We start from the raw sequence: 72089 nt of genomic DNA on the forward strand, positions 1-72089 counted from the left end.
TGAGTTTTAGCTACACATCCCTATAATTCCAGTTACTTGGGAGGGGCCCACATTCAAGACCAACATGGACCACTGAGTAAGACCCTGCCTCAAAACAAAATTTTCAAAAGACCTGCGGATGTAGGTCAGTGTCACAGTGCTTGCCAAACAAGATCATGAGATCTTAGGTTAAGTCCATGCTGCTGCAAGCAAATAAGTGACTTTCTAATGAAATGGAAAAGTGGTGGAAATATGATCACAGCAGTAGTCAGAATTGTGAAGTTAACACAAACAGATAAAAATCCGAATACACAGGAAACATCTTCCCAGGAATATAAGAAACAAAGAGGAGAAATATGGGACCTAAGAAAGTGTCCAAAACTTAGAGTACACAGGAAGAAGACAAAGCAACAATTAACTTGAGAGCAATTGGTGGCTAAGACCTCCTTAGAGACACACATTTTGGAATGTGAGATCACAAGGCCACACCTGAGGTTTCCAGATGGAACTCCTGAGTTTCCTGCTGGGGTCTATTCTAACTTTGTGGTGCAAACATTTTCCTTACAGGCACTAGACTGATAGGGTCATGTGACACATACACAGGCTTGAATGAGAGCAAATAGCTAAAATAAAACTCACCAGCACGGCTCCGAGTCTGACAAAGGAGAATTCTACATGTGTTGTTTGACAGAATCTCCATCTCAGGAAGGAGGCAGTTTCAGATCTGGCAGGAAATTCCCAGCTGTGCTGTGATCTTGTTTGGCAGGAAAACAAGTCCTTATGCTCCCTGCCAAAGCACAGGGGGAGCACACCCTCCTGAGCACTAGCTTGGAGCCACAGAGAAGCTTGTTTTACAAGTCTTTTGCACCTGAGAGGATGCAATTAACCAGTAAGGAAGGCACAAGACTGGACTTGGACCTCATGGGATCATAAAACCTCTTACAAGTGTTCATTTGTTCATTTGAATGGATGTGCAAATAACCACATATACCACAAATCTCAGAGGAGAAATAGTAGATCACATTTCTGTGTTATTTTTCTTCACAAAATTAACCTGAGTGGATTATCTAGTGTTGAAAGAGGAGAATTTTTATGTTCACTTGATAATTTATATAGACTAATAAAACTAAGCCAGGATTGCTACAGAGTAAACTGTTGGTTCTAGATTGCTTCCTTTTCCCCAAAACTTTAACCAGTGATCCAAGACTCCTCATTCAAGACCCCTCCTTGTTTGAACTTCTTCGATCTCCTTTCACCTCTGATTCAGTGATCTTCTTTACCTATGTGCTGGGTCGGACCTAGATTGTTCCCTGGTGTCCTCTTTGTAGAATTCTAATCCTCACATTGGCTTCAGGACTCTTCGGCTGTCCACCTTCACCACTGACTGCTTGATTTCCTGTGTGCTACATGCGTGTATGAAAATGCCTCAGTGAACTTGTACTCATTATAATGAATATGCACTAACAATAAAAAGTAAAAATCCCAATATGTTGCTATAGTATTTTTTCAGTTTTCTGAGATGAAATTTACCTACATAAAACTCAGCCTATAAATATTTTAAAGGATTTGCAATGTTGAGCCACCGTGTCCACTAATTCCACAATTTCACTCCAAACAGAAACCCCAAACTTGAAAAGGTTTCTCGTAATTCTTCCTTCTCCTTGACCACCAGTGAAAAACCCATTTTCTGTCTTTATGAACTTGCGTATTCTAGATATATAATAAAGAGTTCACATAAGGTTTTGTTGAGTTTCTTCCACTGACATCATGTTTTGCAGGTTTATACATATTTTTGTATGTAAGTACACTATTCTTTTGTGTGGCAGAATAATATACCATTTTGTACCAGAGTTTGTTTACCCACTTCTTAATGGACATGTGAGTCATTCATACAGTTTGCCATTAGAGAAAGTGCTGCTCATGAACATTTACGCTTTTTTGTGGTAATGGGGATCCAACTCATGACTTGATGCTTGTCAGGCAGGTGCGTACATCACTGGGCTAAACCGCCAATCACCGTATATGCATTTTTATTTGGACACGTGCTTGCCCATCTTCCTGTTCTCTCCTCTTCTTCCTTCTCTCTTTTGGTCCATCTCTCTTTCTTCCATCCTCCTTTTTTTGTCTTTTTGAGACACAGTTTCACTATACATTAAAGACTGGCCTTGAACTCACAGTGATCCTCGTGCCTCAGCCTTCCCAGTGCTGTGTTAGAAGCGTGGGATACCATGCCTGGCTGGCTGCCTTGGCTGCCTGGCTGGCGCTCTCTCTCTCTCTCTCTCTCTCTCTCTCTCTCTCTCTCTCTCTCTCTCTCATTCTCCCTCTCTCTCTCTTTCTCTCTCTGTGTCTCACCCTGTCTCTTCTTCCTTCCTTTCTTCCTCTGCAGTACTGAATCCAGGGGCTCACACATGCTAAGCAAGCACTGTAGTACTGAACTATGTCTCCAAAGAACATATGCCTTCAGATCTCCTTGGTCTGTAACTTAGAGTGGAATTGCTTTCAGAAGTAATTCTATGTTTAAATTTCTAGAAAGTTCCAAACCCATCTTCTCCATGTTTATCTTTCTTTTCTTTTTGGAGTATGTGGGGCAGCCACTGTAGTGGTTGTAAAGTTGTAGTACACTGTGGTTTTGATTCACATTTATTTTAAATGACTAATGATTTGTGTATCTTTTTATGTGCGTATTCAATATTTATATATATTCTTGGGATGAAAGTCTGTTCAAATCCCTGGGGCACTTTAAAAATTTCTTCTGACATGTCATAACCAGTGTACAAAAATCTACATAGAAAACTGTTGAATGTTTAGGTTAGATGAAAAACATATTTTAGTCAAATCACAATGCCATTAATCTCCCTGAAACTATTTTGCTGTAATAAAGTTCTAAAAAATTTGAACACTCATTATAGTTTTAAATATTGTGTACAATTTGGTAAATTTGGGCATATGCATTTACCCATGGTATGAAGGTACATAATCACCTCCAATAATTTGTTTATGTGCCCCAAACTTTCATTAAATATTTAAATGTGCTATACCTAACTGTTAACTACTGGGCACTGTGTTGCACAGCAGATTTCTAGGACTTTCTCATCTTGCACCTGTAAATTTATATATATTGAACAAGTCATCATATCTCTCTCTTTGCATTTCATTTCCATTTCCTTTCCAGCATCACTGCATTGTCTACTTCTCTGTCTGTGACTATTTAGATGCTTTATGTAAGAGAAGTCATAGGTTTGTCCTGTGACAGAGCTGTTCTCATAAATGGTAGTGTTTTTTCTTTTAAAAGACTCAATACTGTTCTATTGTAAGTACGTAACGCATTTTATACATCTGTTCATCATTGATAGGCCCTTGGATTCTTTTTTTGCATTTTGATTATTTATAGCGATGCTGCAATAAATATAGGAATACTGATATCTCTCTGAGATCCTGATTCCAGTTGTTTTTCAAATATACTCAGAAGTGGGATTGGTGAGTGAAATAATTTTACCATATCTACTGAGATTGAAATCTTTCATTCTATTTATAGCATGTAAAAATTAATTTGCATATGTTAAACCAACACCAAGGTATAAGTCCATTTGGTGCTGTATAACTTTATGATGTTTTGTTGAATTCAGTTAGCTAGTAGAAGATCAAGAACTTTTGCATGTATATTGTAATGTAATCAGAGATATTGATCTACAGTTCTTTTTCTTGTGGTATCTTGGTCTGTCTTTCATATCAGGGTGATAATCATTTCCAATGAATTTGGAAGTGTTCCTTCTTTTTTTCTGTAAGAGTTTGAGCAAAAATGCTGTTAATTTTTCCTTAAATATTTGTTAATTTTATTGATGAAGCTATCATCTAATCATGGTTTTTTCTTTGTTAGGAAGTATTTTTTAATTGTGATTGAATTTGCTTGTTTGTTACAGGTCTGTTCAGATGTTTGGTTTCTTCTTGATTCATTTTTTTTTTTGTGTGTGTGCGTTGTATGTTAATTATTACTCAGTTACTAAATTTGCCATTTTATAATTGTTTATAAGTTGCAAGTTATTTTATTTTGGATCTTCAAGCATTTCGCTCTAAGCTCTCCCTGGCTTTAGGGTTTGCGCTGAGAACTCTGCTCTAACCCAGAGGGCTTCTCCTTAGCAGGTGATTTGTTTCTTTTCTCTAACAGATTTTGTTCTTTGGTGTATTTCTGTAATCTTTGCTGTAGTATATCTTGGCATGGTTCCTTTCTAATTATGGCTATTTGGAATTCTATATGCTTAGCTACCTGTATGTCAAATTATTTTTCCATTATTGTGGAGTTTTGTGCTGTTATTTTTAAAAATGTTTTTTAAAGCTCTTTTTGCTGCCTTATGATTTTTTAATCTCAGTTAACCTTTGATTGGCCTTCTTTGCTTCATCTAGTAGCTGTTGTATTTGTTTTTTCATGCTTCTCTTTTATTTTTAACCTATCTTTTAGAAGCTGATCACAAACCATGGTGCTGTCTTCAAGATCTGATATCCTGAGCTCACACTGGTGGATTTGATTATGTTGTCTATACTTCCAGGTATGGTTTTTAGGTTTTTTTTATTTAAAGAGATAAAAGAAAAAAAAAGCAGTAAAAGGGTACAGGTAATACAGAATTTCAAGAAAAAAATAAGTAAGAAATCAATAGTTAATAGATTGCATACTCTCTTCTTAGAAACAGTTGTCCAAATTACAAAATTAAAGCATACAAAGTGGACATTCATACAGTGAGATTGCAGACAGTTCTGTTCAATGATCCAACAAAAACTCAGTAATATGATTTTCTATCCTACACACTTAAATATACATGCAGTTATATCCCTTATACCACTTTCTTTTCCTCTCTTTTTTGAAATACCAATTACACTTTTTGGGTTTTATTACTCCCACAGTTCTTATTACTTTTTTTTTTTTGAAGAGGATAAAACCAAATGTAACAAAAGAAAACAGAGTCAATTAGAACAGAAGGATGGACATAGTACATGATGCAAAAATAGAATACCAGGTGATCAGAAATGGTTACCATTATGCCTCTTGCTATCTTAAAAAGAGTTGCCTATAAATCTTGTTGCCTTCAAAGTGGTTGCCTTTACCCTCACATGATACTATCAAACAAAACAGAATATAGTAAAATCAGACAGAACAAGATGCATAGAGCAATACTGTGGTTCAAATAAGGTTAATAGGAAAACAAAAAGTTACTATAATATATCTTGCTATTTTTAAATTTAGTTTTCCCTTAATTAAAAAATAAGAAAAATAAATTAATTTTAAAAAAGGGGGGAGACTGAGATAAAAAAAGAGGACATAGTAACAGAACAAACAGGTCAGAACCGAACAATTTAAGCATCATCCAGCTATGGTTTTGATCTCCTGGATTCATATTTGAAACTGTCTTTTGGATTCCAGTTCTTTTGTATGCTGGGTATCCATGGTTTTTATCTCTATCTTTAGCTTATGTAGTTTTTTTTTTTAAATGAGTATCTTCTCTTGATTTCCTGATAATTCATTTTATTAGGATTATTTCTCTTTGTTTATTTCTACTTTGAATTTGCCAACCATCTTATTGATCTCTTTCATTACCTCTACTATTGCCTTCAGATATTTTAGCCGTGTGGTTTTTGATTTGTTTCTTATTAGTGCCCATAGATTTACTTTGGGAGAGTAGGGAGATTTGGGGGGAATTTTGCATCCATGTTCTCTGTTATTTTATTTTTGTTTGTTTTCTGTGCCAAGGCTTGCAGATTACTTATGACGTGTAGCTTTATTGCTAGCATAGTGATTGTTTTAGGTAATGACTCAATTTCAGAGATGCCTTTAGGCATAGCTAGCTAGTGACTCTTGAGTCTGTCTCAGGATCTTACCACCTCCTTACTGGTGAGGGAAGATGGCAGTCTGCTGCAGTATCCAGTTCCTGGTAACAGACTGTATTGTTATTCTGACATCTGGACAATCTAGATATTGCCATAGAAAACCGCTGATGTAAACAGCTATATTACTTTGGTTAAAGTAGTAAAATCAGCAACAACCATAGTATCAAATATAAGCAGGGTAATGACAATCTCCAATAGTTAACACTGTACCACATTTAAGGGCAGAAATGCATTCTATAGTTAACAGTACAAACTCTAAAACAAACCCGATATTGATATACAATAAAAATTTATTCATCAGAACAATTTTACCTCCATTAGGAATACAACAGTATTCAACTGTAGTATGATATATTTAACCACTTACAGGGTCATAGTGGTTTATTGTTATACTAGTGAGGATAGTAGAGTTGGAATGGGAGTGTGAAAAAGTAAATAATAGAAGACAGGAAAAGGGTGCTAAAATTGAAATAAAGATCCTATTAAAGAGTAAAAGAAACTTAATAGTAACCTGGTTTGGATTCTTGCTTGTTGGCCACCATTGCTTGGTGTCTAATGAATACTCCTGTGTGTGTGTGGGGGGGTTTAAAACCCCAGATGGAGGTTCGTGCCTATCTGGGGCTCTCAGGGGAGACCCATGTGTGCTCAGGTCTGAGGGGGTGAAATTCTGGTGGGACCAAGTAGGGTGTTGGGTCTTGGGTAGTATCTCACAGCCCTCTGAGGCACCAAGCAAATTGGGGGACCTTTAACCAGTACTGAGAGCCAGGGAGAGCTCCATGGGTGTGGGACTGAATTGAGGTTTTGCAGATGTTGGGCACTGGGTAGAGATTCTTGGAGGCCTGACACCTCCATGGAGACCCAGACTGCCTAGGACCGATGCTGGATGTGAGACAGTCTCTGGTGGGTCCAGTGGAGGTAGTGGGATCATGAGCACTGTGTGCATACTCAAGCAATCTCAGGGTGTCAGGTACAGATTCCAACAGGTCAGTGTGAACTCTGTGTTCCAGATAGAGGTCCTAGTTGCCATAAATCCAACTTGCATCATCTTGCAGTGACTTGGGCATGCTCAGAACACTCAGTTGCGACTTAAGTGGACCCAGTATTGATGAGAGGAACTGGGTGGTGACTCCAGGCAAAAGCAGCTGTGTGGACTCTGCAGTTACAGGTCACTTGTTCATCCTCTCACTGCTTGAGGTTTGTCAGGTGGGGGGCCAGATTCTCTTGCTATGGTGAACATTGGTAAGGGTGCTACAGGACTGCAACTTTCCAGTGTTTGGAGAGGGGAAGAAGGAGAGATGGTCCATATACCTGGAATTTATCCTGGGAGGAGTCTCTGCAGTGCTCCTTGGTTCTCACTGGTTTTGGGAAAATTCTCAAGATGGTTGTGCATGGGATGGGGCCTCATATCTGGATATTTTGTTTGCTATACAACTATCCTTTTTCAAATTGATTTTTCTGTATTAGGATTTACATATGTTTGTCTCCTGCTTCCAGTTACGCTGGTGTTTGTTGCTCTCTGAGTCTCTTCAGTGTGACTCCTCTTCTATTCAGCCATGTTGGGTCCTCCTTATTTAGCCACTTAGAGTATGAAATTCGGTTAGTTGTGACAACGTGGATGACTTGGAGGACATTATGTTAGGTGGAGTAAGTCAGGCACCGAGTCACAAATACCACATGATCTCCCTCATTTATGGGAGATAAATCTAAAAAAGTTAACATTATAGAGACTGAGACCAAAATAATGGTTATGAGGGACAGAGAAGAATAGAAGAATAGGGAGAAGAGAGCTTCCTCAACAAGTACAAAGTTATAGTGAGATAGGGAATAAATTTTGATGTCTTATGCCATTCAGAGTGTAATTACTGTTGCAGCATATATTTCAAAATAGAAGAGTTTGACTATGCTCATCATACAGAAGGTAGAATTTTAGAGATGAGGAAGGAGAACCATGAAAGGAGGGAGGTAAAAAAGAGGTGGGCAGTCAGTGAACACCATCAAAATGTATTACCTGCATGTACCAGCATAGCAATATGAAAGTCATTATTCTATAGCATGAATCTGCAGTCATGAAAAATTATAAAATTTTAAGATAATGATTATCTATTTACTCGTTGATCTTTACTCAATGTATACATGAACTAAAGTATCATATTGTTCTTCATAAATATATACAAATAATACATGTGAATGAAAAATTAAATTAAAAGAAACTAATAAAAATAATTTCTAAATATTACACTGGGGTCCAGGGTCAGGAAGCAAAGGCCTCAATGAATAGCTCTGTGCTTCTTATCTTTATCTGCCAGTTCATTCTGAGTCTTCCATGGAAGGGTAAATGGAGGCCTGTGCAGATTCAAGAACTATGTTATCATGCTAACCAAAGAATGAAAGACAAAAACTGTTCTGTACTCTGTTCTAATTAAAAATTTGACCCACAAATAAGTGCTTTGTCCTAGGTCCATATCTTATCTCTATGGCCCTAATGATTCGGTGCCTCACCATAAAGTTTAGTGTATGGCACTAAAAATTATGACATAGTTAAGTACAGTTTGTCTTGGAATAAATTTCTGGCAGTGCCCTTTGATCTGTCTTTAAGATGTGATTTCATTTTCTTTTAAAAATATTTTCAAAAATAATTGCCAAATGTGGTTTTAAAAATTAGACTAATAACAAAAGCTTGTTTGTGCCAAAATTGTTTAATACCCTGTGATTATCCTAAATAATATTTATATGATCTTATAAATGTTGAGAAATAAGAGGCACTAGTATCTATCAAATGAATCATGAAATTTTTTCTATTATTTTTATATAAACCTGAAGAATGGTGAACTCTACCTCTTATTGTAGCATGAAAGTTGATGAAGGAGAGATATACATTGGAAATAATCTTTTTTTCCCCTTACACAGGTTTCATAATTTTTTATTATTTCTTTTGTTATTTTCAGGTTGGAATATCCTATAAAACTATGTATATTGAAGTAGTTAGTTTTTCATCTCAACTCAAAATCTTTATAAAAACTTTGTCTTGATTTCAGATTTATTGATGATCATAAAATTATATCTATGTTAACATTGTGTGGTTCTGCAGGGTGCTGGTTCATTCTTAGCTATTTTCAGATATGAAACATGCACATATGAGTGGTTTAATGTCCTTTGGAAATAGTATACTATTTTTCTATCTTTGAGTTCACAAAGAAATTGCTGTCAAATGATACAAAGTTTCTTAATTCTGGCATTATCCTGGTAATACCTTAGATGCACAAAGATCTTGGTATATATGATGCAGGAAGACATTGGGGTGACCACGCATGTGAGATTTGGAGCAGCAAACCAACCTCAGAGTCACGAGAGAATAACAGATATGCTATTTTCAATAGGCAATTGCATAGGATTCCTGAGAAATATAGAAGGAAAGAAAAATCCCGTATTAATTAAGTAATTTCCCCATATATTCAGTACTCACAACAGTAATAAATAACACTGATGTACATGTGATTTCTTCCCTTACTGTCAAAACTTGTGCAAATTTATATTATCAACCTATAATGAGAAAGGTTTTTTTGAAAGGCCAATATTCCTTATTTAATTGTACTTAAAAATTTAATTAAAGTTTTGGTGCAGTTTAGGTATATATGATGATTACATTCCTCATAGGGAATTTGTAACTGTTCATGATACACCTTGATTTGTCTTTGTCTTTCTCCCATTGCCCTCCCCTGCCTTCAATTCTACTTGTTCTCCTCATTCACAAAGATTTGTTTCCATTTTTCCTTCTTTTCTTTTCCTTTCATTCTCCGCCCCCCCCCCCCGCTTTCTCCCCAGTTTCTCTTTCTTTTTGGCAATGTCTTCTGATTTCACCATATCCCTTATACAGCCTTGTCCTTATTTACAATTTGAGTTTCTCAGACTAATTAGACAATATATTATTTGATTGATTATTTTTATTTTAAAAAACAACACAAAAAAGCATAGAAATGATGCATAATTTCAAAAAATAAAAAGTAGGGAATTAACACTAGTTAATATATTGCATGTTGTTATCTAAGAATTAGTTGTTGAGGTTATAAAATCTAGTCACAAAAGTGACCAATCAAACAATGAGAGCACAAACTGTTCTTTTTGGTGAACTAATAAAATTATTAGTATAGTTATCTATCTAGCATACATATACATGTATACATTTATATATGTTTACCAATATACATATAAACTTTTCCTTTCTTCTTTTTTTGCTTTCCCCTATCCCAGTAGTTCTGTCCTTTTGAGCTCTGTCTGTTCCTTTTATTATTGTAATATCTATTGTATGCTTTGGATATTATTACTCTTTCAGATTTTTATTTTTTTACATTAGGAAGACAGTATCATATTTATAAATGTGAGATTTATTTATTTCACTTATAAATATTGTCTCAAGTTGCCTCCATTTACCTATAAAAGTCTCAAGATTATCCTTTTGATAGCCAAGTAATATTCCATTGTAAAAAAACACTACATTTTTTGATTAAAATTTTTTTAATATTAATTTTTAAATTTTTATTTTTATTTCTCTTCACTCTCTAATTTATTTTTTATTTAAAAGACAATAAAACAGAATAAAACCAATCAAAACAAACCAGTATAAAAGATACAGGATTTCAAACCTTTATGAAATCAACAATGGTTACCCTAATGCCTTTTGATGTCTTCAAATTATCTGCAGATAACTTCAGACACAGTAAAAATCAAACAGAACAGGATAGAATAGAAACAAGAAAAACAAAACAATTAATGCAATAAAGGATTTCAAAACAAGCATATAGTAAATCCAAAATTGCTACCATAATCTATCTTGTCATTTTTGAAATAGCTGTCGCTGCTATCAGATTTGACATAATCAAACAAAACAAATGAGAATAAAACTCAACCTAAAAAACAGTGGAAATGATATAGGACATCCAAAACAAGACCATAGGGAATCAAGAATGGCTGCAACCCTCAGAAGGGGATCCCCCCACATGTCACACTTCGTATATACTGCTATCCTCTGAACTCATGATAGACTACTGGACCTAGACCTGCAATGTTAGTGAGACACCAAAGCACCACAGGTATCCAGTTGCATTTCACTTGCATGGCTATTCTTACAGCCTGTGTTTCTACAGATAAGCTTGTTGCTTGTGGTGGGTGCGGCTGCGGGGTGGTTTGTACTTCTTGTTTGCCAGTTCTTGTGCTGGAAATGTGTGACATCTGTCTGTTCCAGTCCAGCGGTGGCCCATGCACGGTGCTGGCCACACAGACTGGGCTTGCTTGCTGATGTGGAACCATGTCTTTTTTATTCATTCTGCAGTTGATGAACATTTGGGTTTTCTCCATGATTTAACTATTACAAATTGTGCCACTATAAACATGGGTGAATGTATATCATTGTGCCATGACATTTTCAATTTTCTGGGAAAATACCCAGAAGGGGAATAGCTGGATTAAATCGGACTTCCAATCCTAGATTTATCTATGGGGGGTACTGGGGATCAAACTCATGACCTTGTGCTTGCCAGGTAGGCACTTATACCACTAAGCTAAATCCCTGGCCTTCCAACCCTAGTTTTTTGAGGAATCTCCATACTGATTTCCACAGTGGCTGCACAGTCACACTCGCACCAACAGTGGAGAAGTGTTCTTTTTCCCCCATAGCCCCACCAACATTTGGTATTAGGTGATTTCTTGATGGCAGCCATTCTTTCTGGAGTGAGATGGAATCTCTGTGTTATTTTAATTTGTATTTCTCGAATGACCAGAGATGAATATTTTTTCATATATTTATTTTCCATTTCTATTTCTTTATCTGAGGAATATGTATCACTCTCATATGTCCATTTTGGATGGGATTTTTGAATTTGGGGACCTAATATTTTCAGTCATTTATATGTTCTATATAGAAGTCCTTTGTCTGAGGCGCAGCTTGCCTTGAATTTCTAAGAATCTAAGAGGGTAAAAATTAATTTTTTTTTTGGTGTAAGGTGTCTTATCTGTGGTATTCTGTTACAGTGAAGCAACATGGAGTAAAGTGACTTGAATTGCTATTGCAATTCACACTAGATTATGGTGAATGATGCGTGTAATATGCTGTTGAATTTGGCTTGCTAATAGTTTCTTGGAAGATTTTTGATGTACATCATGGATACTGTTTGACAATTTAATTTTAATGTAGAATCCATGTCTTATGTTTAAATATCAGCATATTGCTGTCTTCATGAAAGGAATTAGAAATGGTTCATTTTCTTGAATCTTTTTGGAATGTTTTGAAAAGTATTGACATTTGTCTTTTAAATGTTTGGGAGGGTTCAGCAGTGAAGCTTTTAGATCCTAGGCTTGATTTGATGGGAGGCTGTATCTTTCAGTGTTTTACTAGAGAAACAGCTGTAAAACAGGGTGTACAAATATATACAGAATTACAAGATTGGGTTGCAGCAGCCACCCAGAGTTTGCTGAGGAAGAGTGCAGAGGGTCTGTGTATACATCAGAGACCAAAAGATTTAGTCTGAGATCTGGAGCTCATTGCAGTGTCCCATGTAAGTCTATCACGAGCCCAACAGATCTGCAGTGAAAGGTTAAAAACTCAATGCCAGAAGCTGAAGGGTCTGTGCTGGAAGCCAGGAGATAATATATAAGGGGAAGGAAAAATGAGCTCCTCTGAAGAAACGGAAGCAGATTCATCCTCCCTCACTTATCTTATACCATACAGGTAAGGAGTCACCCAATGGAACTTCTTCCACACCTCATGGTGTGGAAACAGTGAGTCAATTTAGGTAAGCTTCTCTTAATGAAACTTCTCAAATTGACCCAACCAATCAACCATGACAAAGGCTTTTAAATTCCTTTTTAATTTTTTAACATTTTTATTTTAAAGAGTAAGTTCAAGCAAAATAAAACAGAACAAGGCCAAACAAAACAAACCAGTGTAAGTAACACAGGACTTCAAAGCAATATGAAGTCCACAATGAAAAGGATACAAGACCTTAAAACAAGATAATAGGAAATTAAAAAAGACTGCCCCCTTCAGACGGACTTCTCCTATAGATGCTTCATTGCATATTGTCATCCTCTCAATAGATGCTACAGGCTTTAGACCTGCAAAGTTGTTGAAACACTAAACATTACAACCATTAAATTGTACTTTAGGGGAGGAGGTAAAGATGGCGGTTTGGAAGGCAGCAGAATACGGAGGCTCCCTGAGACAGAGAACTCACATGCTGGAATAAAACATTGTGGAGAGGTCCAGACAGAGGGAGATGGATCCTCTTGACCCAGGAAGAAACTAAGGGAAAAGAGGTGGTCAAACATGCAGTCCTGGGGCTACTAGTGGAGCTGCTGTGACTTGCTGGCACCACCTGAACTTCTGCTGCTGTGACTCACTGGAGCCACAGTCGCCACTGAATTGGGAGGTTTTCAAGCCCAATGGAGAATGGAGCTGTCAAGGGACTGACCTGTGGTGAGTGCTGGAAATAAGAGCCTCCCATGGGAAGGGGGCAACCCACTGGATGACATGTTGAAACTGGTCAGGATGGGCAAGAATAAGGAAGAGCAGTGACTTCAGTCAGTTGTTCTCTTCCCAGATCAGATTGGTGGGATCTGCTTGGCCTGGGCCATGGCCTTGGCTAGGACCCAATAAGTCATCCCAAACCAATTCTGTATGTATGGCACACACTGATGCTGTAAAGGCCCCTGAAGGGTGACTGATCCAGAGGGAAGCAGCCAGCATATGTCACCCCTGTTTGCACCTCAATGACCAAAACTTTAGAGGGCACTGTGCTTCAGAAGAGCCATAACCAACACAGAAAGGAGCTGGGACCTCCTCTATACAGCTGTATGGAAGAAACCAAAAACATGACAAGAGAAAGAAATAAAATGTCCCCAGCTCCCAGATCTGAGAACATGGATCCAGGAGAGGTAAATACAAAAGAGATTGAGGGTAGAAAGCATGCAATATCAGACAGTGGACAAAAAGATATCTTTGGGACCTCATAGATGAGCTCAAAAGTGAAATATTTAATCAGGTAATGCAAAATATAAGTAGAGTAGTAAAAAATGCTAAGCACCTCTCAAAAAGACACAGATGGAAGGATGGAGGAACACACAAAAAAAGGAGAGAAACATTCAACGAAAAATATAAAGAAAACTTAGAATATAAGATACAGATTCAAAAATATTACCAGGAAATTAAAAACTCCATCAAAAGTTGGCAAAACTGCTTAAAAGAACCTAAGGAAAAACTATCAAAACTTGAAGAGAGATCTGAAGTGTGTGATCATGAAAGGAAAGATCTCTTAAAAAAAAAATAAGGAAACAGTCACAATACAAAGGCTAGAAAATGACAGGATTTCAACAAGAATAAAGAATGTGAACCAAGAAGCAGTAGCAAAAACAAAGAATATCCAAAGGCTATTCACAGAAATAATTAAGGAAAACTTCCCAAGCATAGGAAAAGAAAATGGTATTCAGATGTATGAGACATATACAACTTCAAACACCTACAACAAAAACAGAGCTACACCCAGACATATAATAATCAAGATTCCAGAAATTCAACACAAGAACAGAATATTAAAAGGTGTAGGAGAAAAGAAACAGATCACCTATAAAGGAAAACCCATCAGAATCATGACAGACTTGTCGATACAAAGCATCAAATCAAGAAGAGATTGGAGTGAAAATTCCAAGCCGTGAAAGAAAGTAACCTCCAGCCCAGATTGATGTACCCTGAAAAACTGTCTCTAAAAATTAATGGAGAAACAAGTTGCTTCCAAGACAAATAGGAATCGGAGAAATTCACAACCACCAATCCAACCGTACAGAGAATAATGAAGGACATTCTAGATGGAGAAAAAAAGTACCACGATTTCAGGAACAGTGTCTGAGAGGCCTCAATGAATGGGGCAGAAAGTGGAATGAAAGAGAAAAGCAGATAAATAATGGCAGAAAATTAGCATAGCAGAAATGTGGCAGAGAAGATTGGCTATAGTATCTAATATAGATGGCCTTGATACACTAAAAAAAAAAAAAAAGACAGACACAAGCAGAATAGATCAGGATGTTGGGCCCACCAGACGCTCTGAAATTAATCTGAAAAGGTTTATGGACTGAAAATCAAATATGAGGAAACAATGCTCTATGTGACAGGGAACCACAGAGGAATAGGGGAAACTCAACCAGCATCTTTAGATATCTTGGAAAGACAGACATTTGTAGGTAAAGGAATACAAATTGAGACCAAGTCCAGGAGTGAGAAGATTTGGTACCACTTAGGCAAATAGCAGGTTTTCCCCCAATCTAAAAACTGAGGGAGTTATTGGGACGTAAAATGCATATTACATCCTTTGGAAGTGAAAGGGGAGGAATAGTCTAAAAAAAGAAGGCAGAGCATATTAATAGTGTATCAGGATTTAAAGCCCATGTTACTTTCACCATTCTGTTTTAGATAGATTATATTCTGTTCCATTTTGTCTGCTTACAATAGATTTGAGGTCAAAAACAGCTATCCCAAAAATATCAGGCTATAGTATGCTAATCATCCTTAATTTCCTATTAACTTAATCTAAAGCCCTGTGTAAATTATACTGTTTTACCATGACTAATATGTGAATTTGGTTTATTACATTGCTGTTTGGTATCAACACATTTTATTCAAATCTGTTAGGACTGATAGTATCAAGTCTGAGAGTATAGGGAACTACACTGAAGATGACAAGATTCACTAGGATACCGATTCTGGTTTGATTATTCCCTGCTTTTGAAGTTTTATACCATCTATAATATTTTGTCTTTATTAATATTTTCTATGTAGTGCTATATCAATTATTCTATGCTTGATGATATAGACAATTCTATTGAAGATAACAAGAGACAACACAGTAACCATTGTAGAACACCTTGTACTGTGATTTTATCTGACTTGTTGTTTCATGTTTTTATAGGAATATATTGTTTTGTCTTGTTTTGTTTTGTTTCTCCCTCTCATACAGAAAAAAATAGAAATACACACAGAGATTAATGTATGCATAGAACCTATAAAAAGTTTATGAGAAATGCATGATGAAACGAACAACTACTTTGACGAAAAAAAGACACTAAGGTACCCAGTGCTGATCCCATAGCATCATGATGTGAAATCCAGCAATACAATCATTCTTTGTTCAGAGTGATTTTAGACTGTTTTGTTTTGCTTCATTTTAACATACATAAAGGTATGGACAGCTATTTTGAAGAGAATGAGAGACACAGTTATAGCCATTGTTGACTTCCCTGTTGTCTGATCTTGAATACCTGAAACACGTTCCTCATCTTGTTCAGATCACTTCTATGCCATGTTGTTCCACGTGAATTCTCTGTATGTGAAGTTATGGTCAACTATTTGGAAGAAAAGAGACAATATGGTAGATACTGAAGATCTCTGATTGTCTAAATAAGTTGTACTTTACCTCAATAGCTATCATTACAGCCTGTGTTTCTCCAGATAAGTTGGTCTCTTGCAGCAGAGGAGAGAGGAGATTTGGCTCTTTCTGTTTCCCAGCCCACATGCTGGAATGATCTAGCATCCTGCTCTCCCTCAAGCTGCCAGTGCCTGGCACCAATTTGCCGGGAAGGCTTGCTTCTTGGTGACTTGTTCTCTTACCTGCAGTCCATCAATGGTGCTGACTCATGGGAAAAGGTTGGGGTCTGGCCCATCACCCGGTGGCCTGCACATAGTGCCGATTTGCAGGGAGGACTTGCTTCATTGTGACTTCTTGTTCTCATTCCCTGCAGTCCCTCAAATTTTAGTTGTTATTTTATTAAGTCAATAATTGATGGAGTCCACTGTTATATTTCAACATACGTACACAGTATTCACTTTTCACAAAAGAATATTTTTATTATGTTTGTAGCTTTTGCATTCTATTCCAGATCTTCATCAAATACATAGGAAGTTATGAATTATATTCATCCTACCATGATAGAGAACAGCAGAGCTTATTCCATTTATCTAGCTGTGTTTTCATGCCTGATCTACTCTCTTTCATTATTACTGGGACTGACTACCCAATACCTGAAATTTAAAAAAGAGGTTTCATTTGGCTTCCTTTTTCAGTCTATGCTTGGGTGGATTCAGGAAGGAAGAAAGTTGCTTAGATCATGACATCCAGGAAGAAGGGATAGACTGGAGAAACCAGGGAGGAAATATACTCATTCATGTTATCAGCTTCTTCATACCAGGCCCTATGACCTAAGAGCAGTGAGGTATAGCTCCTCCACAATTCAGTCATCTTCCAGAAACCCTGGCTATAAGCGCATGATGTGGGGCATTCTCATTTAAATCAGAGCACTTCAATTCTGGCCTTTAAAAACTCATGATCATGTCTTTGAAAATGGTGGTTTGATTTAAAGTATAAAGTATAGAAAATTATGAGCTATAAGACTGACAAAACTATTACTAGTGATAGACAGCAGGTGCATAGTCAGCCCTCTTTATTAATGTTGAGATTGATCCAGAGAGACATGAGCAAACATTTTGAGGTGATTTAGCTATGCATCCAAACTGGAATAATGTCCCTTCAAAATTACTGTACCAAATGTTTTGAGTTGTACGGTTAAAATGAATCCCATTCCTTGGACCTATAGATATACCTTCATTAATGTGAGCCTTAAAGAAAAATAAAATGTGTTTATTCCAAGGACTCTCCCTGGTGAATCCTGACCTGGTATATCCTGATAGATTATATGCCATAATGCTTAGGAAAAATATTAATGGATATGATTAAAGCAATAAAAAAGGAAAACTACAAATAGTTCTGTCAATATTAAGAGCCAGTGATTATGTGCAGATATTGAAACACATATTTGTAGAGGGAATGTACAATGGTATAGTTCTTCTGGAAGAGTATGTCAGTTTCTATTAATGTTGAGTGTACTCTTAGATTATGATCAAGTATCGTAGTTTCTTTTACATGCTGAGATCCAGTACCCAAGAAGTAGGAGTTAAGTAAGAAAAGATAGGGCTAGGGGTATACCTTAGTGACACAAGCACCTGCCTAGCAAGCACAAGGTGTTGAATTTGATTCTTCAAAGAGAGGCAAAAATGTTTATTTTGGTTCACAGGTTACACATGTTGATTGGCTCCAAGGCATCCCAGATAGCAGTTGGGGCATGGGAGAGGAGAAAAGTCTGTGACGTGAAAGAAGGGAGGAACAAGTGGAGGAGGAGGGAGACATAATCTTTCAGGTAGGATACATAGTGAATCACCTCTTCCCACCAGGTGTCACTTCTCAACATCACTCCCAGCTGCAAACCCATCGGGGACAAATGCAGTAATAAATGTCTTATACCCATGTTCCAGCAACCACCCAAGATACAGCCCTATGAATGTATAAAGTTATAAACCAAACACCAAGTATCTATATACCATAAATATTGAATACATGTTCATGTAAACATGTTTACCTGAATACTTATAGCTGTTCCATTTAGAACCACTCCAAACTGAATCAGCACCAGTGTACATCATGAAGGAATAAACAAGTAATAGTAAATCTGTTTGTGGAACTCTACTTGGTGAACAACTAAATTCCATCTATGTTAACATGTATGGACATGTAGAGGCTTACACAGAAGAAAAGCAGCCATTTTCAAAAGTTTAGACATTATGTGAACACTAATGGGACATCCTGCAAAATACAAAAGTGAAGAGTAATAAAGTTGGACAGTTGTACCCATGACCGGTGTGTGAGAGAATCTGATCACAATGGAACAGCATGGGAAATTTTATTTGTGTAATGAAACCATTAGTTATCTTGTGCACAGTGGTTACAGAAATCAAACCACTCATTAAAGCTCATACTGATGTTAAATGCAGCAAAATTTGTCACATATATTAAGAAAGTACCCTCCATAATAAATTGTGATGAAAACCCAGAACAGAATAACTGTATCAGAAGGTAAAGAAGGGGATGATGGAGTAAGAATATATTACATGTGTTTCCCATGCAGGAAACTGAGGCATGAGATTCACACACTTGTTTTCTCCTGAATGTGCTACTATTTTGGACAACTGAGAACACTTTGATTATTTTTCTATTTAAAATACTGTAATCTGATTTTTATGTGTGTCATTTCATAACCAGAACAGATAACCCGAAGTACATAATAGGATTTAATCCATTTTATTGCTAGTTTTGTAAAATATTTGAGAACCTAACCTGGGATAGGCAGTGCACATTTCCCTATGTAACTTTATAATAAGGATTTGATTACAAGTGCATGAGTTGATCTACATGCTTATTAATATATTTGTATTAATCAGAGCATAAGCAAGAATTTTCTTACACTGAATTGTAATATTTGATAACAATTTATGAGGGAAATTAAATGATTAGAAGAGCAGTGGAAAGACTGAATAAAACAATGTGCTCTAGTATAGGAAGATCCATGCCATGACCAATGTGTCAGCCCTCCATAATCTTTAAGGGATGCTATATATGCACAACCACATTGAGAGGAGAGTTAGGGTCATCATCAAGCTGTGCCACTTCCAACTCTTTAGGGAGTGGACAGATGTCTGGATGTCCTGAATCTTTGGACCAAAGTCTGAAGAAAGCTCTCAGAGATCCACAATAATCACCTTGAGAAAAGGTGTGGATGTGGGTGTTGTCTGTCATGTTGTATAAACAGACATGTCCATTTTCATAGTCTAAGAAAATGCAGACTGTGCGAGGGGGTCCTAGAGTGAGTTGAGTCTCTGGCGAGGTGAGTGCCCAGTACTCATGGTAATAAAACCTAATGGCCAAGAAACCGTCCTCAGGTTTTATGTAGGTCCTCTCCTTTCTCATCATGTTACTCCAACAGATTCTCAGGTCCCAGGCTGTACTGCTGTCGAACTTCACCTCGCAGAAGTGCCTATATGAGCTGAAGGACTGTTGACCCAGCACTCATGGAAGGGATTCAAATCTCAGCTGGCTCTTAGGAAGATCTGGACATTTCTCCCCCATGGCTACTAGTCGTCTTTCTTCAGATAAGATGAGGGCAGGAGTCACATTCCCTGCAAAGGAGACCCACCTTTTAATATCTGAGAAGACTGGAGTGATCTTATACTTAGGATAGCTTTGAAGCCTGAGATGTCTGGGAGCAGTGAGGAGAATATTTTGCCCAAGCCTTCTGTCACCTGTCCCCTAGTTAGAGCTCCCCTGACACTGTGCAGAGCCTGAATGAGTGTAGTCACTATTGGATGGTCAGACTCACTGGCTTGGTAGTATTTTTTCCTCCAGTCTGAAAAAAGCAAAAACATATATTATTAGAAATTACATTTCAATTTCTCACACAGCAAAATTTTTTCCTTTAAAATATTTTGTTTTGGTTGTTTTCCTGTTTGGTAATATCTCAAACTTATTTTGCACCTCTTTTTTGAAATATGTTTTCCACTGTCCATCATTAAGACATTGTATAGAAATTCATAGCTCTGGTTTGTTCCTCCTGTGGTGTAGACAGTAGATGTAGAATAGGATATAGTTTCTCACTTCCTGAGAAACAACGAAATCACACATTCTGCAGTCAGGTTTCTCCTACATTTAGGTGGGAAAATTATCCTACTGTCGCTGATGAACTATGCACAGCGGTCACTGTTCCATTCCCACACCAGTGTAAACCAGCTGAATTTCTCCATTCTCGCTCTTACTACAGCAGCGTCTTACCCCAGGTAGGAATGGGCTGTAAGTAAATTGGAGAGTGTAGAAGACTAGGGTATTAAGAACTCCTAGTATTAAAGGCACCATTCTGGAGACAGTTTCCAGGAATATTCAGGGGTATTTATGATTATGAGTGCAGAATACCTTATACTTCTGCCTGACAACCGTGCTTAACTCCCTACTGAGTAAAGTCAGTCCATGTTTTACAAAAATCATAATTAATAATGCTGCACAATTTCGATATGCAGGCTTAGAATGAAGTATTAATTGTTTCCAATTTGTAGTCTTGATTGAGTTTAGGAAACAGGATTAGGAAAGCAAAGAAAGCTGTCTTCATATATAGTCATCCATGACAGGCAGCAAGGAAATCTTGTTAAAGCTATATGTGTTATGTGGAAAGCAGATGATGTGGCTGTCTCACATTGTTTATCTAGAAAGAGGTTTTAGGGAATCACATTGTCGCTCACTAAATGAAGTTCTGTGTGCAAGCGGGTTGGAATGTCTGCATGGGAAAGCATCAGTACTTGGGTGTAATGCCATTCACTGAGTATGTAATGGTACACTTTTAAAGATAAATTACTTGTAACATAATTATTTGCTTAACAAAAAATATGAACTAAATTAGACATCTCTATAGTTGAGTGATTTTCAGGCTGTATAAAATTTGACTCTAGGAGTTACATCATGAACAAGGAGCCAAAATCAGTTCCAAATCTTTTTTTGTAAATAGAATCATGCTGGAACCAGTCACAACAATTCATTCATTTAACACATATGGCTCTTTTCATGCATCAGGGATAGAATTGAGTAGTTGTGACAGGAACAATAAAGCACATAATCCTTAAAATACTCATTATCTGCTCCTTCATAGAGAATTTCTGCCATCTCTGTATAGACCAACCATAATAAGAGACAAAGATTAAAAATACAGAAATGAATGCTGTAATTTGGTTAATGTATATACTTACTTAAGGAATACAACAAATTGAGATGATAGATTTCATAGCCATAATGAGAACACCTGTAAAGTGGGATCTGGAAGAACATAAATCAGCTTGGCAAATGTTTCTGTAATGGAACTTTCGATGTCATTGTTGATACATGACACTAACTGGATGCCTATAAAACTTGGAGAAAGGTGATTCAGCATGCCAAGTCATTTCCCCGAAAGACTAAGAGAATTAGTTTTTGAAATATGAGCATTTTAGAGTTCAGGAAATTTGGAAAGTCACACACCAACTCAGAAAACCTAATTCATGAAAAGTGTGATGCTTCACAGAAAATGCCACTACTCTGGATGGCAGGTCATGCTACAGTCCCTAAGTGCCTGGTGCTGACTATACCAGGTCACTGCAAACCATGAATTCCAGTAGTGTACTTGTTAAATGGTTTAAACTGAGATAGAGTCCTAAAAATTAAATACCCTAGGAATCTGTTAAAAGCAAAAGTGCAGAATTGGAGCCCTCCAAAAACCCTTTCAAACAATTGTGGTTGGCTCTCTTTGCTGCTACTATTATGTTATGTGAGGGGTTCGGCAGATGTTTGATAAATATTCCCGAGTTCCACAAAATAATCGCTGTATACCTTGGTGAGCTTTGATAGATCCCTTTTCCCTCAGAGGCTCCAAATACACAATTTTACACATATGCTCAGTATGAAAATAAGTTCTTACCTATTTAACCGTCCTTGGTTGCATATTTGACACATAGTGAATGCACATAGTGAAATGTGAGGAAATCTATATAACTGCTTGAAATATGAAGGAATTTTTAAAGCAAATACAATGTCATGAACCACTGATAAAATGTTATTTGCTCAAAGTGCTAAATCACAACTTTTTATTCTTACTGTTGCTGAACCGTGGATGAGTCCTGTGAAGGCCAGTTAAACAATGTAATGAATAATGCTGAGCAAAGACCTAGTCACACATTAATTGAGAGACAGAATGTGAATTTAATCTCTGCAAGTTGTTAAAGAAACATAAAACATCCATAGGAGGAACTAAATTGGAATCTGTATTCTGTGTTAGTTCATTTGTAACAAAATAGTATAAGGCATGCACAGGACAGCAAAGCATGATAAATACCCAGGAATAGAACATCAGTAGTAACTGTTTGAAATGGGACTCACAATTGGGATTAACAAACACAAACCTCAAAGCGGAAATCACTAATAACATTAAAGGACACTGAAATAAATAAAAGTATAGTACAATCACTGTTAAGTAGGGGAAAATGAAAACCTATTGAAATTGTAGAGAAGGTAGATTCAACAGAGTAAACAAAATTTTGTATTCATTTCTTAGTATCTAGTTTTATTAACTTTTAAGTGTCAAGAGAAAGAGGTGAGAATAAACCCAAAATATTTAAAAAGTTATTGTACTTGGTAAGGTATTATGGAACAGAAGTTAAGCAGTATATATTTCTCTCTGCGTTTTGTACTATGCTATCTTACATAATTATATGTCTTTGGATCAAGGGTCATTATCACAGGGCAAAGTCACTCACCAGGTACAAATATGAATTCTGCCAGCCTGCAAGTGTACAAAATGAGGAGACATCATTTATGTTTCTGGTCCTTGTCAGATCATTTCCTCCTATTTAAATTGTATATTATGCAAAAAAGGTAAAACAAAATAATACTAGAGAAACAATAGGTTGCATATTGTTATCTTCAAAGTAATTACTCAGTGTACAATACATGGACATCAAATATTCTCTAATTGGTAGTACCACAGAAGCTTCTTTTTCATTGAACTGAAAGACACTATTATACAGCTGAACTGAATTTTTCCCCTAACCATCCTTCCTTTCTCTTTCCACCATCATGTATCCTTTTTCCTTGTGAAGCATTTCTTCCCTTTTCACATTAACTGTTGTACATTATAGACCTTATTAACTTTTCCTTTTCTCACACTGTGAGACAATATGAAGCTTACACTTGTGAGTCTGATTTACCTCACTTATGAATATTATCTCAAGTTACCTCCATTCACCTGTAAAAGTCTTGAATCAATCCTTCTTTATTGTCAAGTAGTACTTCATTATATAAAAATATCACATCCTTTTTATCCATTCCTCAGTTATTGGGCATTTGGGATGCTTCTAAATTTAGAAATTACAGACTGTGCTACTATAAACATGGGTGCACTTATATTGCTGTGGTATGATGTTTTTAATTCTTCCAGGAAGGTACCATGAAAGAGCTAGAGAGAATGGGACATCTAATCCTACTTTTGAGGAATTGCCACACTGAAATCCACAGCGGATGCATCAGTCTGCACACCAAATAACAGTGGAGAAGTGTTTATTTTTCCCCACTGCCCATCCAGCTTTTGGTATTGATTCCTTGATAGCAGCCATTATATCTGGAGCAAGATGGAATCTGAATGTTTTAATTTGCATCGCTCAAATGACTAACGTTGCTGAACATTTGTTCATGTATTTATTTTCCATTTCTATTTCTTCATCTGAGAAGTGTGCATTCATTGTCAGATTCCTATTTTTGGATTTTTTTAGTTTTAAATTCTTTATGTGTTCTAAATAGAAGTGCTTTGTCTGAGCACTTCAAGTTTGGCTAAAATTTTTACCATTCTCTGTGTTTTTTTTTTTTTTTTTATGTTGTTGATGAGTACTTTTGATGTGAAAACGATTTTTAATAATACAAGACCCCTGTTGCTGATTCTCTGAAGTATTTCCAGTGCAGGTTTTTTTTTTAATGACATCTCTGCCTATACCTATGTCTTCCAGATTGCTTCCTGATTTCTCTTTCAGTAGTTTTGGCTCACAAGAAGTGTTGGGTGACTTCTTGGTACTTTTCCTGGCCCACAAGTGCTCCTGGCTCATGGAAAGGATGGGTTGACTTCTTGGTTCTCTTCTTGGTACATGACTACCATTTAGAATTTTGATCCATTTGGATTTTAGTTTAGTGCATGAAGATAGATACAGATCTAGTTTTAATTTTGGTATGTAGAAAAAGTGTTTCAAACACCATTTCTTAAAGAGACTATCTTTCTTCCTGTGAATATGTTCAGCCCTTTGTGAAAAATAAGATGGCTGAGTTTCTTGAGTGTGTTTGTGCATCTTCTAATCTGTTCCACTGATCCTTAGGTCTGCTTTTCCCAGTAGTTTTCAAGTATAATTTCATCACAGAAGTTTTATGGTATAATTTTATGTCAAGAATAGTGGTGACTCCTGCTTTACCTTTGTTGCACAGAATTGGATTTGCTTTTCTATATCTCTTATTGTTTCAAGCAAATATTAAAGATATTTTCTATAGTGCTATGAGGTATGCTAGGGTGTTTTAATCAGAATTGCATAAATCTGTGCAATTACTTAGGGATTAGGAACATTTTTACTATGTTGTTTCTTGCAGTATATGAACAAGGAATAGCTTTCCGTTTTCCAATATTCTCTTTGATTTTCTTTTTCAGAGTATTATAATTTTCAATATGTACAAATTTTTTTCATTAGATTGATTCCTAAGTATTCACTTTCATTGGATGCTATTGTGAAGTGTTTAGTTTCCATTATTTCTATACCAGTGAATTTGTTGTTTGTGTACAGGAGCATTATTGAGTTTTCAGCGTTCACTTTGTATCCAGCTACACAACTGAATTTGATTATTTGCTAGAGTTTTTGGGTCTTCTATGTAGAACACCATGATATCTGTGAATAATGATAATATAGCTTCCTCCTTTCCTATCCTTATTCCTTTTATTTTTCTCTCTTGTCTAATTGCTCTGGCTAATGTTTCCAGAACTATATTGAAGAAGAGGAGTGATAGTGGACATCCTTGTTTTAGTCCTGATTTTAGAGTAAAAGCTTTCTGCTTTGGACCAGTTAGTATGTTGTTTGCTGTTGGTTTGTTAAAGATGGCATTTTATTAGGTTTAGATAAAGACCACCCATTCTGATAGTTTTTAGGGTATTTTAAAATTTACTTATTTATTTATTTTTAGTTTGAAGGGAATAAAACAAAACTATAAAATGGAAAAAAATCAACTGTGGGAACAGTGTTGGATTTCATAAAAAAGACAGAAGGAATCCCCCATTGTTGCTCTATTGCACCTTTTAAACCTTTAAACAGATGTTTAGATTACTGGTGTAGGCCTGCAAAGCCAATCAATGAACAAAAACATTACGTTGCTTTCCTACTTCAGGTGTTATCATCCCAGCCTATGTTCCTCCAAATTAGATCATTTTCTACGCTGGGGTGGGGAGTAGTTCTTTTTGTCTCCCACGCTCACGCATTGACTGGCTCATGGGAAGGCTTGGATTGACTTCTTGCTTCTCTCCCCAGCCCGTATGGCAGCCTTTGGCCCATGGAAAGGGTGGGCTGACTTCTTGGTTCTTTCCCCCAATTATGATTGCTGCTGGCTCATGGGAAGGGTAGGCTGATTCTTGGTTCTCTTTCTGTCTTTCATGGCTGCCACTTGCTTACAGGAAAGGCCGGCTGGCTTCTTGGTTTTCTTCCCAGCTCACATCTGCTGCTGGCTTCTGGGAGGGGTGGGCTGAGTTTTTGTTTCTCTTACTAATGCTGGATCATGAGAAGTGTTGGGTAACTTCTTGGTTCTTTTCCTGGCCCACAAGTGCTCCTGGCTCATGCAAAAGGTACACTGACTTGTTGGTTCTCTTTTTGATCCATGACTCCTGCTCTCTGTAAGTTGTTTCTTTTTTTATCATAAATGAGTCTTGGTCTTTCTATTTTATCCTTGTCATTCTGTAAATGTTCAGCTGCATTTTTATCTGTGTCCCTATTCTCCCTCACAATAATTCATTTTCTTTTTTGTTTTACAATAATTCCTTTTCTCATCTCAAAAATATTTTCCTTTTAGTGAACAGAGAAATACAAATATTTACAAACACATAAGGATTTATAAAAATATAACCTAAAATCTAGCAAAGAAAGGAAATGACAAGGCAAGAAAAAAGCCCAAACAATGGAAAGAAATATGGAGAGATTGAGAAATGAAAACAGAAAGGAGGAAAAATAGAGGAATAAATGTATATAAGAAGACAGGTGAAAGAAGGAAGCATCAGAAAGGGAGGAAGAGAGAGAGACATAAGAATAAAAAGACAAGAAGAAGAATAAGGGGCAAGAACAGACGTTGAGACAAATATTTAAACAGAGCAAAGTCAGTGGGAATATAAGTGAAAAGAAAATTTACAAAATGTACATAAAGTACTTTTCCATGCACATTAAAATATTCCAAACCAGAAAAAAATTGAATTCCTTTTATTTCACCCTTCACTCCCACACAGTGATTTCAGGCAATACTATCTTAGGCCTGATTTTCTGCCCTGAGGTTAGGAGAGGTTAAGACATTTTATTATTTATGGCTTTGGAGCTGTGCGAGAACTGCTGAACTACTTACTATTCTCGAACTGGGCTTTCCTGTCACTTGAAAGGAGATGAGCACATAAGTTTCAGCCTCTTAATGAGATAAAGGCACATAAAAAAGACAAGCATTCCTCTGAGACTCATTCCAATCATTAGTAGTGTAATACTACACAAGTCATTGCTGCTTTCTAATATTGATTCTCATGGAAGAAAATCAAGCTGAATCATATAATATTAATCATTTCATCAAAAAAGCAGGCAACTTATTTCTAGCATTGTAACTATTATAGACTGGCAACTTGGAATTTCAAAAGGTATTCAGGTAATGTCTTGGTTATTTTTCTCTCATTGCTGAGACAAAATACCTGACACCCAAATTCTAGCAAGGAAAAGTTTATTTATCTTATAGGTTTTTGGAAGTTTCTGCCCACGCTTAGCTGGCTCTCAGGCAGGGTGGAGTGCTGAGAGGCAGCCATTAATGGTGGCAGCAAACAAGAACAAAAGATGGAAAGCAGACTCCTTTCCTCTCTTGAGTTGTATGCTGCTTCCCTGCCCCTGAACAGGTAAGGCACTCACACCACCAATCCCAATATTAGACACTGGACCCGTCACAGTGCTAGATTCAGCTTCCTCCATGATTGCTTGAGGCTTGTTCGGGGGAGGGGGCATCTGAAACCAAACCATAAGAGATAAGCATAAAGATGAAATATGAGGTGAAGCAAAAGATTCCTTTAGAGATGAGAGAAATTTATAAATAATTTTATTGGAATGGTACAATTACCAATTTCCTTTTGCAGCTTTTCTGGAAAACAAATGTGAAAACTCAGTTTTAACCTCAAAGAGTGAAGAAAATCCTTGCTTGTTAGGATTATGTAAAATTACACGGGTTAGTTTATTAAGATGTTTAAAATCACTATATTTACTTTGAACACTTCTTGAACAGAGAAGGAAAGAAAAAACATAACAAGTATACATGGATAATTTTTCAGCTGAAATTTAAGGGGGGAATGATCAAATTCTCCCATGAAGTATTTTTTACCTTAAATTAGAACACTGATGTTTATGGTATTGCCCTGTCATATGCCACCTTTGCAACTCTAGTTACTGTTTTTCATTGTTTTCCATAAATTAGGCATTTGCTAAGACACTTAGCCAACTACTGAGTTGAGTGCTACCCAGGTCATGTGCAGTGTTGCTCCTCCGACTGTAGAAGGGAGAGGAGAGCACTTGTGCAAGTCTGTTAGACTCTGAAGTGGAGACTGACACCATGCGCCAGTGTCCCTCACTCACAGAGCAGCCAGCTGCGGTTGCAGACTCCAGGAAGAGAGGGTGGCTTTCTTCTCCATGGAACCACCCAAGGACAGCTCTTAAATTAAATTAGAATAAGGTGCTCGGCAAGGGAAGTGCAATGATTTTCAATCTCTTACCAAAAGTTCATCTGAGAGCCCAAAGAAGGAGTTATTTTTAATGTCCTGGACACAGCTAAAGTGTAGTGCAATATGGAAACAGAAAGGTACAAGTAAAAGGTGAATTAACTGGTTGCAGGATACGAGGAGAAGGAAGAAGGAAAAAGGAAGAAGTGGAGATGGCAGAGTAGTGAGAAGAACAGAATTGAATAATGGATTTTTATTATTGAGACTCCATAAAAATTGCAGAGATATTTGTAATAAGGAGAAAGGAGGAATGCAAGAATCAAGTACATATAAATAAAGATAAGAAAATCACATTTTGTACATGAAATGTTATTAAAGTTTCTTATTCTTTTACTTAAACTGATCTGAGAAATAAACAGTTATAGAAAGATATAGAAATAAAAAGATAGATATATTACAAAGAAACAAAAGAAGAATAAAATACAGTATGAAATCATTGATAGCTTGGTGTGTTGTCACAAGCCTGTAATTTCACCATTTGGAAGACAGAGGTTGGAAGTACTGCCATAGGTTCCTTTGTACAGGAATGTCCATGAAAACAGTAATCACAGTAGCCTAAAACGGGAAGAATCCCAAAGTCCATAGGTAAACGATTAATAAAAATTGTGTATACTCATCCAGTGGAGTATTTGTCACAGAGAAAAATAGAGTACTGACACCCATCACAATGTGGAATGTGGAAAACTCTATACACGTGAAAGTAGGCAGTCACAAAATGTCATATGCCCAGTAGTGTCCTAGATGTGCGGTAAGCAGAGCAGATGAATCCATAGAGAAAAAGCAGAACAGTGACTGTCAAAAGCTGAGTTGAGTGTGGGGAAGCAGAGCTGATTGCTCATGGTGCCCTGAGTGTACCGGCTGCTGCTGTGGGAACTATAAGCCGGTGAGAGTGGCACAGCCCTGAAGTGTACTGGAAGTCACTGACTGTGCACTGTAGAGGGGCTGTCTCAGTTTACTATGGCTTTTACTTCAATTAAAACAACTAATCAGTGCAAGCGATCATGAAATGAAATAAGACAGCGTCAACTCAGACAGTCAAGAACTGGCCTTGCTTAAGTTCCATAATTTGTAGACATGTGATGGTGAAATATCTACCTACTTAAGTCTAAAACATCTTTTATTTTCCTGAACAAGTAGTTACAGAATAACTTGGCGGTTGAAAAAGCAAACAGAAAACATTTTGAAAACAGATTAAATAAAAGAAAAATTCAAACTGAATAATAGAAGTGCACTAAAGACAATGTTGTATTTATTCTAAACCATGATGTTGAAGATATCATTTACCTCTTCATTATTGCTATAAATATGGCTCTATGGATAACATCCTTGTGAAAGCCGATCAAGATTAGAAACTCACCATTTTCTGTTCTAAGTTAACTTGCAAAACAAATGAAGAATATTGCTGAAACCAGTGAAGTAATTTATAAATGCAATAAAATATGAGCAAATAATGGGTATGGGCAAAAGGGAACTAACTTTTAGAGAAGGACAGAAAGATAGATTGATAGAGTATTTAAAGGATTTTGTTATTAAAGTAGATAAAAATCACAAATTGATACTTCTCTAAAGTAGTCATGAAAAGTATAAAGAAAAGGAAGCAGTCATACATAACTGTAGGAAGACTGTATTTGGTAAATAAAATTTTATTAAAACTCACCGTTCTCCCTTCTGAGTTGACATGAAAAAATTAAAACATACAAAAATCACAGTCAAATGTAAACAAAGTGATTCTAAGGCCATTGGTATTTCTTGAGTGCTCCTCTGTACCACAATTTATGAAAATGCTTTAAAGGGCATCATGTTTACAATCTACCATGCTCAAAAACTAAATTAGTAAGCACATGTGGATGAGTGCTGTGAGACTAGAGGAAAGACACTCATCTTGTTAATTTTCACAGTTTCTTATTCCCAAGTTAAAAATTTAGGAAAAGAGAGTCTGACATTAATTTGACATTTACTTATTTATTTTGGCTGGGTCCCTGAGGGATCAGTGACAGCACTGATATGTCAGTGGGAGTAGAGTGTGAACCAGACACATCCACTCATATTTCTGTTTCTTCTGGTTGTAGTGGATGAATCTTCTCATCAGCTACTATTATCAAGTGATGATTTTATATAACAAAAGTTTATGTCTCTATAGCACCTGTATAATTCCCAGCTTTAATGAAAAACAGCCTTTCATTTTCCATTATGAACATCTCTTTCTAAAGCTGAGTTGATGATGCATTAGTATTTAGACGTAAGTTCCCTTCAAGAGAATTTGATACCCTCAGTCTCTGGTTATGGCTTGATAAACATTTTAAGCTTCAGTGTAGGATGAAAAACTATAACTACAGACATTATTTTGAAGCACATCTAAGTAGCAGCCCGTGAAAGATTTTAAGATCAAGTCGTTCATTTCAAAGAAGTATTAGTGAGTTGTGTTTTGTGTGCTATGCAGCTTCCTGAGTAGTAAGGTTACACATCAGTGAAGTCCTGTGAGAAGAATCATGGCACAGGTGTGATTGGCTGCATGACTAAACTCCATAGTACAGACTAACAGCCCATCGCCTTTTACATAGATGAGTGCAGAATCTGCCATGTGTTTCTGTGGGAGAATTTAACTGCATGTAATGACATATGCACAAATACACAGATTGGACAAGGAGGAGAACAATTAAATCACTATGTTGTTTCCTTAGTCTCTATTCCATTAGCTTCTGCTCTTATCTTTATAATGACATTTGGGTTTGATTTGTCCTTTCTCTCGCAAGTTCATTTTCAACATTTGGTTTATTTGAGTTTGTTCTATCTCCTTTTCTGAGCTCATCACTATTCATTTCCTTCCCAGCACTGCTCCTCTTGTGCCCCATGGGTTAGGGTGGGTTGTATCAGCACTATGACATAATTATATATGCTGCTTAATTTCATCTTTAATTTCCTATGGGACCCAATGGTTGTTCAGAAGGTTATCATTTACTTTGCATTTGTTAATGTAATTTTTGTGATTTGCTTTGCCATTCATTCCCATTTTCATTGTGCATGTGTTCAGATATACATGGGATGATTTCACTTCCTCTACATTTATTAAATCATGTTTTGTCATCTACTATGTAGGCTGTATTGGAGAACACCCTATGTGGAGCTGAGGAGAATGTGTATTCTGATGATTTGGGCTGTCACTCTTTATAGACATCTACCAAGTCTATTTATTCACAAGCTTGGTTTAATTCTAGTATTTATTTGTTGATTTTTTTCTAGTTGATCTATTTTTTGTAAGAGTGGGTTATTAAGATCTTCCACCACAAAGTGTTAATGTTTATTTGGTATTTGATGTCTGTTAATGTCTGTCTTATGTAGCTCTATGAACCTGTGTTTGGTGTATACTCTTCTTTTGTGGGTATTTCCTTAACATTTGTATAATGACATTCTTTGTCCCTTTTGATCAGTTTTGGCTCAAAGTTTGCATTGTCTGAATATAAAATAGCTACTCTTGCATTTCTCTGGGATCTTGTGGCATGGAGAATTGTTTTCCATCCTTTGACTTTAGTCTATGAATTCCTTTTTGGGTTATATGTGTTTCTTGATTGCATTATATTATTGGATCTTACTTCTTGATCCATTCTGCCAGTCCATTTCTTTTGATTGGTGAGTTGAGACCAGTTGAGAATTTGCTGATGGTTATAATTGACATGTACTGTCTTTTCTTTTTCCTGTTTGTTCTTGTTGTTTGTTCCGTATCTTTCTCCTCTCTTTAACTGCTTATCCTGCCTGGTGTCTCTTTCTGTTGGTGACCATGTGTCTCCTTTGGAAGTCCGGTAATGTTTAAGTCTAATATGTCGTTCAGACCTGGTGTGATGGTCATAACTTTCTTTAGCTCTCCTTTGTCATGGAGGTATTGTATTTCTCCGATGACTTTGATAGTTTTGCAGGGCACATCAATCAGTGTTGAGTATTGTTTTGTTTTAGGGCTTCAAAAGCCTCACTGTAATCTCTCCTTGATGTGAAAGCTTATGTTAAGAAGTGAAAACAAATTAATGAAGTGAATAAGAGAGAAAAAAATAGCATGAATGATAGTTTAAAAAAACTACAAGAGGTTGCAAATGAATGAGAAATCAGCACATATTGAGCAAAGTTCCATGAACCAGGACAGCAAAATGGAGTTAATTCTCCCTTATAAACCTGTGGCAAGATCGACATTAGTCAATGTGCAAGACAAGCAAGACAGCACGTGGTGCTGTTGAATGCAAGAGGTCAAAGACCGCAAGTTATACACAGCTTCCTCAAGGGACTTCCACAGCGGCACACTCTTCCTACTCTAGGAAGCTGCACAGCACGCAAATCACAGCTCACAATGCTTCACCTTTATAATGATGGAGTGGCTCTTAAATTTTTATGTAGGCTTCTACTCTTACGTGCCTCTTACTAATGGATAGCTTTAGAATCTTATCATTATAAAGGGAGCCTTAATTTTTATCACATCCAACCCACACACTGAGCTTCTTGGGTCTATTTTTGTGGTAACTTAAATCTAAATATGAATTCACTATTAAGCTTCATGTATTGAAAAAGATGTTCAAAATAGAATAAATGCTAATTTTAAATAATGCTGAATCAAAAAGGAAATGGAGAAAACCAAACAAAATATTTTATTACATAACTTGTTCATTTGTAGTAATCTTTAATCGTGAAATGAGTCTTCTGATACATTCATAGGAACCAGAAATATTAGCATATCTGTCTCACTCTCACTCTGTTCCCACAGACAGAACAATAATGTCAGAGATTCTCCATGGCACCTACCCATAAACAACTAACTAAAATGGCAAATTGATGTCAGACTCACTTTACATAAAATTCTAACTGTGGAAAAGCAGTTTCAAAAATAACAAGGAGTGTTTCCTTCCTCTAATCTCATGTTGCTTTTCAAATATACTTAATATTTAATTTTCTTTTTTTTTCTTTTTATTAATTTTATTTAAAAGGAAAAAGAGAAAAATACAAAACAAAACAAAGCGGTGTAAGGGTACAAGTAATACAGAACTACAAAAAAAAAAAAAAACAGTAAGAAATCACCAGTTAACAGATTACATATTATCATCTTAGAGACAGTTGCTCAAATCACAGTATTAAAGCATACAAAGTGGACATTCAAACAGTGAGACTGCAAACAACTGTGTTCAATGATCCAACCAAAAACATTAATATGATCAGCTATTTAACACTCCTAAAAACACTTGCTGTTGTATCCTTTAGAGCTCTTTTTTCCCCTCTCTTTTTTACAACAAAATCCACACATTTTGGGTTTTATTACTCCTTAGTTCTTATTACTTTTTTGGGGGGGAGAGAATAAAGTCAAATATGGCAAAACAAAGCTGTCAGTTAAAACCAAGGATAGACAAAACACATGATGTAAAACAGAGTACAAGTTTATCAACAATGGTTATCAATGTTGTTTCTTGTTTCCTTAAAAAGAATTGTCTATCTCATTAGGTGTTATAAAGTTGAACAAAACACTAGAGAACAAGACCAATAAAACTTAAGCATTGTAAACATTACTGGACTTCCAAAGGAGACAAGGTCAAACCAGAATGGGCATCTTAGTGAATCTTATTGCCTTCAAAGTAGTTGCCTATACCCTCAAACTTGATACTATCATACAGAATGGAACAGAGTCTAATCAGTCAGAACAAGATAGTGGGAGTATTACAGGACTTCAAAACAAGTTAATAGGAAATCAAAAAAAGTTACTATTATATATCCTGCTAATTTTTAAATTTTTCCCCTTAATTAAAAAAACCATAAAAAACATAAATAATTTTTTAATGTGTAAGGGAGAGATTGAGATAAAAGAGGAAATAACAATATAACAATGCAGGTCAAAGCATGACTGTTTCAGCAACCTAGTGCTTCACCACCAAATAACCCGTTAATAGTAGTTACCATAGTGTCTGTCTTTTTCATTGAAATATTTGAATAAAACTTTATATACTATAGCTTCAAATATTTCCATATCAAGAAGCCCAGAATAAAGCCTTTCCAATTAATAAGTGAAAACTTTATAAGGCTTCAAGGCCACCTAATGGGGAATCATGATTACCACATATTTTTATATATTTGAATCATTACTTACATTAGGGAAACTATTCGGTATTCACACATGCGAGATTGATTTATTTCACTTATGAGTATGGTCTCAAGCTGTGCCCATTTATTGATAAATATCTCAACGTGATCCTTCTTTATAGCTGCATAATACTCCATTGAATAGAAATACCACAACTTTTTTATCCATTCTTCAGTTGATGGACACTTGGGTTGTTTCCAAGATCTGGCGATTACAAATTGTGCTGCTATAAACATAGGTGCACATATATCACTGTGGTATGATGCTTTCAGTTCTTCTGGGAATATGCCTAGAAGTGGAATAGCTGGAATAAATGGGATTTCCAATCCCAACTTTTTGAGAAACCTCCACACAGACCTCCACAAAGGCTGTACCAGTCTACACTCCCACCAACAGTGCAGGAGAGTTCCTTTTTCCCCACAGCCTCTCCAGCATTTGTTGTCGGTTTTCTTGATCCTGGACATTCCTTCAGGAGTGAGATGGTATCTCAGCGTGGTTTTAATTTGCATTTCTCTAATGACCAATGATGACGAGCATTTTTTCATGTATTTATTTGCCATTTGCATTTCTTCATCTGAGAATTGCATATTCATCTCAGATGCCCATTTTTGGATTGGATCTTTGAATTTTGGAGGTCTGAGTTTCTTTAATTCTTTATATGTTTTAGACAAGAGGCCCTTGTCTGAGAGAGAGTTCACTAAAATCTTTTCCCAGTTTGTGGGTTTTCTTTTCACTATGCTGGAGATTTCTTTTGACATGCAGAAACTTTTTAATAAGAAGTGGTCCCAGTTATTGATTCTGGGAACTATTTCCCGTGCGGTTTGAGTCCTGTTCATGAATTCTCTACCTACTCCTATGTCTTCAAGGTTTCTACCCAATTTGTCTTCCAATAGATTTAGTGTTTCTGTTTTAATATTCAGATCTTTGACCCAATAATTAATTTTCTAAGCACCATAAATAATGAATATGACCCTTCTTTAAAAGTATTTCCATAGATCTTGGAGTATAGGAGCAGTTAAAAATATCAGTGCATTCAGATTATTTTTGCTTTGCTTTTCTTTCATTCTGATTCTTGCTTGATTTTGTTATTCAGGCACATGTAGCGTTAATAAAGATAAAGCTTAATCACATTTAATGAACCCAATCTGAGATTCCTATAATAATTTATACATACTTTCATATTTCTTCATCCTTCTTTGTTCATTTGTATAAATATCTCTGATTTTTATTATATCTACAGATAAAAATTCTTTAACCATTTGTTTCTCTCTGTTTTTCCCAATCATTTAGCTAAGTTAGCTTCTAAGGCAACTAATCTTAGATTGGTCTGATTGCATTTATAATTTTTTCACTTATTTTATCCACATTTATCACTTGCTTTGCAGATAAAATGGAACATGCTGAGTTTCAACTCTTGATCCACTTTGACTATAAAGATATTACTAAGTAAAACCAAATTTGAGGCAATGACAAAGACACAAAGGGTATCTTACTCTTCTTCATTTAGTGAATATATGAGACATTACCTGTTGTGAAACTACACAGATTGCATTTTGCTTCAATTTTGTATAAGTTCAAAATATTTCTTGTTTGTTTTTCAACTGCAATGTTTGTTCTAATTGATTGCTCAGAAGAAAAGTAATGTGTTTTCAATAAAAGTGTTTTATCTTGACAAACATATAAATTACACAGGATCTGTCCTTGTTGTCATGTAAAAGCCATTTATTTCATTTGAAGGTAGCTTTCTATTCATTAGTTACCTTTGTTGAGGTAAAATTTATCCAAAAGTTATATACACCTTCTCTAGTGTACAACTCAGTAACAGTAGCACATTCACAGTGCTATAAAATCTTCATCATTGCCTGCTTCTCAGAGAATCTTTATGCGTCTCTAAACTTGAGGCCACCTGAGAAGGCGATTCTGGTTCCCACTGTAGTCAATCTTTGATGCTCACTGCTCTGACTCTGTCTCCATGAATTTATCTGCTCTGGATTTCTCCTAATGAAGTTACAGCCCACGAACATTTGACTCTTCTTTCTTTCATGTGTACACAATTGCCAAGATTCATTATGCTGTAACATATACCAAAATTTCCTGTCTTTTCAAGGCAGAGCACCCTTAACCAGGGTGTCTGAGCTTGAGTACCACTCAGCTCGAATATCTGATACTCTTTCAACGTTCACACCATGATGGACACTGGGGTTTTGCTTGTTTGTGATTACTGGGGATACTGCTCCATTGGACACACCCCACAAGTACGTGTTTGAGCACCTACTTTCACATTTGAAGGAGCGTATGACTGGGAATGGAACTGTTGCATCATATGGCACAGTGCATGCTTTTTTAAAAGATAGTCACAATGGATTCCATAAATATGACACTTTATTGAGTTATTTGTGATGAAAAAGAGTTTTACACTAAGCATATGCTAACTTTGTTTGTCTGCAGCAATTATAAGACACATTGTGTGTGTGTGTGTGTGTGTGTGTGTGTGTGTATCACGACCAGCTCAGGGCCTATCAAGTAGAATATCATGGCTTTTATTCAGATCTTCCTAACCATGAGAGAAAGTAAGCACCTTTTAATGGGCTCCTTTCCATTTTTCCATCTTCTTGTGAGAAACAACCATTTATGTTACTCTTGTTGTTTTGAAAAGCAACTTTTATTTTATTGCCTTAAGCTGCAATGGTTTATGGTTATTTATACACTTTGAAAATTTTTATGACAATTCTCAATTTTTCTTTAACTGCTTTTACCTCATTATCATTTTAAAAAATGCATTCCAAAATCAAAAGATATCAAGAAATATCCCATTTGTATAATTTGAAGATTTTTATAGTACAAAGCTCATTCATCAAGATATTTGATCTACTATGTCTATGTTCTGAGTAAATACTAGCAATGTAAGAGAATACTAAAAATACTAAAAGTATTAGTAAGAGGATCATTTACACGGAGTAATAATGGAGATATTTTTCTACTGGAAATTTTCTCAAAGTTCTAAAGGCATTTTCAGAATATTTTAAAATCTTAGACATAGCAACTTGGTAACTGAGGAGTGTTCCTTTAACCAAAATATTTTTGATCTACTGAAAATATTTTTCTCTAAAATAAAAAAATACATACCTTATAGGCTCTCAGCTAATACATTCTAAAACAAATTGCAATAAAACAAAATAAAATATCTAGGAATCATTGCAGTACTTTAAATAAAAACAGTAATGACCAAATTGAATTATTTATTTTTTCTACATTGCTCTGATAATGTGAGCATATAATTTTGAGGATGAGAACAAATAATATAAAAACAATAAGAGTGAGTGGTTTTGACCAGTAAAGATGGTTGAAAGATGTAGAAAACATTAAATGAATGAGTAATCAGCAAAATCAGAGCTACTTTAGAGGACCATGACCAATACATGATATGAGTTACTTAGAGAGAGTAAATTCTCCCATATGTACTCACAGCAAGATCTACACTCCTCAGTGTAACAGACTACAGAGCCGTAGGCTGCAATGTAGGGTTTAGTGCAAGGAGCACTGACAGCAAGTGAGGTGAATTTTCTCATAGAATGTTTAATGTTGCATAATCTTAATACTCCAGGAAGCTGCACAGCACACAAACGCAGTTCACCAATACTTTATTTTTGTGACACTTTAGTTGTTCTTAAATTCTTTCATGGGCTGCCACTTAGATGTGGCCAAAGTACTGTCTCACTGCTTATCATAATCTCACAAGGAAGTTTCATCTTCATCAAGCCATACCAGGGACTAGGGGCGTCACCTTTTATTCAAAGGGAAATTACATACAAATTTCAGTGCATTACTACAGCTTTTGAAGAAGATGTTCATAACAGAATGTGAAAAGCTCTTTTTCAATAGTACTGAGAGTTACATGGTACTCCAGAGAATCTCCTGTTAAATAAAATCACCCTTGTTAGTTTATGACGATAAGACTCTTCTACTACAAACACAGGAACCACAAAACTACTGTATTTGTCTTATACTCTACTTCCACAGACATATGAATGCTGTCCCTGTGCTTTCAGGGACCTAGATAAAAAGAAATAAATACAATGGCAAATTGGTGAGAGACTCACTTTGCATAAACTTCAAACTATGGAGCAAGCAGCTCTGAAAAACAACAAGAAATATATCCTGTCTCTAATCTCATGTTACTCTTCCAAGCATAGCTACTAATTATCTGCTGAGCACTGTAGATGGTAAACATGGTGCTCCTTCCCAGCCCTTCTCATGGGGCCTGGTACAGAGGAGCATTCAATGAATGTCAGTGATTTTAGAATCATTTTGTTTCTATTTGATTGTGAGTTCGGTATGTTTTATTTTTCACAATGACTCATAACATCCAAGGGTTAATTTTAATAACATTTTATGTACGAAACACAATCTTGCTACAGTTATGTGTAAACACTTCCTAATTTGTCCACTCCTCCTTTCTGCTTTCTAAAAGGATCTATTTGTGATTTTGATATATTCTTATTTTTAAAAATACTTCAAACATTTTTGCTCTCTTTCCCTATCTCACTCTGTCTCTATCACTCCCTCTCTCACTCTCTATCTCTATGTTCTACCCCATCCGTTAATTTACTTTTTTGAAAGACTCATAATACTTGATCATTTGTGATTGCATTTATAAATTACTTCACTGATTTCATCAACATTTGTCATTTGTTTTCAGAAGGACTTAAAACGGAACCTTGTGAGTTTCAACTCTTGATCCACGTTGTTTAAAGCTATTACTAACTAGAACCAAATTGTAAGCAATGCCAAAGTAGCAAAAGGTATCCTCATCTTCATAGGTCATAGAGTAAATACAATATTGTCTCTAGTACACATTTACCACTAATTTTCCATTTTGCTTAAATTTCATATGTACTGAAGATTTTTCCTGTTGACTTTCAACTGCCGAGTTTTCTCTAAGTGCTTGTTGAGAAAAATGAAACATATTTTAAACAAAAGTACACTGTTTTATCGTGATAAACATAAAAATTAACAAATTTACACAAACCAGTTTTCCATTCCATGGAAGAATCACTCATTTCAGTTGAAGATCACTTATATTGATTAGCTATATTTATTGGGGTAAAATTCATCAAGAACAAAAATACTCCAGTGAAGTGTACAGTCCAGTGACACTTTGCACATTCGCAGTGCTGTGCAGCCCTTCACATACCTCCCAGAGAGACAGCCTGCAAAACTGGCTCTAGCCGATGAGAAGCCACTTGAGATTGCTCTGATAAACCCTGTTCTGCTCTCTGTCTCTGTGAATTTAACTACTCTGGTTTCCTCATTACTATTTCGGTCTGTGAACATCTAAGTCAGCCTTCTGTCATGTGTGCACAATTTTCCAAATTCATCAAGTTGTAACATACATCAATACTTGCCATCTTGTTATGGCAGAGTACCATCCAACATGCACATCTGAGTCTGAGTAACACTCAACCACATAGGTGAAAGCCTTTCTCCATTCACCTCATGATGGACACAGAGGTTTTGCCAGCTTGTGACCCCTGTGAACCCTTCCATTCTAGTGCATGTTTGAGCACCTGCTTTCACATTTGAAGGAGCATAGGACTGGGAATGGAATTGCAGGGTCACAATGCTTCTTTTTGAATATCTGCAGAAATATATCCTGTTGAAATGGCTCTATTTTTGAATCATTTGAAGAAAAACAGATGCACCTTGAGACCAATGCCTCAAGTGAAGTAAAACTGACTCAGAAGCTTAAATATCATTTGATTTCTCTCATATAAGAATCTTACTATGTATAAACAGTTCAAAATAAAAAATAAGACAATCAGTAAAAAAGATATAGGACAATACCACTGTTTAACTTTAGCAGTAAGGAAGTACAAAATCTGAACTTGTTTACATTCTTGTAAGACTTTTACATGTGTGGTTTTTGTCCATCAGAGCCTTCTTACTACTTGTGAGATACTGTATTAGTGCTTCAATTTGCATCTTCAAGGCCACAAAAGACACTGGGCATCTTTCCATGTGGCTGTCTTCATATTTTCCTCTTCTTGGTAGAAACATCTATCTCATATCACTATTTTTGTTTTTAAAATGAATTTTTATTTTATTGTCATTAAGCTGAAAGTGTACATTGTCATTTACACACTTTGCAAATTTTTATTACATTCAGTCTTTCAATTTGTCTTTACTGATTTTGTGTCATTATCATTCCTATGCATCCACTACAAAATCAAAGGGCATCATTAAATATCACTTTGTATAATTTGCAGATGCTTATACTCTGAAGCTTTTTCAGTAAATTATATGATCTACTTTGGTTTCAGTTTGACTAAATAGTTTAAATGTAGGAAAAAACTAACAATATGAATGAGAGGCTCATTTATACAATGGAGATTTTTTTTCTAGCCAGGAATTTTTCTCAGAAATAAAGACATTTTCAGAGGACTTGAACTACATGTACATTGTAACATGGCAATGAAAGAGTGTTCCTTTACACAAAGTGCTTTTGATCTAGTTAAAAGATTTTTCTGTAAAATTAAAAAAATATACACACCTTATATTCTGTCAATCAGTATATATTTAAACTATGATAAATTGAATTGAAATATTTAGAAATAATTACAGTACATTAATGAAAATAACTAGCGAACAAAATTTTAATTTTTACAGTTTTTAAATTTTTCTGATAATGTGAGAATTTCATTTTGAAGATGACAACAAACAATACAAAGAGAATGAGAGTGAGAAGGCATAAGCAGAAAAGGTAACTGAAAAATTAGAGGAGATAGTAAATGAATGAGTTATCAGTAGACAGTAGAGAAAATTTGGAGGACCGTAACAGGAAAGAGGAGATAAATTTTCCCACAGAAACCCCTGGCAGGTTCTGCACTCATCTGTGTAAGAAGAGATGGGCTGTTAGTCTGTACCGTGGAGTTTGGTCATGGGGCCAATCACAGCCAGGAACATGAGTTTTCTCACAGGACTTCACTGGTGCATAACCTTATTACTAAGGAAGCTGCACAGTAAGCAAAAAACGGCTCACTAATACTTCTTTGTAATGATTAAGTTGCTCTTAAAATATTTCACAGGCTGCTACTTAGATGTGCTTGAAAATAATGTCTGTCATTATAGCTTATGATCCTACAGTGAAGCATAATGTTTTTAAGCCACAACCAGAGACTGAGGATATCAAATTCTCTTGAAGAGAACTTACATCTAAATATCAGTGTGTCACCAACTCAACTTTTGACAGAGATATTCATAATGGAAGAGAAAGTATTGTTCAATAAAGCTGGGAGTTATAAAGGTGCTATTGAGTGATGATCTTTTTTACATAAAATCATCACTTGACAATAGTACTGATGACAACAAGCTTCATCTAACACAAACAGAAGAAACAGAAATATTAGTGGATGTGTCTGTTTCACACTCTGCTCCCACAGACATATCGATGTCATCACTGTTAATTCAGGGTCCCGGCAAAAATAAATAAATAAGATGGCAAATTGATGTCATACTCACTTTGCATAATTTTTTAACTTGGAACAAGAAACTGTGAAAAATAACAAGACATGTGTCCTTCCTCTAATCTCATGGTACTCTTTCACATGTGCTTACTAATTTAGTTTCTGAGCATGGTAGATTGTAAACATGATGCCTTTTATAGCATTTTCATAAAGCCAGATACAGAGTAGCACTCAAGAAATATCAATGACCTTAGAATCATTTTGTTTATGTTTGATTGGGATTTTTTTATGTTTTCATTTTCCCAGATCAACTCAGATTAGATAATGGTGAGTTTTAATAACACTTTATATATGAAATATAATCTTTCTACAGTTATATATGAATAATCCTTATCTTTCCACTTATCACTACTAATTTATAGAAAAATCAATTTGTCAATTTTATCTATTATAACAATAATGATTTAAATATTCTATCTTCTCTAAAAGTTAATTCACTTTTAACCCACAACACTGGTTATTTGATCTTTTGTGACTGCATTTATAAATTACCTCCTGGATTTAATCAATATTCTTCATTTGTTTTGCAGATGAATTTAGAATGGAAAACAGTGTTTCTAATCTTAATCTGCTCTTACAAGGATATTAGTGATAGAGTCATTTTTAGCAATAATAAAGATGTAAGGGATATCTTCATCTTCATCATTTATAATAAATAAAACATTGCCTCTAGTGCTCTTCTACTACTGAGTTTGCATTTTTCTTTAATTAACCTGGTTTCAAAATTTTTGCTGTTTGGTTTTTCAACTGCCAAGTTCTTCTGTAACTACTAGTTCAGGAAAATAAAAGATATTTTAGACTTAAGTAGTTTGATATTTTACCATCACATGTCTACAAATTACATAACATAGGCAAGGCCAAGTCTTGACTGACTGAGTTGATGCTATCTTATTTCACTTCATGATCACTTGTATTAATTAGTTGCTTTAATGACGTAAAAGCCATGGTGAGGTGATACAGTCCTTCCACAGTGCACATTCAGTTACTTCAGTACCCATCAGCGCTGTGCCAATCTCACCTGCTGAGGGTCCCAGAGCAGCAGCCAGTGCACTCAGGGGACTATGAGCAGTCAGTTCTGCTTCCTCACACTCAGCCGTTGACAGTCACTGTTCTACTTTTTCTCTGTGGATTCACCTGCTCTGATTACCTCATACCTAGGGCACTACAGGGTATATGACATTTTGTGGCTGCCTACTTTCACGTGTATCTAATTTTCCATATTTGATATGTTGTAATTTGTGTTAGTACTTTATTTTTTTTGTGACTAACACTCCACTGGATGAGTATGTGCAGATTTTTTTTTAACCATTTACCTATGAACTTCTCGTTTTGGGATACAGTGAATACTGTTTTCATGGACATTCCCATACAAGTATGTGCTTGAGGCTTGCTTTGTCATTTGAAGGAGTCTACACTTGGAATAAAATGTTGAAGCATATAGATTTCACTAAAAATTTTCAGATAAATATGCCACTATTTTTCAGTCTCCCATAGAAAAATCGATGCACCCTGAGACTGTAATGGTAAGTGAAATAATTCAGCTAAAATGTCACATGGTTTCTCCTACACGCGAAACTCAGTGTATACACAAAGAGCTAAAGAAAGTCAAATGATAGGCAAGAAACGGACAGAGAAAACTGCACTACTTCACTTTCCCACTAAGAATATAAAAAATTTAAATTTTTGTACACTGTTTTCAACACATCTTCCCCATTTTATTGTTTATAAAACCTCACTAGTGTGTGTGAGTAGTGTGTCATCACAGCCATGATCTGAGTCTCCCTATTCTTGACTCATTGCTAATAATCCACTCCCAACAAAGAGCATGAAGAAATTGTCTGTTTCCTTTTAAGTGTTTTACAGTTTTCAGATTTCCATTTAGATATTTGATGCCTTTTGGTCCATTCTGAGAAAATGCTAGAAATGTAGCAAGATACAAAAAAAAAAAAAAATAATGGGGCGTTCATCTATAGGATTTATTACTGAACACAGTTTTATTTATTTTGAATATGGCTTCGAATTCTGGATGTCTTTTCAGAATATTTTAATCAGATGGGCATCAAAGTATACTAATTGAAGAATGTAATTTGCCATAATGTTTTTTTGTTGTTGTTCTACTGAAAATGTTCTCTGGTTTTAAAAAGTAGAGATAAATCAATATCATATGTTCTTTCCACCAGGCCATATTAAACTTAATTGAGATAAATTAAATTTGTAATACATATGAATCATGGAGTAACTTAATTAAAAATTACTAGCAACCAAAATTTTAAATTTTACCCTGTGTATCTGATCATGTGAGAATTTGAAGGGGTGGAGCCAGGATGTGATGTAATGGCAGGAAGAAGGTGTGTCTTTCTATTTTTGCTGGTTCTTGCTTGCTGTTTGCAGCCTCCATGAATGGTGCCCAGCCATGCCCACCTGTCTTGGAGCCAACTGAATGTGGACTGAAACCTCCAAAAACTGTAAGAAATGAACCTTTCCCTTCCCAACTTTGGGCTTCAGGTATTTTGTCTCAGCGACGAGTAAAAGTAACTAAGACAGAAATTTGGTACCGAGGAGTGGGGTCATTTGCTGTGACTATATCTGACCATGTTTTTCACGAGGCTTTGGAAATGGCTTGTGGGCGGAGTTTGGAAAGGTTCAGACATGTTGCCTGGATGCACAGAGCTGGAGCAGCTTAGGCTGTTCTGTAGAGGAGATTCTGGTCAGAGCTCAGGAGACCAGAAGGCTAATGGTAGAAAGCCTGATGGTAAAGACCAGGCTTGGGAGGTTTCTGATGGGAAGAACTACATTGGTTGTTGGATTCCACATGATGTGTTTTATGGCTTGACAGAAAGTTTTCTGCATTTTGCTCCTGCCCAGAGACTTTACCTGAGACTGAGACAAAGGGCAATGGACTGATTGATCTTAAAAAAGAAATTAAAAAGCAATCAAACATTGAGGCTGTGGTATAGCTATTGTTGGGGGCTTTCAGCCAGCTTTATGTTTCAAATCAGGAGCAAAGAGCCCAGCAGGATAATGTACAATACTGTGAGTTTGACCCGAAGGAAAATTCCAGAAAGTCTGTAGATTATAAAGACAGAGTTGAGATTTTGATTCCTGAAGAGAAACAGAGAGATAAGAAAGATGGCCCTGGGGCATTCCAGGAATCAGGTCCCCACCCTGTGCAGCCTCACAGCAAAGGTGAAAAAATTTGCTCAGAGAAAAAAACTGCAGAACGCCATGTTCCAGGATGGCGACAGCGGCCACATGAAGTTCCAGAATGGTGGCAACATAGAAAAGCTTTTTCTCACAATCATGTAAACAGAGCCCTGCAATCCAGGCAACTGACCCCTACAGCCAAGAGAGAGAAAAGCCTGGCTAATGCTTCAGCTAGCAGCAAAACTTGGCAGCATCCACAAGGTGCTGATTTTAGGTGCAAGGAAAATGCACAAATTCTGAGGGTAAGACGGCTTCCACCTCAATTGCAAAGGGCCTGGCTGGACAAGCAATGTGCCCCTGAGAGGGCAATTTGTGAAGATGTAAGTGTGAAGCCAAAGGTGCAGTGGAAACCCCAAAAGTTTGGAAAAGCCAGGAATGTAGATGATCCAAGGGAAGCTGCAAAAAGTGAGCAGAGAAGATTTAAGAGAAAAGCTGCGGGAGTTGAAATTGCTGGAAGTGCCCTGGTGGTGGAATCACCCAAGTCTTTTGGAGCTTGCAACCAGATTGCTTCAGATGCTGAGTGTGGAACTCTAGGACTTAATGTTTGCCCTGCTGGATGTTGGACTTGTTTTGTTTCCAATGCTTTCTATTCCCCTGTTTGTAACTTTTGGAATGATAATGTTTATCTTGTGCCTTTGCATTTGAGAAATGTTTAACCTTGTTTCATTTGTACAGGGGGTTACAGTTATGAGTTTATGATAGATCTTGGAGGAGACTTGTGACTTGGACTTTCCAGCAATGCTGAAGCTGTTAGGACTTTGGCAACTATTGCAGGTGGACTAAATATCTTTTGTACATTAGTCCTGGGGGCCAAGGGTGGAATGTGATGGTTTATGTCTGTGTCCCCCAGGCCTCATGAGTTTGCATTCTTCATTTGTGATAGTTCATAGTATAGTGCTTGGATTGATGTCAGTGCTCCACCCACAAAGGGGTGGAGCCAGGATGTGATGTAATGGCAGGAAGAAGGTGTGTCTTTCTATTTTTGCTGGTTCTTGCTTGCTGTTTGCAGCTGCCATGAATGGCAGCCCAGCTATGCCCATCTGTCTTGGAGCCAACTGAGTGTGGACTGAAACCTCCAAAAACTGTAAGAAATAAACCTTTCCTTTCCCAACTTTGAGCTTCAGGTATTTTGTGTCAGCAATGAGTAAAAAGTAACTAAGACAGCCATCTATAACAAACCAAAGCAAACAACATACTAACTGGTCAAAAGCAGAAAGATTTTACTCTAAAATCAGGACTAAAACAAGGATGTCCAATAACACCCCTCCTATTCAATATAGTTCTGGAAACATTAGCCTGAGCAATTAGACAAGAGAGAAAAACAAAAGGAATAAGGATAGGAAGGGAGGAAGCTATATTATCATTATTCACAGATGGCATATTCTATATAGAAGACATAAAAACTCCAGCAAATAACCGAATTCAGTTGTTTAGCTGGATACAAAGTGAACCCTGAAAACTCAATGATGCTCCTGTACACAAACAACAAATTCACTGATACAGAAATAATGGAAACCAAACACTTCACAACAGCATCCCAAAAATGAAATACTTAGGAATCAATGTAATGAAGTAAAATCCAAACATATTGAAAACTACAATTCTCTAAAAAAGGAAATCAAAGAAAATATTGGAAAATGGAAAGCTATCCCATATTGATAGATAGGAAGGAGCAATATAGTGAAAATGGTCCTACCCCCTAAATAACTATACAGATTTATGCAATCCTGATCAAAACATCAGTAGCATACCTCAAAGAACTAGAAAATATATCCCTAAAATTTCTTTTTAACAAGAAGAGATGTAGAATAGCAAATCCAGTTCTGTGCAACAAAGGTAAAGCAGGAGGCTCCACAACTCCTGTCTTAAAGTTATACCACAAAACTACTGTGATGAAATTATACTTCAAAAATACTCAGAAAAATAGACCTAAGGATCAGTGGAACAGATTAGAAGATGCACACACATGCTCAAGAAACTCAGCTATCTTATATTTCAAAAGGGCTGAACATATTCACTGAAAAAAAAGTTAGTCTCATTAAGAAATGGTGCTTGAAAAACTGGCTCTCTACATACCAAGACTAAAAATAGACCTGTTTCTATCACCATGCACTAAACTAAGTCAAAATGCATCAAAAATCTAAATGGTAGTCAATGACCAAGAAGAGAACCAAGAAGTCAACTCACTCTTTAAATGAGTCAGTAGCACTTGTGGGCCAGGAAAAGAACCAAGAAGTCATGACATTTCTCAAGAACCTAATCTATTAAAAGAGAAATCAGGTAGCAATCTTGAAGACATAGGTATAGGCAGAGACTTCATTTAAAAAATCTCAACTGGAAATACTTCAAGGAATAAGCAACAGGGGTCTCATCTTATTAAAAAGCTTTTTCACATCAAAAATAATTATCAAAAAAGCAAAATCACAACGAAGAGAATAGCAAAACTTTTAGCCAAATTACAAGTGCTCAGACAAAGCATTTCTATTTAGAACTCAAAAAAAGTTAAAAACTAAAAAAATCCAAAAATGGGCATCTGAGAATACCTTCTCAGGTGAAGAAATAGAAATGGAAAATAAATACGTGAACAAATGTTCAGCATCTTTAGTCATTTGAGCGATGCAAATTAAAACATTCACATTCCATCTTGCTCTAGATATAATGGCTGCTATTAAGGAATCAATCAATACCAAAAGCTGGGTTGGCAGTGGGAAAAAATAAACACTTCTCCACTGTTGTTAGGTGTGCAGACTGATGCATCCACTGTGGATTTCAATGTGGCAATTCCTCAAAAAAGTAGGATTAGATGTCCCTTTCTCTCTAGCTATTTCATGGTACCTTCCTGGAAGAATTAAAAACTTCATACCACAGCAATATAAGTGCACCCATGTTTACAGCAGCACAGTCTGTAAGAGCTAAATTTAGAAACAACCCAAATGCCCATTAACTGAGGAATGGATAAAAAGAATAATGTATTTTTATAAAATGGAGAACTACTCAACCATAAAGAAGGATTAATTCCAGACTTTTACAGGTAAATGGATTTAACTTGAGATGATATTCGTGAGGGAAATCAGACTCACAAGTGTAAGCATCTCATATTGTCTTCCCAGTGTGAAGAAATGGAAAGAGTTAATAAAGTCTATAATGTACAACAGTTAATGTGAAAAGGGAAGAAATGCTTCACAAGGAAAAAGGATACATGATGGTGGAAAGAGAAGGAATGATGGCAAAGGGGAAAAATTCAATGCAGCTGTATAATAGTGTCTTTCAGTTCAATGAAAAGGAAGGTTCTGTTGTACTATCAGTTAGAGAATATTTGATGCCCGTATCTTGTACGTGGAGTAATTACTTTGAAGGTAACAATATGTAATGTATTACCTATTGCTACTCTAGTATTATTTCATTTTAGCTTTTTTGCATAATACAGAATTTAAACAAGAGGAAATGATATGACAAGAACCAGAACCATAAACGATGTCTCCTCATTTTGTACACTTGCAGGGTAGCAGAATTCATATTTGTTCCCTGGTGAGTGACTTTGTCCTTTGATGATTACCCTTGATCCAAAGACACAAAATTATGTAAGACAGCATACTACATAATGCAGAGAGAAATATATACCTCCCAGCTTCTGTTTCCAAAAACCTTAACAAGTACAACAACTGTCTAAATATTTTGGGTTTTTTCTCACCTCTTTCTCCTGACATGTAAAAGTTAATAAAACTAGATACTAAGAAATTAATACAAAATTTTGTTTACTATGTTGAATCTACCTTCTCTACAAATTCAATAGGCGTTAATTTCCCCCTACTTAACAGTGACTTTTACCATACTTTTCTTTATTTTAGTGTTCTTTAATGTTATTTGTGATATTTGCTTTGAGGTTTGTGTTTGTTAATCCCAATTCTGAGTCCAGTTTCAAACAGTTACTACTACTTACTAGGTATTTTTCATGCTCTCCTGCCCTGTGCATGCCTTATATTATTTGGTGGCAAATGAACTAATATAGACTACAGATTCCAATTTTCTCCATTACTGGAGACTGCTACTGCTATTGATTTTTTTGGTTGTTTAACAACTTGCAGAGATTAAATTCATAGTCTGTCTCTCAATTAATGTATGACAAGGTCTCTACTAACATTTATTGTTACATTCCTTAATTTGCATTCTAGGACTCATCCATGGTTCAGCAATGGAAGGAATAAAATGTTGTGATTAATATCTTTGGGCAAATAACATTTTATCAGTGGTTCATGACACTGTATTTGCTTTGCAAATTCCTTCAAATATCAAGCAGTTATGTAGATTTCCTCACATTTCACTATGTGCATACTTGGTGTCAAATATTCAAACAAGGATGGTTAAATGGACATTAACTTATTTTCACACTGATCATATGTGTAAAATTGCATATTTGGAGCCTCCAAGGGAACAGGAATCTATCTCTATCTCTAACAGTTTAAATCCTTTAACATCTACACTGCTGGAATTCATGGTTTGCAGCGACCTGGTAGAGGCAGCACAGGCACTTAGGGACTTTGGCAGGACCTACCATGCAGAATAGTGGCATTTTCTGAGAAGCATCACACTTTCCCTAAATAAGTGTTTCTGAGTTTGGTGTGTGACTTTCCAAATTTCCTGAACTCTGAAATGCTCATCTTTGGGAAACTAATTCTTTTAGTCTTTCAGGAAAACGATTTTGCAGGCTAAGTCACCTTTCTCCAAGTTTTATAAGCATCCAGTTAGTGTCATGAATCAACAATGACATCCAAAGTTCTGTTGCAGACACATTTGCCTAGCTGATTGATGTTCTTGCAGATCCCTCTTTACTGGTGCTCTCTTTATGGTGGTGAATTCTATCATCTCAATTGGCTGTATTCCTTATGTAACTATATTCATTAACCAAATTACAGCATTCATTTCTGTATTTTTAAATTTTGTTTCTTCTTATGGTTGGTTTACAAAGATTTGGCACATATTCTCTATGAAGGAGCAGATAATGAGTATTTCATGGCTTATGTGCATTATTGTCCCTGTCACAATTACTCAGTTCTATCCCTGATGCATGAAAAGAGACATAGGCAATAAATGAATGAATTGTTGTGACTGGTTCTAGCACAATTCTATTTACAAAAAGAGATTTGGAACAGTTTTTGGCTCCTTGTTCATAGTGTAGGAGGAAGCTGACTGCAGAATATGTGATTTCATTGTTTCTCAGGAAGACAGTAACTATATTCTAATCTACATCTGCAGTCTACACCACAGGAGGTACAAACCAGAGCTATTAATTTCTATACGAACATTTAATGATGGATAGTGGAAAACACATTTCAAACAAGAGGTTCAGAATAAGTTTAGACATTACCCAACAGGAAAATAATTAAAAGAAAATATTTTAAAGGAAAATAATTTGTCGTGTCTGAAATTCAAATATAAGTTCTAATAATATATATTTATGCTCTTTTCAGACTGGAGGAAAAAATACTACCAAGCTGGAGAGTCTCACCACCCACGAGTGACTAAAATCTTCAGGATCTGCACAGTCTCAGGGGAGCTCTAAGTGGAGGGACAGGTGACAGAATGCTTGGGGAAGTATATTCTCCTCATTGCTCACAGACATCTCAGGCTTCAAAGCCACCCTAAGTACAGGATCACTCCAGTCTTGTCAGAGATTAAAAGGTTGGTCTCCTTTGCAGCAAATGTGACTCTGGACCCAAACACAGCCCATCCTGCCCTCATGTTGTCTGAAGATAACAACGAGTAGCCATGGGGGAGAAACCTAAAGATCTTCCTAAGAGCCAGCTGAGATTTAAATCCCTTCCCTGTGTGCTGGGTCAACAGTCATTCAGTTCAGAGGGTCACTTCTGGAGGTGAAGGTCAACAGCAGTACAGCTCTGTTGGCGTAACATGATGAGGAAGGAGAGGACTTACATAAAACATGAGGATGGTTTCTGGGCCATTAGGTTTTATAACAATGAGTACTGGGCACTCACCTCCCCCAAGTCTCAACAACTCACTCTAAAAGAGCCCCTTAGCATGGTCTGCATTTTCTTAGACTACGAGGATGTATGTGTTTCCTTCTACAACATGACAGACAACAGCCACATCCACATCTTTTTTCAAGGTGTTTTTTCTGGATCCCTGAGACCTTTCTTCAGGGTTTGGACCAAAGATTATGGACATCTGGACATCTTTCCACTCTCCAAGGAGACAAAAGTGGCACAGTTTGATGATGACCCTAACTCTACTCTCACTGTGGTTATGCACACATAATAGCCCCTAAAGATTAGTGAGGGCTGAAACATTGATCATGACATGAATCTTCCTATACTAGAGCACATTGTTTTTCACAGCCTTTCTACTGTTCTTCCAATCATCTAATTCCCTCATAAATGAATATCAAATATTTTGTTGCAGTATAAGGAAATTGTTCGCTAGGCCATGATTAATACAAATATATGTATAGACATGTAAATCAACACAATCGATGATTTGAATCCAATCCTTATTACAGAGTTACAGAGAGAAATGTGCACTGCCTATCCCAGGTCTTGTTCTCAAATATTTTACAAAACAGGCAATAAAATGGATTAAATCCTATTATGTACTTTATTAAATCCTATTATGTAACTTATGTATGGGTTTTCTGTTCTGGTTATGAAATGACACACATAAAAATAAAATTACAATGTTTTAAATCGAAAAATAATCAAAGTGTTTTCAGTTGTCCAAAATAGCATCACATTCAGGAGAAAACAAGTGTGTGAATCTCATACCTCAGATTCCTGCATGGGAATTACACCTGTAATGTACTCTTCCACCATCATCCCTTTTTTATATGCTGAAACATTTACTCTGTCCTGTGTTTTTATCACCATTTATTTTAAAGGGCACTTTCCTAATATATGTGACAAATTTTGCTGCGATTATCATCAGTGTGAGCTTTAATGAGTGTTTTGATTTCTGTAGCCACTGAACACAACATATGTACCCAGTCCATTGCACAAGTAAAATTTCTCATGCTGTTCCTTTGTGATCAAATTCTCCCACACACCTATCATGGACACAACTGACCAACTTTATTATTCCGCATTTTGCATTTTGCAGGATGTCCCATCAGTGTTCACATAATGTGTAATCTTTTGAAAATGTTTGCTTTCCTTCTGTGTAAGGCTCTACATATTCATCTGTGTTAAGATAGAATTTAATTTTTCATCGAGTAGAACTCCACAGATTTACTATTATTTGTTTATTCCTTCATGATGAACACTGCTCCTGATTCATTTTGGAGTGATTCTAAATAGAACAGCTACAAGTATTCAGGTAAACAGTTTTATGTGAACATCAATTTTCACTTTTCTATGGTATATAAATACTTGGTGTTATGCTTTATAAATACATGACCATTTATACATTCATAGGGCTGGATCTTGAGTGGTTGCTGCATCACGGTATATGATACTTATCCCTGGATTCATCCTCGATGATTTTGGAGCTGGGAGTGATGTTGGGAAGTGAAGCATGGAGAGACGAGGTGAATCACTCTGCATCCTAACTGAAACAATGTGTCTTCCTTCTCCTCCACTTGTTCCTCCCCACTTTCATGTCACAGACTTTTCTCCTCTCTCATGCCCCACCTGCTATCTGGGATGCTTTGGATCCAACTAACATGTGTAAACTGTGAACTAAAATAAACCTGTTTTTTGCCTCTCTTTCTATTGGGAATCAAAGTCAGCACCTTATACTTGCCAGGCAGGTGTTTGTGCCACTAAGGTATACCTCTACCCTACCTTTTCTTACTTAACTTGTGGTTCTTGGGTACTGGATCTCAGCATGTGAAAGAAACTAAGACACTTGATCATACTGTGAGAGTAGATTCAACATTTGTAGAAACTGCCATACTCTTACAAAAGAACTATGCCATTGTGCATTCCCTCTACAAATGTGTTTCAATTTCTGCAGATATTCACTGGTGCTTAATATTATCAGGCTATTTGTAGTTTTTCTTTTTTATTGTTTCAATCATTTCCATTAATATTTTCCTAACTATTACAAAATATAATCTATCTAAGGCCAGGATTCACTAGGGTGAGTACTGGGAATCAGTGCATCTTAATTTACTTTAAGGCTCACATTTGTGAAAGTATATCTATAGGTTCAAAGAATGTGATTCCTTTTAACTATACAGCTCAAAACATTTGGTACAGTAATCTTGAAGGAACATTATTCCAGTCAAGATGCATGCCTAACTCACCTCTAAATATTTGTCATGTTACTCTGGGTCAATCTCAACATTACTAAAGAGGGCTGACTACACACCTGCTGTCTATCACTAGTAATAGTTTTTTTCAATCTTATAGTTTACAGTTCTCCATACTTTATAGTGTAAATCAAGTCACCATTTTCAAAGATATGATCGTAAGTTTTTATAGGCCAGAATTGAAGGGTTCTGATTTAAAATGACAATGCTCCCTGTAAGGGGCTTATAGCCAGGTTTTCTGGAAGGTGACTGAATTGTGCAGGAGCTATACCTCATTGCTGTTAGGTTATAGGGCCAAATACAAAGAAGTAGATCACATGGGGCTTAACCTGGATGTCTATATTTCCTCCCTGGTTTCTCCACACTCTCTTCTTCCTGGATGTCAAGATCTAAGCAAGTTTCTTCCTGAATCTGCCTACCATAGACTGAAGCATAGACTGAAAAAGGAAACCAATGAAACTTCTCCTTTAAATTTCAGGTTGGGTAGTCAATCCCAGTAATGAGTAAAGAGAATAGACCAGGCATGAAAACACAGCTAGCTGAAAGGAATAAGTTCTACTGATCTTTATCATGGTAGGATAAATATAAGTCTTAACTTTTCATGTACTTCATGAAGATATGGAAGAGAATGCAAAAGCTCCAAACATAGAAAAAAATATCCTTATTTGAAAAGTGCATTTTGTGTATGTATGTTGAAATACAACACTGGAACCCATTAATTACTGACTTAATAAAATAATAACTAAAATTTGAAGGATGGCAGGGAACAAAAACAAGAAGTCACAAAGAAGCAAGCTCTCCCTGCAAATCGGCACTATGTGGGGACCACTGGGGGATGGGCCAGACCCCAGCCTTTTCCCATGAGTCAGCACCATTGGTGGCCTGCATAGAAGAGAACAAGTCAACAAGAAGCAAGCATCCTTGCAAATTGGTGCCATATGCTGCCAGCTGGAGGGAGAGCCAGATGCTAGACCATTCCAGCATGTGGCCTGGGAAACAAAAAGAGCCAAATCTCCTCTCTGCTGTAAGCAACCAGTTGAACTGGAGAAACACAGGCTACAATGATAGTTATTTAGGTAAAGTACCATTTATTTATTTTTAAATTATAATTTTATTTAAAGAGCGTAAACTTGAATACAATAGAACAAAACTAACCAGAACATAAGAAAGCAATATAAGACACACAAATTTCAAAGCAAGTCAATCAGTGGTCTTCACTATCTATCATATTGTGTCTTTTCTTCCAAATAGTTGACCATATCTTCACATACATAGAATTCACATGAAATAACATGGTATAGAAGTGATCTGAACATGAGGAAGGTGTTTTAGGTCTTCAAGTTCAGGGAAGTCAACAATAGCTGTCACTGTGTCTCTCATTCTCTTCAAAATAGCTATCCATGCCTTCATGTATGTTAAGATTAAACAAAACAAAACAGGCTAAAATCACTCTGAACAAAGAATAATAGTATTTTTGGATTTCACATCATGACACTACGGGACCAGGACTGGATACCTTAATGTCTGTTTTTCATCGAGGTAGTTCATTTCATCATGCATTGTATGATCAGTTCTCATAAACTGTTTATAGGCTCTATGCATGAATGAATCTCTGCATGTATTTCTATTCTTTCTGTATTGGAGAAACAAAGCAAAGTTAGACAAAAAAAACATATTCCTATAAAAACATGAAACCAAAAACATATGCAATCACAGTACAAAGTATTCTACTATGGTTACTGTGGTGTCTCTTGTTATCTTCAATAAAATTGTGTATTTCATCAAGCATAATATAATTGATATAGCAGTATATAGCAATATTAATAAAAACAAAACATTGTAGATAGTGTAAAACTTCAAAAGCAGGTAATAATCAAACCAGAAAGGGTATCCTAGTGAATTTTGTCATTTTCAGTGTAGTTGCCTATACTCTCAGTCTAGATACTATCAATCATAACAGTTTTGAATAAAATCTGTTGAAACCAAACAGCAATATAACAGACTAGATTTAAATAAGCTCAGTCATGGTACAACAGTATAAGTCACACAGGGCTTTGGATTAAGATAAAAGGAAATTAAGGATGATTACTGTATGATATCCTGATATTTTTGGGATAACGATTTGTGCCTTCAAAACTAGTATAACCAGACAAACTGGAACAGTATATAATCTATCTAAACAGAGTGGTGAGAGTAACATGGGGTGTAAATCCTAATACACTATTATTATCATCTGCCTTCTTTCTTTAGACTGTTCCTTTACTTTCACTCCCACAGTGTGTACTGTTGAATTTGGGTCCCACCAACTCCTTCAGTTTTTAGATTGGGGGCAACCTGCTATTTACTTAAGTGGTACCGAACCTTCTCACTCCTGGACTTGGTCTCAAGTTGTATTCCTTTACCTACAAATGCCTGTCTTTCCATGCTATCTGTAGGTGCTGATTGAGTTGTCCCTATTACTCTCTGGTTCCCTGTCACGCAGACATTATTTAATCATCTTTGTTTTTCAGCCCAAAAACACTTTTTCAGGGTAATTATATTTCCTACAAAGAGCATCTCAGTGAGCCCTAGCTCTGGATCTACTCGGCCTGTTTCTTTCTTTTCTTTTTTTGTTTTTTTGTTTAGTGTATCAAGGCTATCTATATTGAAGACTATAGCAAACCTTCTCTGCCTCATTTCTGCTATGCTAGTTTTCTGCCATTAGTTGTCCGCTTTTCTACTTCATCCCACTTTCTGCCCCATTAATTGAGGCCTTTCAGCCACTGTTGCTGAAATCTTGGTAGTTTCTTTCTCTCTCTAGAATGTCCTTCAGTATTCTCTGTAGGATTGAATTGGTGGTCACGAATTCCCCCAGTTCCTCTTTGTCTTGGAAGTGTCTTGTTTCTCCATTAATTTTTAGAGACAGTTTTTCAGGGTACATCAATATGGGCTGGAGGTTACTGAAAGAGTTTTGGTCCAGATAGGATACTGTAGCCAGTAAAGCCTCAGGCAGAACCAAGGAGCTCCATCTTCCCCACCCTAGGAATTTACCTGTGACTCCATCTTCCCCACCTCTGGGAATTTACCTCTGGCATGAAACGAGTGCCAATGGGCTACCTGTGCATCACTAATGCCCCTTAGGTTCCACCCCAAACTTAGATTACTTATATGCCCCCAAGCCACGTGTCTACCAGAGAGAAAGTCAGACTCCAGTGTTCAGGGTTTTTTTGTTTTCTCTCTCTGTGTTCTCAGAATAAAGACCTCTTTTGTCTTATACTTCTCATCTTTTGCACGCACTATAATCTTATCAGTTACTTTCTTTCAGGGCTTGGAATACTTCGCTCCAATATCTTCTTCATTTGATGTTTTGTATTGGGAAGTCTGTCATGATTCTGATGGGTTTTCCTTTATAGGTTATCTGTTTCTTATCACTGATGGCTTTTTAGATTCTGTTCTTGTGTTGAATTTCGAGCATCTAGATTATTATATGTCTTGGTGTAGCTCTGTTTTTGTTGTAGGTGGTTGGAGTTCTATATGCCTCATACATCTGAATATCATTTCCTTTTCCTATGCTTGGGAAGGTTTCCCTAATTATTTCTGTGAATAGCCTGTGTATTTCCTTTGTTTTTACTCCTGCTTCTTCATTCATAGTCTTTATTCTTCTTATAGATCCTCTTGTCATCTTCTAGCCTTTGTATGGATACTGTTTTCAGTATTTTCAGTACTGTTATTTTTAAGAGATCTTTTCTTTCATGATCACACACTGCAAATCTGTCTTCCAGTTTTGGTAATTTATCCTTAGTTTCTTTTAAGCAGTTTGGCCAGCTTTTGATGGAGTTTTTAATTTCCTGGTAATCTTGGAATCTGCTTCATATATTCTAGGTTTTCTTTATACTATTCATCAAATGTTTATCTCCTTTTTTTGTTCCTCTATTCTTCCATTTGCATCTTCTTGAGAAGTTCTCAGCATTTCTTTTATTAATCTACTTATATTTTGCTCTACTTGATTAAATATTTCACATTTGAACTCGTCTATGAGGTCCAAAAGATATCTCTTTATGTCCACTGATGGCATGTCTGATATTGCATGTTTTCTACCCTCAATCTCTTTTGTATTTACCTTTCTTGGATCAATGTTCTCAGGGCTGGGTGCTGGTGACTTTTTCTTATTTCTTTCTCTTGTCTTGTTTTTAGTTTCTTCCATACAGGTGTATAGAGGAGGTCCCAGCTCCTTTCTTTTGGGTTATGGTTCTTCTGAAGTGCACTGGCTATGGATTTCTGTCCTTTCCAATTTGCTGTTGGTCATGGAGGTACAAACAGGTGCGGTGTGTGCTGGATCCTCCCCTCCAGGTCAGTCAACTTTCAGGGCCTTCACTGAATTAGTTTGTGCCACTTGTTTGGAATTACTTTGGAATGACTTATGGGGTCCCAGGCAGGGGTGTGACCCAGGCCAAGGAGATCCCACCAATCTGATCTGGGAATGGAACAACTGACAGAAGTTACTGATCTTCATTGTTCCTGCCTGTCTTGCCAAATTTCAACATGTCATCCAGATGGTTGCCCATTTTCCATTGGAGGGTCTTATTATGGCACTCACCATGAGTCCATGTAGGTGCCTTGCCAGCTCTGTTCTCCATTGGGCTTACAAACCTCCCACTTCAGCAGCAACTGTGGCTCCAGTGAGTCATAGCAGCAGAATTTCTTGTTGCCCCAGCAAGTTGCAATATCATGAGTTGGGGCACTTTGGCGAGAGCACCATAGCTGTTTATCTTAGTTGCTCCAATAGTAGCCCCAGGACTGTGTGTTTGACCTCCTCTTCTCCTGTTAGGTTCTTACTGGGTCAAGAGAATCTATTTACCTCTATCTGGACCTCTACACAATGTTTTACACTGACATCTGCATTGTCTGTGTCAGGGAGCCTCTGTATTCTGATGCTTACCAACTTGCCATCTTTAACTCCTCCCCTAAAGCACAATTTAACGGTTGTAGTGTTTAGTGTTTCACTGACTTTTCAGGTCTAAAGCCTGTAGTCTAATCATGTATTCAGAGGATAACAATATGCAATGAAGCATCTATAGGGCATGTCCTTCTGAAGGGCCAGTCTTTGTTAATTCCCTATTATCTTGATCTTAGGTCCTGTATCCTTTTCATTGTTGACTTGATATTGTTTTGAAGGCTGTGTTACTTACACTGGTTTATTTTGATTGGTTTTGTTCTGTTTTATTTGCTTGATTTTATTCTTTAAAATAAAAAAAATTAAAAAATTTAAAAAATAATTTGAAAGTCCTTGAGATGGTTGATTGACTGTGTCAACTTGGGAAGTTTAGTTAAGATAAGCTTACCTAAATTGACTCAGGGTTTCCACTCTCTGAGGTGTGGAAGAAGTACCCTTGGGTGACTCCTTACCTGGATGGTGTAAGATAAGTGAGGGAGGATGAATCTTCTTCAGTTTCTTCAGAGGAGCTCATTTTTGCCTTCCCTTTACATATTATCTCTTGGCTTCCAGCGCAGACACTTCAGCTTCTGGCATTGAGTTTTTAGCCTTTCACTGCAGACCTGTTAGCCTCCTGATAGACTTACATGGGGAACTGCAATGAGCTCCAGATCTCAGACTAAATTTTTTGGTCTCTGATGCATAAACAGACCCTCTGCAGTCTTCCTCAGCAAACTCTAGGTGCTCACAGTAAGCCAATCTTGGAAATCTGTATATATTTTTGTACCCTGTTTTACAGCTGTTTCTCTGGTAAAACACTGAAAGATACAGCCTCCCATCAAATCAAGCCTAGGATCCAACAGCTTCACAGCTGAACCCTCCCAAACATTTAAAAGACAAATGTCAATACTTTTCAAACCCTTCCAAAATGATTCAAGGAAATGAAACATTTTCAAATTTATTTTATGAAGACAACAATACACTGATATTTAAAAATAAGCCATAGGTTCTGCATGAAAATTAAATTGTCCATTAATATCCATGATAAGCATGGAAAATCTTCCAAGAAAGTATTAGCAAGCCAAATTCAACAGCATATCGCAAGGGTCATTCACATGATCTAGGGTAAATTGCCCTAGCAATTCAAGTCACATTATTTCATTTTGTTTCACTACAACAGAATGCCACAGATAAGACACCTCATACACAAATAAAGTTCTAATTTTACCATCTTGACACTTAGAAGTTCAAGGCTAAGCTACAACTCAGACAAAGGATTTCTATGTAGAACATATAAATAACTGAAAATATCAGGTCCCCAAATTCAAAGATCTAATCCAAAATAGACATATGAGAGGGATACATACTTCTCAGATGAATAAATAGAAATGAAAAATAAATATATGGAAAAATATTCATCACTGATCATTCAAGAAAGACAAATTAAGATAACACTGAGATTCCATCTCACTCCAGAAAGAATCACTGCCATCAAGAAATCAACTAATACCAAATGTCGGTAGTGCTTGGGGAAAAAGGAGCATTTCTCCACTGTTGGAGGGAGTGTGACTGGTACGGCCACTTTCAAAATCAGTATGGAGATTCCTCAAAAAACTAGGGTTGGAGCGCCAGGGATTTAGCTTAGTGGCATAAGCGCCTGCCTGGCAAGCACAAGGTCATGAGTTTGATCCCCAGTACTCCCTCACCAAAAAAAAAAAAAAAAAAAAAAAAAAACCCTAGGATTGGAAGTCTCATTTAATCCAGGTATTCTCCTTCTGGGTGTTTTCTCAAAAAAACTAAAAATGTGATGGCACAGTGATACACGTTCACCCGTTTATAGCGGCACAATTTGTAATAGTTAAATCATGGAAAAAACCCAAATGTTTATCAACTGCAGAATGGATAAAAATGATGTGGTACCACATCAGCAAGCAAACCCAGATGAGAACCAGCACCATGCATGGGCCTCTGGTGGACTGAAACAAACACACATCATCCATTTCCAGAACAAGAGCTTGCAAACAAGAAGTACAAACCACCCTACAGCCATACCCACCATAAGTGATAGGCTTATATGGAGAAACCCAGCTTGTAAGAATAACTAATTGAAATGCAACTGGATACCTTTGTGGTGCTTTGTTGTTTCACTAACATTGCAGATCTAGCACCAGTGGTCTATCATGAGTTCAGAGGATAGCAGTACACAGTGTGACATCTGGGGGAATCACCATAAGAGGGTTGCAGCCATTGTCGATTCCCTATGGTCTTGTTTTGGAAGTCCTTTATCATTTCCACTGTTTTTGTTGGGTTGGGTTGGGTTTTATTCTCTTTCGTTTTGTTTGATTATGTCAAATCTGATAGCAGGGAGAGATATTTCAAAGATGGCAAGACAGATTATGGTAACAATTTTGGAATTACTGTATGCTTGTTTTGAAATCCTTTACCACATTCATTGTTTTGTTTCTCTTATTTCTATTCTATTCTGTTCTGTTTGATTTTTACTATGTCTGAAGTTATCTGCGGACAATTTGAAGACATCAAAAGGCATTAGGTTAACTATTGTTTATCTCATAATGATTTGATATCTTGTATCTTTTATACTGGTTTGTCTTGATTGGTTTTATTCTGTTTCACCTACTTTAAAATATAAAAAATTACCAACAGTGTAAAGATAAAAATAAAACTAAATAAAAATTTAAAAATTAAAACTAAAAAAATTTAAATTAAATGTAATTTTTATACAATGGAATATTACTTGGCTGTAAAAAGATAATCTTGAGGCCTTTATAAGTAAATGGAGGCAACTTGAGACCATATTTGTAAGTGAAATAATTCAAACTCACATTTAGAAACATGGTATTGACTTCCCAGTGTAAAAAAAAAAATAAAAATCTGAAAGAGTAATAAGATCCAAAATATACAATACACATTATAATAATGAAAGGGACAGAAAGTGCTCAAAAGAATAGAACTACTGGGATAGTGGAAAGGAAATGAGGAAGAATGGAAAAGATTATATGTATGTTGGTAAACATATGTAAACTTATGCATTATATGTACACTATATAGACAGTTTGCAGTTGTGCTGTCATGGTTTATTGATCACTTTTCTGCCTAGATTGTATAACCTCAAAAAATAATTCTGAGATAACAATATGCAATATATTAACTAGTGCTAATTCCGTACCTTTTAGTTTTTTTGAAATTCTGTATCATTTCTATGCTTTTTTCTGTGTTGTTTTTTTAAAATAAAATTAACCAATGAAAAATATCATATGTTCATACTAGTGTGAGCAACTCAAATTGTAAATAAGGACCAGGCTGTATAAGGGATATGGTGAAATCAGAAAACATTGTCAAAAAGAAAGTAGAACTAGGGAGAAAGGAGAGGGGAAGAAAGAAAGGAAAAATTCAAACAAACCTTTGTGCATAATGAGGAGAAGTGGAATTGAAGGGAGGGGAGGGCAATGGGAGAAAGAAAATGGCAAATCAAGGTGTATCATGTACAGTTACAAATTACCCATGATGAATGTGATCATCATATATACCTATACTGAATCCAAAATTTAATATATAGGGATATGACTTAATTAATATAAGATTTTTCTTTTCCTTCTGTATTTCTCAGGAATCCTATGGCAATTGCTTATTGAAAATAGCATATCTTTCACACTTTCAGTGACTCTGAAGTTGGTTTAGTGCTCCATATCCCACATGCACTGTCATCCCAGTATCCTCCTGCATTGTATATACCAAGATCTTTGTACATCTAAGGTATTATCAGGATAAAACCAGCATTACAAACATTGTATCATTTAACAGAAATTTCTCCATGAATTCAGAAAAAGGCTATTTCCAAAGGACATAAAAACACTCAGATGTGCATGTTTCATATCTGAAACTAGCTAAGATTGAACCAGCACCCAGAGGAACCACACAATGTTATATAGATATAATTTTATGATCATCAATAAATATGAAATTCAGACAAAGTGTTTATAAAGATTTTGAATTGAGATGAAAAACTAAGTACTTCCATAGACATAGTTTTATAGGATATTCCAACCTGAAAATAATAAAAGAAATAAGAAAAAAATATGAAACCTGTGTATTGAAAAAAAGGCCATTTCCAATATATATATATCCCTCTCCTTCATCAACTTTCAATCTAAAATAATATGAAGAGTTCACCATTCTTCAGCTTTATATAAAAATAACAGAAAATTTTCATGATTCATTTGATAGATATAAATGCCTTTCATTTCTCGACATTAATAAGCTCATATAAATATTATTTAGGATAATCACAGGGTAATGAATAATTTTGGCACAAGCAAGTCTAATTTTTAGAGTCAAATTTGGCAATTATTTTTGCAAATATTTTAAAAAGAAAATGAAATCACATCTTAAAGATAGATCAAAGGGCACTGCCAGAAATTCATTCCAAGACTAATTTTCCTTAACTATGTTATAATTTTTAGTGCCATACAATAAACTTTATGGTGAGGCACCATCTCATTAGAGCCATAGAAATAAGATATGTACCAAGGACAAAGCTCTTAGTTGTGGGTCAAATTTTTAATTAGAACAAAGTTCAGAACAGTTTTTGTCTTTCATTCTTTGGCTAGTATGATAACATGGTTCTTGAATCTGCACAGGCCCCCATTTACCCTTCCATGGAAGATTCAGAATGAACTGGCAGATAAAAGATAAGCGTGGAGCTATTCATTGAGACCTTTGCTTCCTGACACTGGATCCCAGTTTAAATATTTAGAAATTAATTTTATTAGATTCTTTTAATTTAATTTTTCATTCACATGTATTATTTGTACATATTTATGAAGCACAATATGATACTTTAGTTCATATATACATTGAGTAAAGATCAAAGAGTAATTAGATAACCATTATCTTAAAATGTTATAATTTTTTCATGACTGCATATTCACGTTATAGAATAATGACTTTCATATTGCTATGTGGGTACATGCAGGTAATACATTTTGATGGTGTTCACTGACTGCACACCTCTTTTTCCCCTCCCTCCTCTCATGGTTCTCCTTCCTCATCTCTAAAATTCTACCTTCTGTATGATGAGCATAATCAAACTCTTCTATTTTGAAATATATACTGCAACAGTAATTGCACTCTGCATGGCATAAAACATCAAAATTTATTCCTTTTATCTCACTATAACTTTGTACCTGTTGAGGAAGCTCTCCTCTCCCTATTTCTCTATTCCTCTCTGTCTCTCATAACCACTATTTTCATCTCAGTCTCTATAATGTTAACTTTTTTAGATTTATCTCCCTTAAATGGGGGAGATCATGTGGTATTTGTAACTCTGTGCCTGACTTATTCCACCTAACATAATGTCCTCCAAGTCATCCATGTTGTCACAACTAACTGAATTCCATACCCTAAATGGCTAAATAAGGGGGACCCAATGTGGTTGAATAGAAGAGGAGTCACACTAAAGAGATTCAGTGAGCAACTAAAAACCCAGGTAACTGGAAGCAGCAGACAACTTGTAAATCCTAATACAGAAAAATCAATTTGAAAAACAATGTGGCTTTCTTTCAGCAACATATATAAAAATATTCCTATTACTCTTGTTGTAACTTTTTCTTTTGGTATATGGATCGGCGACCTGCTTTGTGATTTAAGTGTCAGATTAGTGCTTCCCTTCTGAAAACTCCTGAGAATATCCTGACCATTGGGCAAGGGACAGACATTCTCTACTGCAGTATTATAACTCCTGTCCAAATAGCCCCTTAAAGCCTCATGCATTCATTGGTGGGGCTTTTAGATACAGTTGGGTCATGGGTATGTGATGCTGGATTAGGGTATGTGATACTAGGGTTAAGGATGTGTGCTAACTAAATTTCTTTAGCATAGTTCTAGGTGTGGAAACAGTAGCTTCACTTTTGGTGAGGGTGGCAGCAATCTGTACCCTTCAAAATTTAATGGAAAGAAAGTATGTGTTAAGTATACTTGAGGAGAGGGTTTACTAGAAATATCAGGTGTAAGCTCTTGAGATCTCAGAATCTGGGTCAGTCTGCATAAATACAAAGAAATAAAAAGGCATTTTTAAGATCTAGGACTGTAAAGTGAATGGTGGAGGGAGGGATATGAGAGAGCATTGTATAAAGGTTTGGCACAGTGGGTGGATTGGGGTAACAGCACTGTTGAGTATCTTAATGTCCTGTACCAGGTGAGAGGACCCATCAGGCCTGAGTACCAGGAGATTAGGAATACTATAGGAGTGGGTAGATTTACGAAAACCATTGTCTAAAAGGCACTTAATTATAGGTTTAAGTTTCTGTAAAAGTTTGGAAGCTATGGGATATTGGGGACACAAGGAAGAATTGGAGCCTCCCTGAGATGAATGAAAATCAGCATACCATGGGCCAGTGCAGGTGGGATTGGTGTTATCTCTAACTATGGGATTGACCAGAGAAGAACCGAGTTTGTAACCTGCATGAAACAGGCCGTCTGTAAAGCCTGCATAGGTTGGCCATAAATACCCCCTATAGAGACTGAGGACTTAATATAGTGGTCTGAAAACTCAGGAAGAACCCTATACATGGCCTCTATGTCCACAAGTATAGAGAATGTTTTACCTGAGACCTCTAGTGGGACTTGGGGCTCTGAGAAAGACACCTTAATGGGGGTTGTGAACCCGAGCCCCATCAGTCTTCAGCAGCAAGTTCAAGCAGTTCTGTCAGGGATGAACCTGGCAGTGTTGGCATTTCCTTTGAGGGCTAGAAGTTAGGAGGATGGCTTACCCACTCTCTGGTGGCTAGGACAGTCACTCCAGTGGCCCTGGGGCAAGGCCCCAAAGGAATGTGAGGATGAGCACTCTCTTGCCCAATTTCCTTATGCTGCATTCGAAGCATGGTCCAGGAGGGTCTCAGGCAGCTCCATCTTGTGTCAGTTTACCTGTCTCAGAGCTCCACATGTCACTGCTATAAGATCAGACTGTTATTTTTATCTCTGTTGTGAAAACACAAAAAGAACTCTTCCTGTATGAGGCACAAGTTGAGGTTTTTAAACTTTTGTTTTGGGATCTGGCCCACAGTGGGGGGTACCTGTAGAATCAATTAAGTATGCAGGAGTCAAATAGTAAAATCAACAGGGTAATTGTGATTATACCTTTTGTAATGGCTTCCCATAAGGAGGATAATGTCCAGGGAATTTTAGGAATTGACGTCATTTATTTGTCATATATAAATATCTCTTTATACTGTCAAAATGTCTATTGCCATCTGAGTTTTGGAGGATTGTCTGTTTTATTAATTTTACCTTTTTATTTGAGAGAGAGAGATCAGTATGGTGCCATTTAATTCCAGTTGAATATAGTTAATTACAGCTTGGTGGAGGGCTGAGCCAGGGCAGGCAGATGGGCTGGGAAAGGCTCAAGCCTGGCCTCTGCCTCAGTGGTGGTCTTGTTGTTTTACATAGACGACTTGGAGGACATTATGTTAGGTAGAATAAGTCAGGTACAGAGTTACAAATACCACATGATCTCCCTCATTTATGGGAGATAAATCTAAAAAAGTTAACATTGTACGGACTGAGACCAAAATAGTGGTAATGAAAGACAGAGAAGAATAGAGGAATAGGGAGAGGAGAGCTTCCTCAACAAGTACAATGTTATATTGAGATAAAAGGAAGAAATTTTGAAGTTTTACACCATTCAGAGAGCAATTACTATTGCAGAATATATTTCAAAATAGAAGAGTTTGACTATGCTCATCATACAGAAGGTAGAATTTTAGAGATGAGGAAGGAGAACCATGAGAGGAGGGAGGGAAAAAAGAGGTGAGCAATCAGTGAAGACCATAAAAATGCATTACTTGCATGTATCCACATAGTAATACAAAAGTCATTGTTCTATAGCATAATATGCAGTCATGAAAAAATTATAAAATATTAAGATGATGGTTATCTAATTACTCTTTGATCTTTACTCAGTGTATACATGAACTAAAGTATTGTATTGTGCTTTACATAAATATGTACAAATAATACGTGTGAATGAAAAACTAAATTAAAAGAAACTAATAAAAACAATTTCTAAATATTTACACTGGGGTCCAGTGTCAGGAAGCAAAGGCCTCAACGAATAGCTCCTTGCTTCTGTTTTATCTGCCAGTTCATTCTGAGTCTTCCAAGAAGGGGGAATTGGGGGTTTGTGCAAATTCAAAAACTATGTTATCATATTAACCAAAGAATGAAAGACAAAAACTGTTCTGAACACTCTTCTAATTAAAATTTTGATCCACAACTAAGTGCTTTGTCCTTGGTACATATCTTATCTCTATGGCTCTAATGATACAGTGCCTCATCATAAAGTTTAGTGTATGGCACTAAAAATTATGACATAGTTAAGTACAGTTGGTCTTGGAATAAATTTCTGGCAGTGCCCTTTGATCTATCTTTAAGATGTGATTTCATTTTCTTTTAAAAATATTTTCAAAAATAATTGCCAAATTTGGTTTTAAAAATTAAGTTCAAAATACAAGCTTGCTTGTGCCAAAATTGTTTATTAGCCTGTGATTATCCTAAATAATATTTATATAAGTTTATAAATGTTGAGAAATGAGAGGCACTCATGTCTATCAAATGAATCATGAAAATGTTTCTGTTATTTTTATATAAAATTGAAGAATGGTGAACACTTTGTCTTCTCCTAGAATGAAAGTTGATGAAGGAGGGATATATATTGGAAATAGCCTTTTTCCCCTTACACAGGTTTCATAATTTTTTCTTATTCCCTTTGTTATTTTCAGGTTGGAATAGAATATCCTATAAAACTATGTATATTGAAGTACTTAGTTTTTCATTTCAACTCAAAATCTTTATAAAGCTTTGTCTTGATTTCAGATTTATTGATGATCATAAAATTGTATCTGTGTTAACATTGTGTGGTTCCTCAGGGTGCTGGTTCAGTCTTAGCTATTTTCAAATATGAAACATGTGCATCTGAGTGGTTTAATGTCCTTGGAAATAGTCATTTCCTAACTGTGAGTTCAGGGAGAAATTCCTGTCACATGATACAAAGTTTCTTAATTCTGATATTATCCTGATAACACATTAGATGTACAAAGATCTTGGTATTTATGATGCAGGAGGATACTGGGATGACCAGGCATGTGGGATATGGAGCACAAAACCAACTTGGGAGTCACTGAGAGAATATGCTATTTTCAATAAGCAATTGCATAGAATTCCTGAGAAATACATAAGGAAAAGAAAAATGTTATATTAATTAAGTCATATCCCCACATATCCTGAACTCACAACGGAAATAAGTAACAGTGCTGTACATGTGTTTTCCTCCATTACTGTAAAACCTTGTGAAAATTTATATTATCAACTTACCATGAGAAAATTTTTTTGAAAGGCCAACTTTCCTTATTTAATTGTACTTAAAATTTAATTAAATTTTTGGTGCAGTTTAGGTATGTAGGATAACCACATTCATCATGGGGAATTTGTAATTGTACATAATACACCTTGATTTGTCTTTTTCTTTCTCCCATTGCCCTCCCCTCCCTTCAATTCCACTTCTCCTCCTCATTCACAAAGATTTGTTTCCATTTTTCCCTTCTTTTCCATTCCTTTCATTCTTTTCCCCCTCCTATCTCCTTAATTACACTTCATTGACAATGTCTTCTGATTTCACCATATCTCTTATACAGCCTGGTTTTTATTTACAATTTGAGTTGCTCACACAAGTGAGATAATATGATATTTTTTGATTAATTATTTTATTTTATTTTAAAAACGACACAGAAAAAAGCATAGAAATGATACAGAATTTCAAAAAATAAAAAAGTATGGAATTAACACTACATAATGTATTGCATATTGTTATCTCAGAATTAGATTTGAGGTTATAAAATCTAGGCACAAAAATGACCAATCAAACAATGACAGCACAAAGTGTTCCTTTTGGTGAACTAACAGAGGTTAGTAGTATAGTTATATATCTAGTGCAAATATACATGCATGCATTTACATATGTTTACCAATATACATATAAACTTTTCCATTTTTCGTTTTTTCCTTCCCGCATCCCATTAGTTCTGTCCTTTTGAACACTGTCTGTTCCTTTTATTATTGTAATATCTATTGTATGTTTTGGATTTTATTACTTTTTCAGATTTTTAGTTTTTTAAATTAGGAAGACAATACCATGTTTATAAATGTGAGTTTGGTTTATTTCACTTATAAATATGGTCTCAAGTTGCCCCCACTTACCTATAAAAGCCTCAAGATTATCCTTTTGATAGCCAAGTAATATTACATTGTAAAAAAACACTATATTTTTAGTTTAAAAATTTTTTTAATTTAAATTTTTAAATTTTTATTTGTATTCACTCATGGGAATTTCTTTTTAGTTTTAAAGAGGATAAAATAGAATAAAATCAATCAAAACAAACCAGTATAAAAGATAAAGAACTTCAAAACATTATGAAATCAACAATAGTTACCATAATGGCCTTTGATGTTTTTAAATTATCTGCAGATAACTTCAGACATAGTAAAACTCAAACAGAACAGAATAGAGTCAAAATAAGAAAAACAAAACAATGAATGCAATAAAGGATGTCAGTAGAAGTATATAATAAATCCAAAATTGCTCCCATGATTTATATTGCTATCTTTGAAATAGCTGTCCCTGCCATCAGATTTGACCTAATCAAACAAAACAAAATAGAATAAAACCCAACACAACAAAATAGTGGAAATGATATAGGAATTCCAAAGCAAGACCATAGGGAATCAACAGTGACAGCAACCCTCAGAAGGGGATGTCCCCAGATGTCAAAATGCGTACTGGTATTCTCTGAACCCATGATAGACTGCTGGTCCTACACCTGCAATATTAATGAAACATCAAAGCACCACAGGCATGCAGTTGCATTTCACCTCCATAGCTATTCTTACAGTCTGTGTTTCTCCAGAATAGCCTTGTCGCTTATGGTGGGAGTGGGTGTGGGTGGTTTGTACTTCTTGTTTGCCAGCTATTCTTCTGGAAAGGTATTATGTGTGTCTGTTTCAGTCCAGCAGCAGCCCATGCATGGTGCTGGTTCAAATCTGGGCCTGCTGGCTGGTGTGGTACCTCATTTTTTATCCATTCTGCATTTGATGAGCATTTGGGTTTTTTCCATGATTTAGCTTTATTTTACACAAAGCCAGTGTGCTTCAGAAGAACCATAGTCAACAAGGAAATGAGCTTGGACCTCCTCAATAAACCTGTATGGAAGAACCCAAAACATGACAAGAGAAAGAAACAAGAAAACATCCCCAGCTCCCAGCCCTAAGAACATTGATCCAGGAGAGGTAAATACAAAAGAGATTGAGGGCAGCAAACAAACAATATCAGACATGGCATCAGTGGACAAAAGAGATATCTTTGAGACCTCATAGATGAGGTCAAAAGTGAAATATTTAATCAAATAAAGGAAGATATAAGTAGATTAATAAAAGAAATGCTAAGAAACTCTCAAGAAGACACAGATGGAAGAAAGGAGGAACACAAAAAAGGGAGAGAAACATTCAATGAAGAATATAAAGAAAACCTAGAATATTTGATGCAGTTTCAGAGATTACCAGAAAATTTAAAACTCCATCAAAAGCTGGCCAAACTGCTTAAAACAAACTAAGGATAGACTATCAAAACTTGAAGACAGATCTGCAGTGTGTGATCATGAAAGGTAAGATCTCTTAAAAATAACAAGGAAACACACAGTAACACTACAAAGGCTAGAAGATGACAAGAAGATCTATAACCTCATAAAGAATGTGAATGAAGAAACAGGAGTAAAATCAAAGCAAATACAAAGGCTATTCACGTAAATAATTAAGAAAATTTTCAAAAGCATAGGAAAAGGAAATGATATTCAGGTGTATGAGGCATATGGAACTCTAGCTACCTACAACCAAAACAGAGCTACACCCAGACATATGATAATCAACATCCCAGAAATTCATCAAAGAACAGAATATTAAAAGCCATCAAAGAAAAGAACCATATCATTTATAAAGGAAAACCCATCAAAATCATGACAGCTTTCTCGATATAAACCATCAAATAAGGAAGAGATTGGACCAAAGTATTCTAAGCCCTGAAAGAAAATAACCTCCACCCCAGATTCATGTAACTTGAAAAACTGTCTCTAAAATTTAATGGAGAAACAAGATGCTCCAAGACAAAGAGGAACTGGGGAAATTCACAACCACCAATCCAGCCCTACAGGGAATAGTGGAGGCCATTTTAGAGAGAGAAAATAAATTACCAGGATTTCAGGAACAGTAGCTGAGAGGCCTCCATGAATGGGGCAGAAAGTGGAATGAAGGAGAAAAGCAGACGGCCAATGGCAGAAAAATAGCATAGCAGAAATGAGGCAGAGAAGGTTGGCTATAGTCTAATACATATTGCTTTGATACACTAAAATAAAAAAGACAGTCAAACACAGGCAGAGGAGTTCAGGAGGTAGGGTCCACCGAGATACTCCATATAGGAGTTATAATTAACCTGAAAAAGGGTTTATGGACCAAAAATCAAATGTGAGAAAACAATTCTTATGTGACAGGGAGTCAGAGGGTAATAGGGGTAATTTGACCAGCACCTGCAGATGGCTTGGAAAGACAGGCTTTTGTAGTTAAAGGAATACAACTTGAGATCAAGTCCAGGAGTGAGAAATTTCATGTAGATAAATAATGTGTTGCCCCCCAATCTAAAAACTAAGGGAGTTGGTGGGACCCAAAATACACAGTGCACCCTGGAAGAGTGAAAGGGCAGGAATTGTTTAAAGAAAGAAGGCAAAGGATATTAATACTGTATCAGGATTTAAAACCCACATTACTCTCACCACTGTTAGATTATATTCTGTTCCAGTTTGTCTACATACACTAGATTTGAGAGAACAAACAGCTATCCAAAAAATAGCAAGATCTAGTATGGTAATCATCCTTAACTTCCTATTAACTTAATCTAAAGCCCTGTGTAACTTACACAGTTTTACTATGACTAAACTTACTTGAATATTGTTTGTTGAATTATTGTTTGGTATCGAGAGATTTTATTTAAATCTGATATGATTGATAGTATCAAGTCTGAGAGTATAGGCAATTACACCGAAGATGACAAGATTCACTAGAATTCCCATTCTGGTTTGATTACTACTTGCTTTTGAAGTTTCACACTATCTACAATGTTTCATTTTTATTATTATTGTTATGTACTGCTATATTCAATTATACTATGCTTGATGATATAGACAATTGCATTGAAGATAACAAGAGACAACACAGTAAACATAGTAGGACACCTTGTATTGTGATTTTATATGACTTTTTCATTTCACGTTTTTATAGGAATATATTTTGTTTTGTCTTGCTTTGTTTGGTTTCTCCTTCTAATACAGAAAGGATAGAAATACATGTAGAGATTCACGCATGTATAGAACCTATAAATAATTTATAAGAACAGATCATAGAATTCTTGATGAAATGAAAACTACTTTTTTATTTTATCTTTTACCTTTTTATCGAAACTGGGGATCAAACTCACTACTACCTGCTTGCAAGGCAGGTGCTTATGCCACTGAGCTAAATCCCCAGCCCCTGTGAATAACTACTTTGAAGAAAAAGAGACAGTACCAAATACCAAGTACCAAGTACCAAGTACAGTACCAAGTGGTGATGACATTACAACATGATATGAAATCCAGAAATAATATTATTCTTTGT

Source organism: Cavia porcellus, unplaced genomic scaffold (assembly GCF_034190915.1).
Source record: "Cavia porcellus strain 051 isolate PalLab524CR breed Dunkin Hartley unplaced genomic scaffold, mCavPor4.1 scaffold_28, whole genome shotgun sequence".
In the NCBI taxonomy this organism is placed as follows: Eukaryota; Metazoa; Chordata; class Mammalia; order Rodentia; family Caviidae; genus Cavia; species Cavia porcellus.